This window comes from Salvelinus namaycush, chromosome 32, assembly GCF_016432855.1.
Source record: "Salvelinus namaycush isolate Seneca chromosome 32, SaNama_1.0, whole genome shotgun sequence".
NCBI lineage: Eukaryota > Metazoa > Chordata > Actinopteri > Salmoniformes > Salmonidae > Salvelinus > Salvelinus namaycush.
The window spans coordinates 26050563-26122651 of NC_052338.1; the positions used below are offsets into that span (position 1 = coordinate 26050563).

The following is a 72089-nucleotide window of genomic DNA, read 5'->3' on the forward strand; positions in this document are numbered from 1 at the left end:
AGGGTAATATGGCTGGCTGTGTTGGGGAAACAGGACCAAGTAGAATCAGGGTAATATGGCTGGCTGTGTTGGGGAAACAGGACCAAGTAGAGGAACCTGAGAATGTGTATCAAGCCAAGGCTGGATGGGCATCCCCCACACTGAATACAGACACACACACATCATGGGCATCCCCCACACTGAATACAGACACACACACATCATGGGCATCCCCCACACTGAATACAGACACACACACATCATGGGCATCCCCCACACTGAATACAGACACACACCGTCGGCATCACACACAGCCTGAATACAGACACACACCATCAGCATCACACACAGCCTGAATACAGACACACACCATCGGCATCACACACGGCCTGAATATAGACACACACCATCGGCATCACACACGGCCTGAATACAGACACACACCGTCGGCATCACACACAGCCTGAATACAGACACACACAGTTGGCATCACACACAGCCTGAATACAGACACACACCGTCGGCATCACACACAGCCTGAATACAGACACACACCGTCAGCATCACACACAGCCTGAATACAGACACACACCGTCGGCATCACATACAGCCTGAATACAGACACACACCGTCGGCATCACACACAGCCTGAATACAGACACACACACCGTCGGCATCACACACAGCCTGAATACAGACACACACACCATCAGCATCACACACAGCCTGAATACAGACAAGGAGGTTATAGTAAAGATCAAACACGAAAACTGGTTTCATTGACTTTGTCAGAAGAAAATTCCATACAATAATTAATATGCAGGGTCTGAAGGCAAAATGAAAAAGACTTGACAGACAGATAGACAAAGTCGGACAGGAATGGAGAGGATGAAATTGAGAGCGAGATAGAAACATTGACAGAGAGATAAAGAGGGAGACGCACATTTAAACGGACATCTGACTGACAGAGAGACACATTGACGTGGACAAAGAATTTGCTCAGACAGAAAGAGAGAGAGAGCGAGAGAGAGAGAGAGAAAAAGAGAGAGAAAAAAATAGAGAGAGATTGGCGAAAGAGAAAGAAAGAAAGCGAGAGAGAGAGAGAGAGAGAGAGAGACAGTCAGTCTATGTGAGTGCAAGGTGATATAGAGAATTTCAACCCACCAGGAGGAACTGGGTGAACTCTCCATAGCTGAGGTGCTTGGTCCTCTCCATGCCGAAGTGCAGCCGCATGAACTCAGAGTCCCAGTTAAAGGGGATGTGCTGATGGTTTGTGGTTTGGCTGAAGACCTGCTTCACGTCCTCTGAGGAAAGACGAGACGAGCACCTTTAATGAAATCAGTCCCCTTTTCATTCAGACACTGTTGACAAACAGACTACTGTAGATGGCTGGTTAGCTGTAGCATTGCGTCACAAGACTTGGTTACTTGCAGACATGGCGGACATTGTTGTGTATTATGTCAAAAGGTATTATTTTGTATCAAGTCATTGGAATGATCATTGACCAGTTTTTTAAGAGATTTCATATTAGAAAAGTATGTGTTAATAACGATGGAAGTTACAGGTTCCTGAAGCCACAGGGCTCAACAATGACGATGGATTGACATCTGATGGAAGCATTAGACAGTACTGTAGGCCTACTGTAGCTATAAAATATGTGAAGCAATGTGATTACACACTTTTTTAATTCTGTAACAGTCTCAGCCAATAAAGGTAATGTGGGTGGGAGACATTGAACACCAGCCCAAATGATTACAGCCTTATCAGAGAAACCAAAACAAACAGAGCCAGAGGAACCTGTTCCTTATTACGCCACGAAACCAGAAACGTGTTTCAAACCTGCTAGTATGTATCAGTGTAACTAAGAGGGGAATGAATAACTTAAAGAGAAATGAGAGAGGGATTTAGGCCACACGCTAGAAATATGGAGTGTGATTTTTCCCCCAGTCAGGACCTACCTTTTGGAACAAGACAGCTCCAGCAGGTTTTACACTTTAATGAGGCAATAAAAATGCTGCATTTACTCAACAGTGTAACACTGCAGTGCCATTCCCCATTCCAGACCTGCCGTTTATATTATCAGCCTTTATGGACCTGTCAACACCCAGGCAACCTTTTATCCTCTTTTTTTATCTCATAGGCTGCAGTACAATCCCCTTTTAACATGCATTCATGTCACGGTTTTAGGAACTCTATTCCGCCAAATTATGGATGTATTTTTATGAAACACTAAGAAATAACAGTGCATTCATCCCTTCATGTAAAAAGATATGTTTTTCCGCGTTCACTTAATATAAATTACACAGGTTACTAACAAACAAGAAAAGAGCGTACAAAAATGTTATGAAAATAAATAAGAAATCAGAACAAGCCATTGATGTTGAAAAACAAACTGTCTTTAATGCAGCTAAGCCGCAGCAATGAATGCTTTTCATTAGTTATAAAGGAGTTACAAGTCACAAGTTAAAATGGTAGCAGAACATGAGGTACAGACAGCAGTGTATGGGCATGTGAAATATTTGACTTCTTATTGCATCTCCTAGCGTAGCCGCGGTAGCATTCAGGTAGGCTATATTCATTAACCTTTCAGAAGGCAGAAAAACAACAGACCTTTCAATTACTAAACCAGATATACCAAGTCACAGATAAATAGTCTAATTGAGCTTTTAAAATATGAAAATTAACATATGTGCATATATAATGAACCACAATGATCTTACTCCCTGCCGACTAGCAACAATTAGAATGGAATTTAGTTTCTCTCTGTTTGTGCCCAAGATATGTGCGCTGCATTTCAAATCAGTCCTAATGTGCTAATGTGGCACACCTACAGAAGGCAAAATTAGGGTTGTTTAAATCAATTAGGGAAATGTGAAATGAGCAACACGTACAAATGTCTCCTCTTCTAACCTAAGCTTCTGGGTAATGGTGCCAATCACATACACACTCCCCTCCTCTCCAACATGTCTTCTCCCCCTCCACCCTTCCAAAACCAATATCTGTCATCCTGTCATCTCCATAGGGGTGCTTACACTGTCACCTTCATAGGGGCTAAGGTTACTGTCACTGACTCTGATGGTTATGTGTGACAATATAATTTTTTGTCATTTTGAGAGAGTAAAACATATTTTATTATCAACCTCTTCCAAAATAACAAATGTCCAATGAAATTTCCTTTCAGTAAATAAAAGACCTCACAGTGTACTAAGAATTCTTCGTTCACTTAAATATTAAAATCCTAGCTATAAGTGTAAACATTGTTTTGTACTTCAACGGTCACCTGCATATCACAGGTCTCACAGGTCTCTCATATGCCACAAATCATACCTGGGGATTAGAGGGTTAGAGCTAAAATAGAGCTGTCAATCAAACCAGAGGGAAGGTTACATACCATAGGTGGCTGCTCCTTTGCCAGTCTTGTCGAACAGCAGGAAGGCGACCATGTAGAGAGCATCTGGAGCACACAGGACCGACTCAAAAGCCACAAACTCCTGGAAGGAGATCAACCTGAAGGAGAGAAAGAGAGAGAGGAGAGGGGGAGAGAGAGAGAGAGAGACTGTTGTGTTGATGGTATCCTAAAATGAAATGATAAAGTATACAGACCACAAATTCCAATCTGCTATACTTAAACTCTTTAACATCATCCTCAGCTCTGGCATCTTCGACAATATTTGGAACCAAGGAATAATCACCCCAATTCACAAAAGTGGAGACGAATTTGACCCCAATAACTACCGTAGGATATGCGTCGACAGCAACCTTGGGAAAATTCTCTGCATTATCATTAATAGCAGACTCGTACATTTCCTCAGTGAAAACAATGTACTGAGCAAATGTCAAATAGGCTTTTTACCAAATTACCGTACGATAGACCACGTGTTCACCCTGCACACAATAATTGACAAACAAATAAACCAAAACAAAGGCAAGAGGCCTTTGCAAGAGGCAAAGTCTTCTCATGCTTTGTTGATTTCAAAAAACCTTTGACTCAATTTGGCACGAGGGTCTGCTATACGAATTGATGGAAAGTGGTGTTGGGGGAAAAACATACGATATTATAAAATCCATGTACACAAACAACAACTGTGCGGTTAAAATTGGCAAAAAACACGCACATTTCTTTCCACAGGGCCGTAGGGTGAGACAGGGATGCAGCTTAAGCCCCACTCTCTTCAACTTAGATATCAACGAATTGGCAAGGGCACTAGCACAGCCTCCAGCACCCGGCCTCACCCTACTAGAATCTGAAGTCAAATGTCTACTGTTTGCTGATGATCTGGTGTTTCTGTCCCCAACCAAGGAAGGCCTACAGCAGCATCTAGATCTTCTGCACAGATCCTGTCAGACCTGGGCCCTGACACTAAATCTCAGTAAGACAAAAAAAGGTCCAATTCCCAGGACCACGAATACAAATTCCATCTAGACACCGTTGCCCTATAGCACACAAAAAGCTATACATACCTCGGCCTAAACATCAGCTCTACTGGTAACTTCCACAAAGCTGTGAACGATCTGAGAGACAAGGCAAGAAGGGCCTTCTATGCCATCAAAAGGAACAGAAAATTCGACATAACAATTAGGATATGGATAAAAAATATTTGCATCAGTTATAGAACTCATTGCCCTTTATTGTTGTGGGGTCTGGGGTCCGCTCACCAAACAAGAATTCACAAAATGGGACAAACACCAAATTCAGACTCTGCATGCAGAATTCTGCAAAAAATATCCTCAGTGTACAACGTAAAACACCAAATAATGCATTCAGAGCAGAATTAGGCCGATACCCGCTAATTATCAAAATCCAGAAAAGAGCCGATGAATTCTACAACCACCTAAAAGGAAGTGATTCCCAAATCTTACATAACAAAGCCCTACCCTACAGAGAGATGAACCTGGAGAAGAGTCCCCTACGCAAGCTGGTCCTGGGGCTCTGTTCAAAAACACAAAGAGCCCCAGGACAGCAACACAACCAAATCATGAGAAAACAAAAAGATATTACTTGATACATTGGAAAGAATTAACAAAGAAACTGAGCAAACTAGAATGCTATTTGGTCCTAAACAGAGACTACAGTGGCAGAATACCTGACCACCGTAACAGACCCAAACTTAAGGAAAGCTTTGATTATGTACTGACTCAGTGAGCATAGCCTTGCTATTGAGAAAGGCCGCCGTAGGCAGACCTGGATCTCAAGAGAAGACAGGCTATGTGCACACTGCCCACAAAATGAGGTGGAAACTGAGCTGCACTTCCTAAACTCCTGCCAAATGGATGACCATATTAGAGACACATATTTCCCTCAGATTACACAGATCCACAAAGAATTTGAAAGCAAACCCAATTTTGATAAACTCCCATATCTATTGGGTGAAATACCACAGTGTGCATCACAGCAGCAATATTTGTGACCTGTTGTCCCAATAAAAGGGCAACCAGTGAAGAACAAACACCATTGTAAATACAACCCATATTTATGTTTATTTATTTTACCTTTTGTACTTCAACTATTTGCACATCATTACAACACTGTATATATACATAATATGACATTTGAAATGTCTTAATTATTTTGGAACTTCTGTGAGTGTAATGTTTACTGTACATTTTTATTGTTTATTTCACTTTTGTTTATTATCTACTTCACTCGCTTTGGCAATGTTAACATATGTTTACCATGCCAATAAAGCCCCTTGAATTGAATTGAGACAGAGAGAGATAGACAGAGAGAGAGAGAGAGAGAGAGAGAGAGAGAGAGAGAGAGAGAGAGAGAGAGAGAGAGAGAGAGAGAGAGAGAGAGAGAGAGAGAGAGAGAGAGAGAGAGAGAGAGAGAGAGAGAGAGAGAAATAGAAATAGTGAGGGAAGTGAGACAAATAAAAAGAAAGTTGAATGTGAGGCTATTCTGTTAAAGTCTACTCAGATAATGTCATGTTCCACAATGAGAGAGCAGAGAAGGACTATGAGCATCACTAGAACACATTTTACAGCACTTGTTGTGCAATCATTTAGAGCAGAACTATAGAATACAAGTTTCAACTTACAACACTGGATGACAAAACCAATTTACAGAACAGCCTATCAATCTATGAAAATCTTAATAAATGTATGCTACTTCTCAGCTGAGTGAAATGTCAAACTTAATGAGAATGATTTCATGTCAGTGTTGTGTGCCGGTCTGAGTTGACTGCTATAATGTTGACAGGCAACTTTACACATGTAAAAATGATTTAATATGAAGTTTTACATGCCCCCTCTGCCATGATAAACAGGTGTACAAGCACGACGGGAGTTTTGAGACAGCTTTGGAAATCCTTTCACTTTTACTGTATTGCCTATATTTCAGCACAAAAATTACAGTTTTGCCCAAGTCCCAAAATGTACCAAGGTCTCTAAGTCTCGCTCTCTCCCTTTCTATCTCTCTCTTTATATATATATATATATATATATATATATATATATATATATATATATATATCTATATATTATATATATATATCTATATCTATATTTATCTCTCTTTCTTGCGGTCTTTCTCTCTCTCTATCTTTCTCTCTCTATCTCTCTCTCTCTCTCTCTGGATGTGTAGTCTGCAGCATGTATGTGTCACTAATACCATTGTATTTCACTTCTTTATGATATTACTACAAATGGCCATACATCATCTACAAAAACAGGACAAACATACCAACAGAGTCATTTGAACTCCCATGGGAGCCCCTGGGGACAACGGCGCAATCTAGTCTTAATTCATGCGTGGTTCAAAGTTGCCTGAAGTCCATTATGAATTTCACAAATGGATACAATAATTATGCAGGGTCAGTCCTAATGAGCAATCCTCTGAGCACACATCTCTAATCTATTTCAATTTCCAGGGGAGAGATGATTACATTTTCCTGGCAACTCTAATTAATTTTGTTACTGATGAAATTCAAAGAGGGATTAATTGGGAATCTGTAGGCTTGTAGGTATGCTCTGCTCTGTCTGCCTTGCGGTGTAGAAAAATCGGAAAGAGTAATTGTTTTATTGACTTAGCTAGCTGGCGGTTTTCAAACAGGGGCCTGCTGGTGGGAAGTGGGTGGAGGTGCACGAAAGTCCCCTGCTACAAGCTAATATGGGTACAGCTCTTGCGGCTGGAACCATATTAAATGTTGAAAATAAAAAAATTCTGAGGTTGAAACATAAAAGCTCTTAAAAATGACCAATTTAGAAGGTCATTTCGTGAGTTACTGTAGACAAACTTCAGAGGAAAGCAGGAGAGAGAACAGAGACTGCCTAAAATGCAGTAGGGAAGTGCAGTAGGATTTTTTATGTGCATCAGTTTACGTTGGTGAGCATTTCAGTAGTTATCAAGCCATGGATTATGACAATGTTACTGTAACTTGTTGATTATCAGGGGTTGATTATCAGGGGTTGATTATCAGGGGTATTAAGATGACTTTGGGAGATGTGAGAGGGTTCAGGAGGTATTACACACACTATGGTGAATGTGCCAGGGATGAGGATTATGATAGTTGATTAGCATTCCTATGACTAAGGGCTCCCGAGTGGCGCAGCGGTCTAAGGTGCTGCGTCTCAGTGCAGTCTCTGGTTCAAATCCAAGCTGAATCATTTCTGGCTGTGATTGGCAGTCCCATAGGGCGGTGCACAATTGGCCCAGGTTTGGCCAGAGTAGGTCATCATTGTAAATAAGAATTTGTTCTTAACTGACTTGCCTAGTAAAATAAATAAAAAACTACTAGAGAACAATTACCCCCCAAAAAGAGATGCCATCACGTTGTAATGCAAACAAACTATCTACCAACTAATATGACATGTGAATAGACTTTACATTGTCTGAGTAAACAGTGCACAAAAACATATGCATTTACAAACATGAGACTACAGTATGTGTCCAGGAAATGTAAGATATAAATCCCAACGTGTGCAGTTAATGCTATACTAAATGGAGAGGATTGTTTTTCATTTGAAATCAGTAGCTATTCAGTCAATATGATCATGCAGTACATGTGGACCTTTCTTAGTCTGAGTGAAAGGTCAACAAAGGTTGAAAGTGTATCTCTGTACAAAGTCGATAAGTAGGTAAACATCCTTGATGTCTTTGTTTGAGGGTGTATATGATGTCTAGACTTTTTTGTCATCTTCAGCTGGTAAACAGCTCCTAGAAGAGCTATCCAGGACCTACAACACTGTTTACAGCATAAACATTTGGGCGGGTTAGGCTGGAGCGACAGCTTTTATCCCTGATAGTAGAGGGGTAAGAGGACACCTTCAATGATCCCCTGTCCCTGCTATTGTCGCTGACAGCCTTCCACCCAGAGGTGACTGCTGGCTAGCTGACTGGCTGACTGGCTGGCTGGCTGTCCGGCTGTCTGTCTCGCTAGCTGTCCGGCTGGTGGGCTGGATGCTTTGGGTTCTTCCAAGCAGGCACACCAAAATACACATGTTTGGCTGGGAGGACTGCTATTTTCCCAGCATGCTCTCTTTACAAAGTTTTAACCCCCAAGAGACTTGGGAGGGGGTTTCACACTTGGAAGAGTTTTCCATCGAAAAAGAGAGAGAGAGAGAGAGAGAGAGAGAGAGAGAGAGAGCAAGAGAGAGAAAGAGAGAGCAAGAGAGAGAGAAAAAGAAAATGAGATAGAGACAGGGAAGGAGGGAGGGAGGGAGGGAGGAAAAATCTCTGACACATCTTTCAGACAGCAGCAGGGATGTCTACATAGACAGAAAGGGAGTGTATCTATCTCAGCCAGCCAAGTCTAGGGAGGCTGAATAACAAGAGAGAAAAGTGATTTCAAGGCAGAGAGAGAGAAACTGTGATGGCCGTCAGTGAGTGTATCACCTAATTTACACAGTCACAGAGGGAGGCAGAGAAATGCATTACACTGTTTACGTACACCCAAACCCCCTCTACTCCGAAAAAAACAATTACCCCTCCCTGACTTATCTCTGTGAAATAGAATCCTACCTGGGGTAAAAACAGCAGCAAGACGCATTAGAGAGAAAAAAATGTATGCAGTATGCACATCCCGAAAAATACTGTAATTTAAGCTAGAGGGAGTATATTAAAATACAATAGACTCCGTGGATTATTTTCTTTGTTTATTTTCTTTCAGGGAGCTCACTCAACAGGTTATTGTCAAAAACAATGTATTTCTGTTTTCTGTGAACATAAAAGGGGGTGTTGTTGACACGCGCAACCATTGTCTGTTCTCTCTTCCCGCGCTAGGCATAATCATCCATCTCATTGTCTAACGGAAATCATAACATCTTTTTAGGGTTCACTGGCAAAAAATAACAAAATACATGGCGACTAACCTACAATGTCAACTGTAAACAAAATGGATGCATTCAAACAAAGGTCTCTGATTTCGTGGCTTTGATCAAACTATCAAACCAGACATTTCTGCTCCCTTGTCATTTCCTATCCCCTCCCCACCACCCCACCACACCAAATGAGGTTTAGATACAGAGACCAAGCCATGGTTTCCTAATAGATTTATCCCTTAATAGCAGTGATGCCGTCGCCATTTATCTGGCTCCCAAATCCACACAATGCAGGAGTGCTGAATGGCACGGGCAATTACAGTGCATGTGTGCAGCCAGCCAGCCTCCACTCCATTTTAAAGCAGGCCTTCATAATGTGAGCAACATGACCGCATGCACTCTGCTCTTTGCTGGAGGCCAGGTGGTTGCCGTGGCAACGCGCTTTTTCTTTTTGACTTACCCTAACATTTTATTGCCCGTCATTATGTATCATTAAAAACATACATATTAATGTAAAAAATAGGGGTGATGGGGGGGGGGGGGGGGGGGGGTAAGATGAGATGAATTAGGCTAGCAACAACCAACAGAAGAAGGGAACAACACCTGACAAATGGGCTTTGAGGATTTGTAGGATTCTCTTTTCTACAAAAGAAATCAGATACATTTGTGGTAGAATAAGTGGTAAGCAAAACATTATTAATTGTTTCTTGGCTTGAATCCTGTGTATTAGAAAATAAGGGCTAGGGGAGTACACAGGATCAAAGCCAGATACAGTATATACACACAGTGGCCAGTTTATTAGGTACACCACCACGTTCGCTCCTACAGACAGTCAGTCACATGGCTTGCAATATAAAGTAGGCAGACAGGCATCGAGGCATTCAGTCACCGTTCAATTGAACGTTAGAATGGGCAAAATGAGTGACCTAAGCAACTTTGAGTGTGGTATGATCTTTAGTGCCAGTATCTCAAAAACGACCGCCCTGATGGGCTTTTCACGCAAGACAGTATCTAGGGTTTCCCGAGAATAGTGTGACAAAAAAAACATCCAGTCAGCGGCAGTCCTGTGGGCAAAAACAAGCAGTGTTCAGAACGGCATCTCGAAACACACAACTCGTCGATCCGTATCACGGATGGGCTATTGCAGCAGACGACCACACCGGGTTCCACTCCTATCAGCTAAAAACAAGAAGAAGCGGCTCCAGTGGGCATGCGATCACCAACAATGGACAATTGAGGAGTGGAAAAACCTTGCCTGGTCTGACAAATCCTGGTTCCTGTTGCGTCATGCTGATGGCAGAGTTAGGATTTGACGCAAGCAGCATGAGTCCATGGACCCTACCTGCCTGGTGTCAACTGTACAGGCTGGTGGCGGTCGTCAACCACTGTCCAATCTGCATCAACTGCGTGATGCAATCACGTCAGCATGGACTAACATCCTTGAGGAACGATTCCGACTTGTAGAATCCATGCCCCGGAGAATTCAGTCTGTTCTGGAGGCAAAGTGGGGTCCGACCCGGTAGTAGATGGGTGTACCTAATAAACTGGACATGTACATATACTGTATATAGATATATGTGCTTAATGCAAGTAATGGTGAATAAAAATACTAAAACAATCCCTATTGTCCTGTGTTTTTCTCCACAATGTTAAATTCATACCTAGGGCTCTAAATATACCTGACCATGTGACTGATACAAAAACCTATAGGGCCCTTGCTATAAGGACAGCAGGTAGCCTAGCGGTTAGAGTTTTGGGAAAGTACCCGAAAGGTCGCTAGTCGAATCCCCAAGCCGACAAAGTGAAAAATCATTCTCGGGGGGTTGGGACATGCAGAAATCACATTTCCAATTCACATTTGAACTAGGACAAACATGAGCATCCACAAAATTATCAAAATAATCCAGGTCCTTGTCATAACCAACCTATAACTAGGCCTAATGCCTTGGGTTCTCATGGTCAGGGCCTGTATTCACAAATTGTCTCCTATTCATTATGATTAAAAAGCTAAACTGATCCTAGATTAGCACTCCTACTCTGATAGGCTTTGTGATAAGAGCCCTGATCTTCTACACACCCATCTTTCTTCTGGTCCACCACCCCAGCCAGCAGTGAGGTGGCCTCATCAGACAGTCTGATGTCAGTGTGTGCGTGGAGGAACCGGGTCACAAAGTCCTCCGGAGACATGTAGTGCTCATCGTTTTTCTGGATGCTGGCATACTGCAACGGCAAACGCATACACACACAAACACACATGCACACACACACACAGACAGGCAGACAGACAGAGACACACACAGAGAGACACACAAACACACACAGACAGAACCCATTGTTGATTTGTTAATATATGATCTACTGATTGAGGAAGACACTGTACACATGTTCAAACCTTTGGGCTGACACCTAACTTGAGATCATTCGCATGTAACTTGAGACTTTCGCATAAATCATGCATTGATGTCAATGGTAGAAATTTGAGTTGTGTGCAGGGATCTCAAGTTAGGATTCAGACCTCAATGGGGAAAACCATGAATGTGCTATTGACCCTTGTTTAGGTGACTGAGCCAGAAGAAGGCCACAAATGAATGCATTATTAACAATGGCTTTCCAGTACATGAAGTTGTCTTGTACGCAGAGTGCTAAGGCAACATTGGTGAATATATTTTTACACAACTCACCTTTAAAAAAATATTTTTCAGCTCAGTAGGGTCAGCCCTCCTTTGTCCCTGGAGAAATTAAACAAAATTACATGAAATGACATCAAAGACCACAGTTACCTATCAACATAATCAACAACCAAGCTCTCATTATCTCAATATTGTAGTAATAACCTGATAATAATACACTTTTTTTAAATGTACAATTCTATTAACAGGCATATTAGGAGAATGTTAACTTAGCCTACATGTCTTGTTAACATGTTAACTTGGTCCCGTGTGGCTCAGTTGGTAGAGCATGGCGCTTGCGACGCCAGGGTTGTGGGTTCAATTCCCACGGGGGGACCAGGGTTCAATTCCCACGGGGGGACCAGGATGAATATGTATGAACTTTCCAATTTGTAAGTCGCTCTGGATAAGAGCGTCTGCTAAATGACTTAAATGTAACAGTAAGATATTTTACTCACTTTGTAATAAAAGTGAGACATACTATTTTGATCATGTTTAGGATTCAACAAGTCAATATTAGGCCTACTCTCTTTTTATATACAGTGATCTAATGAAATGGGCTGGTCATACTATCAGGGGATCCAGTTGTTTGCAGTTCATTGGGGAAGGGAACACTTTCTTCATTCAAAACAGGGGCGCGAGGCACATGATGACACAAGGCACGTGCCGAATGTATCTTGTAGAATGTTGATATATTGTCACATTATGTGAAATATCTGCGGCAATGGCGCGAGTAACAACAGTAGCCTATATTACTGTATGTATATTGGGAGAATCGTCATATAGCATAAGGCTAAACAAGGTTACCAGCACTGAGCTTATAAAGCTTACCAGGCTAGAGCCGGCTTCACGTCAAAGACGTGCTTGCTAATCAGCCGGTGGCTCGAGACGTGGGACGGACAGAGACCACCGGTTTCAGTGACAGGTCGGTCTGATAACCGGCTTCCGCATAGTGCATCACAGGGAAAGGCTGTATCCCATTACCACCTTGCCCCGTCCTCCTCGCTGTAAAGCCCCAATGTCATTGCCACTGGCTAATGTTAACCTCGAACATCCTCTTATCGGGCTAACTAACGTTAGTAGCTAGCTGGCTAGCCATCTATCAATAGATGGGGGAGGAAGTCAGTGTGTGAGAATGTGGTCCGTGCGTTCGGAGGTGTCGTTGTCTATTCTGCCATTGTCTATTTTACCTACTGACAAAATGTTTTTTTTCCTCGTACAAGGTGAACTTACCTTTGCAGCCATAGCAAGATTACTGTCAACCAACCAAGCCCACTCTGACCAAGCAAACCCGGTCATTTTATTTTGCGTGACGACGTTCCCATGGAAATCACGCGCGGCTGTCGGATGGTGCAGAGAGGAGCTTAAGGCGGCTCAAGTTCACGTGGTATAGAGTGGTCAACAGGTAGCGTGGTATGTAATGAATTACCAATTGGCCCTATGCCTACTCAAGCCCTGATGCATTTAGTTAAACATCTCAAAAAAAGTGTCACTCCATAATAATACAATAATTATTTATGGAAGCCCATTCCCACCACCCCCTTCGAAAAAAAAGTGATACTATCTAAAACTGTCGAGATATTAAGTCAACATTTTGAGATACTAACTCCACATTTCGAGATAGTAGAACATACATACAGTATGGTATGTGTCTTCATTTGTAGCATTATGTGGAGATTTCCATCTGTCCATGTTGCAGAGATCAGTACAGCAGGGCCGCCAGCAAACGTTTTGATAAAAATATTGCCACAAAGCGTTGAAAATAGGGACAACAAACTGTTCTTTAGACAGTATTTGTCAACTCATGCACAATTAATCTGTGCTTCAGTCTGATCAACTCTAGCCTACTGATAACAACCACAACTGCAGGTAGCCTAGAGAAGCCTATTTTTTTTTTTACCTAGGCAAGTCAGTTAAGAACAAGTTATTTTTTACAATGTGGGTTAACTCCCTTGTTCAGGGACAGAACAAGAGATTTTTACCCTCAGCTCAGGGACTCGATCTAGCAACCTTTTGGCCCAATGCTCTAACCACTAGGCTACCTGCCTCCGGTCAGGTCAGGGGAGAGTAACAGGCTGACTACACTGCTCGCGTCGTGTGCGTGAGAGTTGCAAAATAAACGAGGTCGGTGGCGGTAATGCACCTAATTTATGAAAGTTGCCACCAATTGCAATATAAAGTCAAAAGAAGAAAAAGCCTAGAAGGAGAAGAGATGACTAGAAACGATTAGTTTGACCATTTTATGTGTGGATTAATTGTCGGAGTAGAGGACCTTGTGCATTTCAGGTAAAATAACAACTCAATGTTTATATCCCAGGACAAATTAGCTAGCAACAGTAAGTGAGCTAAATAAGACAAATTAGTTAGCAAGTGCAAGCTAGCTAGCTAAATTGCCATAAAGGTTTATTGCTTTTCGACCTGTCCCCAAATTAATGTAACTGGTTCAGAGTTTGTTTTGATATTTTAACCTGCGTGTCGTGATCGCGTTTGGTGTGGGGGGACAAAATAAATGTATGCATGATGGTGCACGTGCGCAGCCAGTTTGGGTTCCGTGTAAGCGGTAACATCATGTATTTATAGACTAAAATAGGCCTATTTATTTTTGTTGAGAAAATGTGAATGTGATCAAATTTGGTTTATATTCAAACTTCGGGTGGCTAGGCTACCTAGACCTTATCAATCCAAAATGATTGACTGGCATTCACAATCAGCACAACAGTAATGACATACTGTGTGAATAACTTTTTAATTACAGATGCAAAGGCCTACACAATGCAACCCTGCATAAAGCAAACTCAGCCATGTTAGTTATATTGTGCAATCGCAGTTGTTGTCTTTAAAAAAAACAAAAAAACATATGACCTGATTAGAAAAGATCTAGTCTCATCATAGCCCATATAAAACCATTTTACAGCTGTTTTTTTTACTATGTTATACCCTCCAACTAGGGTCCGGAGTTTTACCTAGTTAGGTAGCCCAGTGGTTCTCAAACCTCTTCTCGGGGACCACCAGACGTTTCACAATTTTGTTTTAGCCCTGAACTAATTCACCTGACTCACCTAATCAAGGACAAGTTGTGCTAGTTCTGGAATAGATAAAATGCATAAACTGGCTGGGGGTACACGAGGAGAGGTTTGAGAACCACTGGGTAAGCCAACCAGATCAGGAAAAACTCTGGGCCCCAGGAAAATAAAAAGAATACAAGTTAAATGGGTTTCCATCGCGTTTTCAACTCTACTGATGGTTTTGTCACAAAAAACTGTTGCGATATATAGCAAATGTGCCCACTCTGGCCTTGGCACATGAGCTCTAGCCAACAGCTACTGTAGCAGATACAGTGTGGGTAAGCATAGCCGCGGGTAGCAGGGGTGCTGAGGGTGCTGTAGCACCCCCTGAAAAATCAGGAAAATAAATATATATATTATTATTTATTTGCACAAAAGTAGTGCACTGAGCCTTTACTAGTCCTGTATTAGTGGACCGATATAGCCATTTGTAGTGTGGGCAGAAACAATCTCAGCACCCACCGAACATCTTCACACTACTATGTGGGTAGGCTACCTATATTATGAGATTATTATGGATAAGAGCGATATTATTTGTATCTGTCTAACAGCAGCCAAGCATCGATCATCATGTCACCAGAATAAGACTCAATATTTATTGGAAGGAGCATCAAGCTCATCACCTTGCACTTTCATCACCCTGTGAAGTTCATCATAACTTATTTCATCTGTAGACTAATAATTAAACACATAAAAGCGCATCCACCGTCATTTTTCGCATTATACATTTTACAGACATAAAATGATCCCACCATGTCCAACGAACAAATTGTCTGTCGGCATTTTAAAAATTATTCAAATTGAGTTTTGAGACACTAAAAACAATGATAGTCAAACATGGTACAGGCCTCATCAATAATGCATTACATCATCTATACACATGCATAAACAAAAACAAAACAAGGTACAATGTAGTAATGTAGTATGTCATAATGGTCTTCTATTGGCTATTCCTCCCATGAGAATAGTAGCTCTTCAATCAGTCATAAAGCTTCTCAAGTTTCAAGTTTTATTAGTCGTATATGTACGGAATACGCATGGTATACATCGTCTAACTAAAGGCTTACTTGCAGGTTCCTTCCTCGACAATGTAACAACAATAAGAAATAATAAAAAAGAAGAATACGAACATAAAGTCAATTACAAAGAACCTTACAAAGAATTTCTCACAGAACCTCTTCTAAAGATCTGAAAAGGGGCATTTATGGAAGAGAGCATACAAGGTTTCTGCTCCCACCTCTTCCCCACAGTAAATGGTTCCGCTACTTTATATTTCCTTTCCATCCCTCCATGCTTTGTGTCAGGGGGGAAAATAGAGGGAGAGAGGAAGAGAGAGAGAGAGAGAGAGAGAAAATTCCATGACTACAATAGCAAAGGTTAACATTACTCACAGCATAAAAACAATTTAAAAGGGAGCAAAAGGGCCCTAATGGCACATGGTCTTCAAAGAAAATGCATTTTGCGCTCAAAATAATTCATAGCTTTTTGCTGGTGGCTTTTCGGATTCCCGGATCACCAGCATGAACCACTGTATTTTTCTCAGCAGGCTGTCTGCTCCTCTCAAAATGGCCTACGCAGGGAATAGCCCACATCCCCCCCAAATATTGATGGCACAGTCTACCCTTTATTGGAAAAATGGCTGTGAGTAACATTTAATGAGCTAATCTCATAACCTGCATTTAATTTGGTTGTATAACAATATTTAAGAAGATTTAAACATGAATGATTTGGTCCTTTGACATAGCATTACTGTGTGGTATTAAATGACTACTGGTGGTAGCACACAGAGGTGTGCTATTGTTTGTTGAGGTTATGATTTGCAGCATTTGTGAGCCATGAGACCTTGTTGTTTTCCATATACACCCAATCTTTGTTCATGTGAAAAAACTTTGTCCATAATCAAATTGTGAGAGATTTACATGACAAATAGGCCTTTGGGAAACAATGATGCTAAATCATTTAATTCCCTGATCTGATTTCCCTGTCTTATTTTTAGGAACAGAATTTGAGAACTAAAACTAATTTGAAAGGCCAACTGAATCACGGATGTGGTCCTGGACTGGTCCAAGGTCCCATGAGAGATTGAATAATGGGGATAAACCCTGGAACCTCTGACCCCTCCTGGCCTGGGGAGTCACTGGGTCACCTCTCTCGGCCTCTCAGTCCCCGAGGACCCACGCGTCCGGACGGAATGAGCGATGAGTGAATGACGACCATCTTCTATTTTTAACCATCTAAACAGTGTTTCAAAAATAGACCCTCAGTTATAAACAAATGATTAGACCACTTTGGGCCTCTTCACCGACCACACAGTCTCTATTAACTGTCAATAACTGTAGACCCTAGAGGTCAAAGGGGGTTAAAGACTTTCTATTAAAAGTAACAGACACAAGGGGATGTGTTCTTGAAAAATTGTGTCTTGGATTTGAAATGCTGACAGCTTAATGGCGGCCTCTCAAATAGCGCTGTAAATGACCAGTTTGGTCTTACTTTTATTGCCGTCGTCTGTCAGTCACTCAAAGGTCTTTTTTTTCTCTTTAAGTGGATTCACATAGTTTTGTAAGTCACCCGTTGAAGACTTTATTCTGTTTTTGTCTCTCCCCTGGGTTATTCTCTTGTAGGATGTGACTTTGGGTTGTATTTTTCTGACGAAAGATGACATGGAAGATGTATTCATGATAAGATAATGAGATTCCGAGGGGTGTGTGGTGGATGTAGACCTGAGAGAAAGGGTCACCTTCCGGAAGGAACCGTTGTCTTTACACCTAGCCATCTCAATCTCTACCAGTCAGAGTGTACATACCTCATAGAAAAAATAAAAATTTTGTTAAAGTGAATATTCATACCCAGATTAATTTGTCCAAGGCCTTTTAGTATATATCACAGGGAAACGTTTTAAAACCCTCTATAAGTCAAGGCCTCACCAATTCCAGACGTGTTAGCGATGTGACACGCAAAGCAAACATCAAGTGTCTGCAAACAGCTAATATGTATGGGAGTAAAAAGTTTTAAAAATATCTTTACGAATGTGGTGAAGTAAAAGTCTAAATTGTCAAAAATATAAATAGTAAAGTACAGATACCCCAAATAAACTACTTAAGTAGTACTTCAAAGTATTTTTACTTAGTCACTTTACACTACTAGTATCTTATTACTGCATACAATAAGACTTGTGCAATACTTTAGTATCCAAATATGTACACTTCTTTCTGCCTAGCAACCAACAATGTATATTTTCATCTATCTCCATATCTAGCCAATCAGGGGGATGTCAAACACAATGCAGGAACATCATCTGTAACACGCGGTGCTTTAAAGTGGCACCGCTGTAAACACTGCACCGGTAATAGAGCATGACAAGCGCTTTCTTGTTTACGCTGAAATAATTCTGTGTTTGAATAACATCCCAACGACTTACTTAGCCAATCAAACTCACTCTGGTTTCATTCAAAGACCGGACTGATAAATAGTTCTGACATTAGACATGGGATGAGAGATGGAATAGGAATGTTTTCTACTCACAGTTGTCCGGCTCATAGAGATTGGTTGCTAAGACCTGACCCCAGAGCAGGTCAGGTTCTTCTTTTAAAGACTATAAGAGGGAGATAAGGTGAATTGACCTGCATAGTTGGGGACGTTATTCTTGCATTATGGATTTACTACACATTTATTTACTATACATTTTTCTACTCATTCAATACTCCACTCACGTCGCTAACCACACGCAAAGTCAGGCATGCACACACACACACACGCACACACATTCACTTGCAGCCGCAGTCCTCCCCCACCCCTTACCACCACTGTCCACCCACTCCTTCTCCTCCAAACCTCAATGAGACTGCTGGCTTCTGGATGAATCTGTTTAACATCTTTCAGTTCAGATGAAGAGCTACACTAAACATGCTCAGGGGCATCTGGGATGGGCTGAAATTGGCCTTCTGGAGGGCTGGGCGGATGCACCCGCCGGGGTGGTTTGAGAAGGTCCAGGCGGTCAGTGGGGCTTGAACCCCTCTCCAAAAAACAAGGGCCCACACTCAGGACTGCAACACGAGAGGGCGTAGGGTCCCCCTCCTAGGCTAAATGAACCCAGATGCTGCCCACAAACACAGGGTCCAGGCATTCTGGTTAGAGAAGGACAGATGGAGGGAGTGAGAGAGGAGAGCGGTGTGTGGAGGCTTTAGGCTCTTCTCTTCCCTTGGTTGAGGCAGTTGTCTCTCAGATTCCTGGGCTTTCTCATAATCGGTGATCACAGGGGCCCCGCAAGGAGCATTGTGGGGAATTATCAGAGGGGCGTTTGTCTTTGAACTAAACAAGTACACCAGCAAATCTTTAAGTCTTTTCCTTTTCATCTCCCTGAGGAGTTGGCCATCTGGTCCTATAGAGTGAAGACCAGGAGTGGTGTGGAATGTGTGTGTGTGTACTTGTGTGTATGCAGTCCCCACATTGATTACATATTGGATTTAAGGGATTACACCAGGGAAAGGAGATATTGATCTGTAATCACAATTGATTGGGTACCAGGGTTGATTATGCACCACACTGTCACTAAAGTTACTATTTTATCTTAACTAAATATTTGTATTACATCAACAAATGTAAGTTAGAGATACATTAAGTAAAGTAGGCATATATCTTTTGTTTATTTTAGCTTAGCCCCAAAAAGGCAACCTGCAAGACAGGTTACTACCAATAGTGGGCTACTACCAATAGTGGGTGGGATGATTTTAGCAAAAAAGACAATTTGGAAAAAGAGGGGAATGCCCATGTATGCATCCCCTCATCCCCTCCCTCTTCTAGCCTGGGATTCAAAGCTACTTTTTCCTAGCAGGCTTTGGTGGTGTTTCTCAGTAGAGACCCCTAGAGTAACCTGTGTCAGTCCTAATTGGTCAGCCTCGCCTGATGCCATCCAGACACCCAATCGTGAAACACACACCACTTTGTTTGCATTTATGTTTTTTTCACCGAACCCTCCCCTTTCCCCCAATCCCAAGCAGGGGAATAAACAACACATTTCCTATTTCATTTCGGTAAGCCCTCGCCTGCTTTAGTTCATACCTAAATCACTTTGCCACTCGGAAGATAAATAGTTAAATTAAGCACGACTAAACTTCCCCGAGTGAGTGAAATGAAAAAGCTCAAATCAGGTTTTGTCCCTCTGTAATTTTGAGAGTAAGAGAAACATAAAAAACTCTCTGTTTCGATTCAGAGCAGCAATAAATATGTAGTAGGCCTTCAACGCTTGAAATTGCTCAGTGAATGCACATGGCAATATCCATCAATCTCTATTGAATGTGTTGGACTTGCTAGGTGATTATGATCTGTTTGAGACTTGAAAAGTGAGCCAGCACAGTACAGCTTCTTTGAACATCGTCGTGAGTAAGACATCGGCACTGAGGTGATGACATTTGTCTGATATACCTGATATAGCATAAGCACATCCGTGTGTCTGTGTGTGTGTGTGTGTGTGTGTGTGTGTGTGTGTGTGAGCATTAGCGTGCGTGTGTGTGTTTGTGTGTGTATGTACTGTATGTATGACTATGTCTGTCTTTATGCTAGCCCGTCTGTGTGTGCTCATCTGTGTGTGAGGAACTGCATGCCTGTGTAGACGGCTGGTGTGCAGCCTCAGGCGCAGACAGACGCTCACACATGATTAATCGTTTCCTTGTTGGACCCAGCACCATTGACCGTGGCGGTGCCAGGCCTCCCAGGCTCTCCAACCCACTGCCGCTCGCAGCAGCTCATAATTTGCCTGTGTTTGTCTGTTTTTCTCCCATTTTATGTGTTTGTCAGTCAGTAGGATGATCCTCCTCTGTAAATATGTGATAGTTTTTAGACTGACCACAGGGAAATGGTGAAATAACAATCATAGGCCAATGAGATGAAAAACGGCTGTATGATCTTATAGGATAGCACCAGACTTTTTGTGATTTTTTATGTTGCTCTTAATGAGCAAGTCTGCTTAATGGCTTAATAAATACATCCTTAGAAGCTTCTCAACTTAATTTGATAAATGTTACTTGTTAGTTGATATTGTAATCAGGCCTATATGTAAACATATATCTATGAATAAATTGATTCTTTAAATGGGAGTGGAGTACTGCACATTATATTTTAACTGAATACTAATGCCACAATTGATATGGGCCCCAAAAAATGATACCCCAATTCTTATAGGTCACCGATGCTGTAGTTCCCAGTTCCAGTGTGTAGGTGCACGATTGACTCAGATGATTGATTAATTACAATGATCAGAGCACTGACAACAATTCACCAGTGATGATGATAACACAAGTGCCTATTTGCCCTGCAAAAGCCCCTCTCTCTGTGTCTAAATTGTTTTGTGAATGTTTCTTCCTTCACTGTCCAATGCTTTTAAGCTCAGTAGAATGGATGGCTTGATATGGGAGCTACAAATGCTTACAAATAAGGTCAGTGGGGGAAAAAAAGAGGAATAAAAATAGAAAACAAACCCTAATTGTTGGTATTGGTGTCTGTGTGGATGGTGGCACAGTGGGGAGTTTGTTGGGGACGTCACTGTAAACATATTGATTTACATTTTCAGAAAGCCCATTCAGGCCTATTGCACATTGAGGTTTAATGATAGCATGAAGATAATTCTTATGGAACACTGGATAAGAGTTTTTTAGTTAGCCCTTAATTAAATGTCACCCTGTGTAAATAAATACAAGAATATGATAGGCCTACATGCTGAGGGTATTGTAGCGAGATCCTCTAAAAGTCATTGGCTTGACCTATTTCAACCACTTCTATATTTTGTCCTGATACTACTGCTTTCACTGACACACAGGTTGAGACTCAGTCAATACTACTATAGTGATCCGTTACTTACAGTATGTGACACATTTACATTCAAATATATGTCAAGCAGAGGTGACTGTGCTGTACCATAAAGTATTGTGAGTAATGAATACCAGCTGTCATTTCTACCTTGATTTTATTACTGAATTCTTGAGGAGGCCCTCACCTTCAAGTCTTAGTAAAGTAGTCCCATCAGCAGCCCCATGATGCTTACACTGAATTGTACTGTCTGCGTACCAAATGGCACCCTATTCCCTATTTAGGCTCTGGTCAAAAGTTGTGTACTCTATACAGAATAGAGTGCCATTTGTGATGCACACTGTTTTCTAATCATTGTCTATGCAGGACCATGCATGTCCATATCACATTCACGTTAGGCTGAGGCCTTTTGCTCAATGTCTGAGAGATTATACATTCATTCCACTCAAAATTCCGCCCAGACCAAAAATAAGAGGAATGCTAAACTGCTCTGCTGGAGCAGGGAAGTCCATCATCCCCACTGACATTAAACTAAAGGCTGTGTTTTCATAGTGACTCAACCACCACTGATGGCGTTAAAAAGAAACATTCCCTTTGCTTTCTCTCTGTGTGAGAACACGTCAGATGTGTTTAAGGGCTGTCCGTCCTGAACGACACTGAAGCTCCAGCAGGATCCTACTGTCTGAACTGTCCAGTGTCGTGTTCTACGGTCTATGACGAGTCTATCCCCTTTTAACTGAACTTTAACATGTGTGATGGAGAAACAGTTGGGAACTAGACAGTGTAAAGTGTAGTGTGATGGAGAAATAGAAGGGAACTAGACAGGGCGTAGTGTAGTGTGATGGAGAAACAGAAGGAAACCAGACAGGGTATAGTGTAGTGTGATGGAGAAACAGGCGGGAACTAGACAGGGTATAGTGTAGTGTGATGGAGAAACAGGCGGGAACTAGACAGGGTATTGTGTAGTGTGATGGAGAAACAGGTGGGAACTAGACAGGGTGTAGTGTAGTGTGATGGAGAAACAGGCGGGAACTAGACAGGGTGTAGTGTAGTGTGATGGAGAAACAGGTGGGAACTAGACAGGGTGTAGTGTAGTGTGATGGAGAAACAGGCGGGAACTAGACAGGGTATAGTGTAGTGTGATGGAGAAACAGGCGGGAACTAGACAGGGTATTGTGTAGTGTGATGGAGAAACAGGCGGGAACTAGACAGGGTGTAGTGTAGTGTGATGGAGAAACAGGTGGGAACTAGACAGGGTATAGTGTAGTGTGATGGAGAAACAGGCGGGAACTAGACAGGGTGTAGTGTAGTGTGATGGAGAAACAGGTGGGAACTAGACAGGGTATAGTGTAGTGTGATGGAGAAACAGGCGGGAACTAGACAGGGTATAGTGTAGTGTGATGGAGAAACAGGCGGGAACTAGACAGGGTATTGTGTAGTGTGATGGAGAAACAGGCGGGAACTAGACAGGGTGTAGTGTAGTGTGATGGAGAAACAGGTGGGAACTAGACAGGGTATAGTGTAGTGTGATGGAGAAACAGGTGGGAACTAGACAGGGTATAGTGTAGTGTGATGGAGAAACAGGCGGGAACTAGACAGGGTGTAGTGTAGTATGATGGAGAAACAGGTGGGAACTAGACAGGGTATAGTGTAGTGTGATGGAGAAACAGGTGGGAACTAGACAGGGTGTAGTGTAGTGTGATGGAGAAACAGGTGGGAACTAGACAGGGTACAGTGTAGTGTGATGGAGAAACAGGTGGGAACTAGACAGGGTGTAGTGTAGTGTGATGGAGAAACAGGTGGGAACTAGACAGGGTACAGTGTAGTGTGATGGAGAAACAGGTGGGAACTAGACAGGGTGTAGTGTAGTGTGATGGAGAAACAGGTGGGAACTAGACAGGGTACAGTGTAGTGTGATGGAGAAACAGGTGGGAACTAGACAGGGTACAGTGTAGTGTGATGGAGAAACAGGTGGGAACTAGACAGGGTGTAGTGTAGTGTGATGGAGAAACAGGTGGGAACTAGACAGGGTACAGTGTAGTGTGATGGAGAAACAGGTGGGAACTAGACAGGGTATTGTGTAGTGTGATGGAGAAACAGGTGGGAACTAGACAGGGTGTAGTGTAGTGTGATGGAGAAACAGGTGGGAACTAGACAGGGTATAGTGTAGTGTGATGGAGAAACAGGTGGGAACTAGACAGGGTATAGTGTAGTGTGATGGAGAAACAGGTGGGAACTAGACAGGGTACAGTGTAGTGTGATGGAGAAACAGGTGGGAACTAGACAGGGTACAGTGTAGTGTGATGGAGAAACAGGCGGGAACTAGACAGGGTGTAGTGTAGTGTGATGGAGAAACAGGTGGGAACTAGACAGGGTATAGTGTAGTGTGATGGAGAAACAGGTGGGAACCAGACAGGGTGTAGTGTAGTGTGATGGAGAAACAGGTGGGAACTAGACAGGGTGTAGTGTAGTGTGATGGAGAAACAGGTGGGAACTAGACAGGGTATAGTGTAGTGTGATGGAGAAACAGGTGGGAACTAGACAGGGTGTAGTGTAGTGTGATGGAGAAACAGGTGGGAACTAGACAGGGTGTAGTGTAGTGTGATGGAGAAACAGGTGGGAACTAGACAGGGTATAGTGTAGTGTGATGGAGAGACAGGTGGGAACTAGACAGGGTACAGTGTAGTGTGATGGAGAAACAGGTGGGAACTAGACAGGGTGTAGTGTAGTGTGATGGAGAAACAGGTGGGAACTAGACAGGGTACAGTGTAGATAGAACACATGGAACAAAACATAACTCTTTATTAGTTACACGCATTTCAAGTCAGGGCTACGTCACTTTAACGCCCAGCTAAGCTTACTGCCATACTGAAACCCCATCCGGCCCACACTCTCCAGGGTCAATCCCCATTGCGGTGATAAGGGCAGAAATGACTCCGTTTTGACATGAAAAAACAGGGTCCTCCTTGAAACTGATGCATGCCTGTCTGTCCTGTGGGGTCTCTCTGTGGGAACACTCAGGCTTTTGATAGGGTTTTCCTCCAGTGTCCTCTGAGGTCGTTTCAGCCTCACAATAAACAGGCGAGCCATTGTCACATGGGGAGCCCTCCTCGTTATTTTCAAAAGTAATTACACCTTATTATCGGTGTTTACTTTAGCGAGGGCGAATACAGGTGTGGGACGACGCTTGGCCGTGGGTGGCAGGCAGTGATGGGTCTCTCTCTCTCTCTCTGGTGAGCGACTCGCCCCCTCGTGTCTCTCTTTTTTTTTTAGGTTTGTGGGGGCATTGTATGTAGCAGTACTCTGCCACTAATTTCATCCCCACAAAAGAAACGTGCAATTAGGCCTATTATTGTAGCAGCTGCGTGCTCCCTGCCTGCACGACTACGACGGCCCTGTCTTCCTTGGCTGGAGGTGGAGAGGCCTGCTGCGGTCACAGAACCCTGGAACGACCGCAGTACCCACCATTGTCTGAGGGAGAGGGAAGTAAAGCATAGCCTGGGAGGATGCTGTGTGTGTCCTCTCTGCTGTGTGTGTCCTCTCTACAGTGTTGACACAGTGGGATGGATCCATCCATCGCACACAGCCACAAGGCCAGAGGAACAATAGAATAAAATATATATCTAAAATGTTACAAAATATGTTCTTTTCAGTGTTCTTTTCACTGGATTTATATTGAGACATGTCTTGCTGGTTATATTTTTTATATTATCAGCAAAGAAAATGGTCAAACCATAATCTGGGGTTCCATGTAGAGATGCTTTAGACAAAGTGGACAAAAGCAATTGTAGCAGTCTATTGATGAAACCCAAAATGAAATCATATTGCCTTCCAAAAATAAATCCTCATTGGGTCTCAGTTCAAACTATAAATGTGATTGAGTTGATACATCAATATTGGTCAAAGTGGGCAGACTGCCCATGTCAAGGTGAATCATGCGGGTCATAAATGAATGACAAAAAGTTAGGTAAATGAAAAGCAATTCTAGATGGAGATATTATAGAGAAGAGTGAAAAGCTGTGAGGCCTGTGAGGCTGAATATTGGGGAGCCACAGAGGCCCTCCTCAAGCCCCAATACAAGGCGACAATCTTCCGCTCTCAGCACAAACAAAATGGCTGTGTGTTCCCCTCCGTTTCTCTCACTTACTGATTCTCTCACTCCACTGCCTTTCCAACAATTAAAATAATGATCCAGCTCCTGGCACTTAGCTTCAAGGGCATAGTTAGATGTGCATCTTTGTGCAATGTGTCAGTCTCGGTTCTGCATCCTCCATTTGATCATGTGATAAATACAATTTTATTTTATTTGACATGTAAAAACCCTTAACTGCAAGACAAGAGTAGTAATGTATACAAGTAAAGGGACTGCTGAATTCACTGGTGTCTATAAAGACACCAATATTCCCTTTGGGCATGTTGAAATTCCATTCTGAACGGTTAGAGAAATCAGGATGGGTGTTAGGGCTTTATACACAAGGGAGAAGTTGGATTGTGGTCTGCAGACAACAGTGTTTGGTATAATCACTGGCGAAGAGGGACCTATAACCTCTTAGGAGATACTCTCTCATCATGAGGACTTACACCTGCACAACTTCACAAATATCAGAGAACATACCTTAGAGAAGAGAGAACATAACGAACATCAATGCACAGTCAGTGGATCACCTGCTGGCTGTCGATGAACAGTGGCGGTTCAACATAGAATGTCAAAGTAGAATCTTTGGGAAATGTGGTCAGAGACTATTGGACTACCATCCGCTGCTTTAAACGTTAATCAACACGTTTCGTTTTGTCAGAGAGGTGGTGGTTAGATTCGATAAATTAACCCTACATGTTTTGGACAGGAAATCAGGATTGCATCTTTAATAATATGTCCATAAATAAAAAGTACTATGAAGAGAAACAAACAAAACAGAATGTGTATAAAACATATCCGATTCCTATTCCAACAGGAGCTATGGCATGCCTACCAGCAACACAAAGGACGATGAGACACAGCCAAGTGCCAGGCAGAGGGGGGAACACAGGAGGAGGAAGCAGCTCTTCTCTGCTACAGCAGGCTGGCAGGCAGCAGGTCTTACTGGCATCCATTTCAGCTCATCAGCACCCTGAGTAAGAGTCCACAAATGCAGAGAAATCATTTTGCCGGGGGAGTGTGGCTGGGGTAAATTGGCCTCCGGTTCAGTGCGGGGGTCCCTGCTGTGCGGAGCCGGAAGAGTAGGGCCTGGTCGGGAGTAGGGCAGGCCCAGGCAGGGCAGGCCGGGGGCCCCCATGCTGAGACCACCTCCCTGCCCCTGACAAACATGGCAGTGGATAATCTCTCCTTCAGAGACTCAGCCCCAACCCCATGGGCTCAGAGGGAAGGCAGGGGTTCTGTTATACAGACAGCAGAGAGGAACTCTTCACTGTGTGGCTGGCAGTGTGTGTGTCAGTCATACTTTAGACACAGACAAATATGGCCTGCACACACACAACTTCGCACATCTCCCTGTGTGAGCGTCTCTACCCAGTCTCTCTCCGACACACACCTGCTCATTTAAATGGTTTACTATGGGAGAGTGACCATGTGAAAAGTGGGTGGTAGTTTTCAAACCAAGAGCATCACAATGGAAAGATGAGTGGTGCAGCACTTGACTCTTACTAACATCATGCAACATTCATATTGTGGATTAAAATGGATGTGGAGTGTGTCACACAGTGCAATAATTACTGGACCATTAAAAACGTAGGTTAAGTGTTGCACAGGCAGTAAAGCTATGTTTCAAATCAATGGCTCTAACAAAAAGTGGTATTTAAACGGATGTTAAACCCAAGCCGTGGACACAAAGTGGTCTTTATAGTAAAACAAAGCATTGGAAAATATGGATGTATATTAAAACAGTAACTGACCAGCTGTTTTATGCCCAAAGAGATGGAAAATGTGCATAAATAAAGAGTATGTCAACGGGTATGTGAACTGAACCACCTTTAATGTTTACATAACTCTTACATTATCTGAATCCATGCAGATCAGTAGAACAATGAAAACATCCAAAGGGGGACATTTTCAAACACTTTACTCATGTCAAGGTTTTTTGGAAAAAAAAGGGCCGAGTTTAGTTAAACATCCTCCATCGTAAGTGTGAAGTTATAACATTCAGAACATCAAAGTCCATCCATATCTAATCCCAGCAGCTGTGTCCACTAGGCAGCTACTACGACGTCTCCATCTTGGAACCATGTTTCTCCAGCTCCGCTCTACGGAGAGAGAGAGAAAAAAAGGACCAGTCAATTGAGATGATTACAAAGGGTTCGTTCCAACTGGCACCTTTTTCCTTATCTAGTGCACTACTTTTTACCAGAGCCCTATGGGAAGAGTGGGTGCTGTGGTTTTAAGTTGTGCACTATATAGGGAATAGTGTGCCATTTGAGACACACACCCAAGCAGTCCAATGGTTAAAGCACAAGTGTCCTTCTATGTTGATTGAGAGAAGCATTATGAAATCCAACTGAAGAAATATCATGCAGACAGCTACAGATTTATAAGGAAGTAGATCTACTTGTACAAGGCTAAATGCTTAAAACAAATCATACCTCATGTCTTCTATAAATGTCTTAATAGCAGCCATCAAAGGTTTGAATGCCCCATTGTCTGAAGGATACTAAAAAAAAGTGTAGACTGGCCACTTCAAGTCAATACACTAGTTGATTATTCAACAAGCGTAGCCTACGCATGCAAATGCATAGAATACATATTACTGACAATAACGCACACATTGTAGACTGTCCGTATCATTCAAAGCCTGCATAATAATTTACAAATGACATGCAATAATGCTGACTAATGTCTCCCTATGTAAGAAAAGAGACAACCAAGATGACCAACTGAAAGCAGCGGGTGCAAACAGTACCCAGACAACAGAAAGCCCCACCCACAAGAAACAACTTCCAGGATTATGATGCATTCGGATGCGTCTCAGGAGCTCCTAGCTCTCAGTTGGTGAACTCGGAAAGACGTCTGACAACTGTTCAACCAATTAGCTTGAATTTAGCTAGACGATAAAGCTAGCAAACATTGCTAATAGCCTAATCGTTCAGTTGGCTTGCTTACTTTGCTCAATATGTCAAACAACATATTGTATGTAAACTAACAGGGCTACATTATCAAGGTTGTAAACGGCTTTGTTTTATCATCTTTTGGTTGGAAAGGTGAAAGGTCAGTTGATGAAACACCAAAACTCGTAAACTCAGGTACCCCACTTGGAACACAGACTTAGGAGGGTAATTCTAGTGGTCATTTCTGACTTTGAAACTCGGGTCTCTATGATAGCATTCGAACGCACCACTATTCCATGAGGATTCCATCAACTCAATGGTCAATGCTTTATAGATGTCCGCACTAAACCATATGATCAACACTGTAGGAGAAATGAAAAGCATTTATTGAGCATTAAAAAAAACTAGGCCAATGTGTGTAGCTATAAGACAATTTTTAAGAAAGCTGCATAGTGCCTATTGCTTGAATCTCCTAATAACTGACATGTTATCTGTGTTTGTTATTATTGCCAACTAGTACACTCAAGGGGAGTGTAAAGCCTGATTCAATTTGCTGTGCCTAAACATTCAGCATAACAATTTTGACTGTTTTAGTTACCATTTAGCCATTTCCCCTTCGTCAAATCTTATAGCCCTACTCAAAGATCAAAGCATCACATCCCTTTAACTGAGGGCTTCATCGTATTTCTAGGGGCGTGAAGCTGAGTGGGGCACAATGATTTGTCTTAAGTAAAAGGTGATAGGTGTAGCTAGCTGGCTACTAGCGTTTCGCCCACGGCTGGCCATGTGAACTACAATTCCAACGCCATGTTAGAAAGGTCAATAATCATCGCTGGCGAAATGGTTTTCGAAATATATGTCCCTTACCTTTCAAAACAGCGAGAAAGAATGTTTCCAATAAAAAAAGATACTGCTAGCTAACGTTACAGTAAGTTTTGAACAGATCCATACTGTGTGTGCCTCCAGTTGAAGAACTATACTTCCTCCCCAGTTAGCTTACACACAGGTGTTCAAAGCACACATAGATAACTAATTAGCACAGATGGCTACCTCAGTCTTCCGTAAATAAACCATGTGACATGGAGAGATGGCCATGTGGGAACACTAACCCTATAAAGTCGTGTGTCCAATCAAAAATGCAACTTTCGAATAATGGGTAGAATTTTACGTTAATTGTGTAGATCAGGGTTGTCCAACCCTGTTCCTGGAGAGCTATCATCCTGTAGGTTCTCACTCCAACCCTGTTCCTGGAGAGCTACCATCCTGTAGGTTCTCACTCCAACCCTGTTCCTGGAGAGCTACCATCCTGTAGGTTCTCACTCCAGCCCTGTTCCTGGAGAGCTACCATCCTGTAGGTTCTCACTCCAACCCTGTTCCTGGAGAGCTACCATCCTGTAGGTTCTCACTCCAACCCTGTTCCTGGAGAGCTACCATCCTGTAGGTTCTCACTCCAGCCCTGTTCCTGGAGAGCTACCATCCTGTAGGTTCTCACTCCAACCCTGTTCCTGGAGAGCTACACTGCTGTAGGTTCTCACTCCAACCCTGTTCCTGGAGAGCTACCATCCTGTAGGTTCTCACTCCAACCCTGTTCCTGGAGAGCTACCATCCTGTAGGTTCTCACTCCAGCCCTGTTCCTGGAGAGCTACCATCCTGTAGGTTCTCACTCCAACCCTGTTCCTGGAGAGCTACCATCCTGTAGGTTCTCACTCCAACCCTGTTCCTGGAGAGCTACCATCCTGTAGGTTCTCACTCCAGCCCTGTTCCTGGAGAGCTACCATCCTGTAGGTTCTCACTCCAACCCTGTTCCTGGAGAGCTACACTGCTGTAGGTTCTCACTCCAACCCTGTTCCTGGAGAGCTACCATCCTGTAGGTTCTCACTCCAACCCTGTTCCTGGAGAGCTACCATCCTGTAGGTTCTCACTCCAACCCTGTTCCTGGAGAGCTACCATCCTGTAGGTTCACTCCAACCCTCATCTAGCGCAACTTATTATAATAATTAGCCACTTGAAAAGCTGAACCAGGTTGGTTACAACTGGGGTCGGAGTGAAAACCTACAGGAGGGTAGCTCTCCAGGAACATGGTTGGACAGCCCTGGTGTAGATAATCCTCAAAGAAAACCAACGGTCTAAACCTCATGTCTCTAGCATAATCTGTTTAAGAAAAAGAAAAAGGAGTTTTTACCCTTGTAGGATAGTAAAAATTAGAGCAACAATCAATAGAGGCCAGAGAAGATTTTAAAAAGTGGCCATATTTTTTATTATTATAAATAAATAAATCAGGAAGATAGCATTGTGTCAGCTAAGCTGAATGCTGTGTGAGAATGAAGGCTACCTGACAGGCTTATCATTGAACTCATCTTCTCAAATGTAGAGGATATAAAACAATATAGAGGTAAGATAGATTTTGAGACATGACATGTAGTATGTTCATATTTTAGTACACGCTTTTCATATCAATGCAAAGTTACTGTTCTTTTTTAAAAGATAAAAAAAAAAAGCATCTCTCTGAACTGTCAACGGAGCACTGAGTGTTGAGTGTTTATTTTCAAAGCCTTTTACATTCAATTCGGATCGTGTCATGCAAATTTAGCTATTTTCACCAGCAGAAGCAACTTGGAAGACAGGACTACAAATCCTCAAAAGTTGCTGGGATAAAGCTGCCGCTCCGTCAGAGCTCGGTGCTTATTATCAGATGTATTAGGTTAGAAATCCAACTTTCTGGATATGATGTTAATGATATGTTAGAGAAAGACCCCACTGAATGAATCAGGACATGAAGAATTATATTTGTCTTGGTTAACCTCTCTTGGGTACGTGAGACGTTAGCGTCCCACCTCTTCAACAGCCAGTGAAACTGCTGGGCGCCAAATTCAAATACAGAAATAGTCATTATAAAATTGCAGAAAACAAAACATATTTTACATAGGTTTAAAGATTAACTTCTTGTGAATCCAACCACGGTGTCAGATTTTAAAAATGCTTTACGGCAAAAGCATACCTTACAATTATTTGAGAACATAGCCCAGCAGACAAATCATTACAAACAGTAACCAGCCAAGTAGAAGAGTTACACAAGTCAGAAAGAGATAAAAATTAATCCCTTACCTTTGATGATCTTCATATGGTTGCACTCAGCAGACATTCATTTACTCAATAAATGTTCCTTTATATCCAAAAACTTCCGTTTTGTTCGAGCGTTTTCTTCAGTAATCCACAGGTTCAAACGCAGTCAAAACAGGCAGACAATAAAATCTAAATTGTATCCGTAAAGTTCATAGAAACATGTCAAACGATGTTTATATTCAATCCTCAGGTTGTGTTTAGCCTAAATAATCGATAATATTTCAACCGGACAATAACGTCGTCAGAATAAAAGGTAATAAAATACAATTAAAAGAAAGGCACTCTCTCGGTCGTGCGCATGAATAAACTCTGACACTTTAGGGTCCACTCATTCAGACTGCTCTTACTTCCACATTTTTCAGAATACAAGCCTGAAAAAAAATTCTAAAGACTGTTGACATCTAGTGGAAGGCATAGGAACTGCAATTTGAGTCCTAAGTCAATGGATACTGTAATGGCATTGAATAGAAAACTACAAAACCAACAAAAAAAACGACTTCCCGAATGGATTTCTCTCAGGTTTTCACCTGCCAAATCAGTTCTGTTATACTCACAGACACTATTTTAACAGTTTTGGAAACTTTTGAGTGTTTTCTATCCAAATATACCAGTTATATGCATATCATATCTTCTGGGCCCGAGAAGCAGGCAGTTTAATTTGGGCATGCTTTTCATCCAAAATTCCAAATGCTGCCCCCTACCCTAGAGAAGTTAAATGTAACATAAGGAAATGAAATGTCATCAGCAAAGTGCGTTTTCACCTACTCTGGGCAGAGTGAACACTACATTAGAAGGTGTAAATTTTACTTAATTTTTTAATTATTATATATTTTTTATTATTATTACTACTCGCTGATATGAAAGAAACTCAGCAAAAAAAGAAACGTTCCTTTTTCAGGACCCTGTCATTCAAAGATAATTCGTAAAAATCCAAATAATTTCACAGATCGTCATTGTAAAGGATTTAAACACTGTTTCCAATGCTTGTTCAATGAACCATAAACAATTAATGAACATGCACCTGTGGAACGTTTGTTAAGACACTAACAGCTTACAGACGGTAGGCAATTAAGGTCACAGTTATGAAAACTCAGGACACTAAAGAGGCCTTTCTACTGATTCTGAAAAACACCAAAAGAAAGATGCCCAGGGTCCCTGCTCATATGCGTGAACGTGCCTTAGGCATGCTGCAAGGAGGCATGAGGACTGCAGATGTGGCCAGAGCAATAAACTGCAATGTCCGTACTGTGAGACGCCTAAGACAGCGCTACAGGGAGACAGGACGGACAGCTGATTGTCCTCGCAGTGGCAGACCACGTGTAACAACACCTGCACAGGATCGGTACATCCGAACATCACACCTGCAGGACAGGTACAGGATGGCAGCAACAAAAACTGCCCGAGTTACACCAGGAACGCACAATCCCTCCATCAGTGCTCAGACTGTCCGCAATAGGCTGAGAGGCTGGACTGAGGGATTGTAGGCCTGTTGTAAGGCAGGTCTTTACCAGACATCACCTGCAGCAACGTTGCCTATCGGCACAAGCCCACCGCCGCTGGACCAGACAGGACTGGCAAAAAGTGCTCTTCACTGGCGAGTTGCGGTTTTGTCTCACCAGGGGTGATGGTCGGATTCGCGTTTATCGTCAAAGGAATGAGCGTTACACCGAGGCCTGTACTCTGGAGCGGGATCGATTTGGAGGTGAAGGGTCCATCATGGTCAGGGGCAGTGTGTAACAGCATTATCGGACTGAGCTTGTTGTCATTGCAGGGAATCTCAACACTGTGCGTTACAGGGAAGACATCCTCTTCCCTCATGTGGTACCCTTCCTGCAGACTCATCCTGACATGACCCTCCAGCAATGACAATGCCACCAGCAATACTGCTCATTCTGTGCGTGATTTCCTGCAAGACAGGAATGTCAGTGTCTGCCATGGCAAGCGAAGAGTCTGGATCTCAATCCCATTGAGCACGTCTCGGACCTGTTGGATCGGAGGGTGAGGGCTTGGGGCCATTCCCCCCAGAAATGTCCGGGAACTTGCAGGTGCCTTGGTGGAAGAGTGGGTTAACATCTCACAGCAAGAACTGGCAAATCTGGTGCAGTCCATGAGGAGGAGATGGACCGCAGTACTTAATGCAGCTGGTGGCCACACCAGATACTGACTGTTACTTTTGACTGTTACTTTTGAAACACATTATTCCATTTCTGTTAGTCACATGTCTGTGGAACTTGTTCAGTTTATGTCTCAGTTGTTGAATCTCATGTTCACACAAATATTTACACATGTTAAGTTTGCTGAAAATAAAAGCAGTTGACAGTGAGAGGACATTTCTTTTTTTGCTGAGTTAATGTTTCTTATGTTTCCAAAACCCTGCCGCAAGCGATGCGCGTCAACATTTAGTGCAAGCATTGGGGCGATTTGTCTCGAATTGAAGAAGATACAGTGAAAAATCTGTTGATGTCCCCTTGAGCAAAGCACTTAACCCGAATTGCTCCTGTAAATCGCTCTGGATTAGAGCGTTTGCTAAATAATAATACAAATGTAAATATATGAATGGTGTGGCTGGCTACCGGAGTTGATTAGAGAAGTCGTCCTCTACGTTGTCATCATCCCAGTTGTCTTCCCACACGTGGGCATCTTCATCCTCATCCAGACCCGTCCAATCTGAACACAGAGAAATACAATGAAGAGAAATTATGAAACAACGTTAGCTAGCTAACAAGTAACTCTACAGGGCCGTCCACATTTAAGGACGATAACTAGAATAAAAAAATAATTATTCTAATTCAAGTGAACATGAGCGTTCACACTGCAATGATAACTACAAAAAGAGTGGAGAACGATAACAAGAGCCATCGTTTGGATCACTTTCAGAGTGATATTTTCCCTATCCCTCCGACGAGAAAACATTGATAACCACTTCAATAAAACGTGAAGGCAGAGCGTACAGTGAACTTGCCTAAATAACTGTGCATATGTGAGCATATTGGTGGCCACATTAATTATACGACGACTTTGGAGAATGATGCCGACAAACAGCGCATGAGAATGCCATATTTTCCGATGGTAGGCCCATCTGTTAACGCCTATACATCCTGACAAAATAGACACTATGACTGGCGCGCTAATGTACCTTTCTGGCTTCTAACTTAGGCTACATATCTTTAGTCTGTCTTCATGGTTCCCTTTCGCAATTACGTGACTGGCCTCTCCGGGGCCTCTCAGCTATAGCCATTCCTCTTCGCTCTTATAGTCCCAGGAAAAGCTAGACTACAAACTTGTTGTACACTTAATTCAAGCATTTTATTTACCATTACTAGCCTATCGACGAGAGATACCAGCTTGCTGAATGTAAAATATGAGCGTTTGAAAGGAGAGAGAGCGTGCACTATGGGGTGATCAAAATACACCATATGTGACTCGTTTCAGGAAAGTAGGCGTATGTCGTGGGTCACTACTTCACAGGAGAGTCATTTGATCAAAATGCATTTTTGGGCAGAAATGCCTTCTGGAACATGTGAACTTTTGTGTGCCTTAATAACAGACGTGTATGCAATCTGTAAATACGAATAAAATTGTTAAATTACGAGCCTAGTTGGTTTAGCCACATTAAGAGATGTGCTTCCTGCTAGCCATGATTGGCTGAGATAATGAGTGGGCTGGACATGCCGAGAGATGAGTTTGGATTGGTCTGCCATATAGCACTGTCTATTTGAGCTGGTCAGTATGTGTAGGTGATCCTGTCTAATGCATAATTTTTTTGTAATGTATCGCATAGTAGAATGCTCCATTTTCTGGAGGACCGAGTTTTGAAATCAGTGAATTAGAGTATGGAATTAGTGTAATTAGAGTATGATGGCTAAGGAGAAAACAGCTGTCTCCGGATTACATCTTCAAACTAAGAGCAACCATGGCATCCGTGACAGGGAGAAGTGTCCAGCCATGATGTAAGATAATGTAGCTAGCTAGACTTTCAGATATTACACGTTTCTAATTTTGACCAAAAGTCATTTTGATTTCAAGTTAATGTGTACTGTTAGCTAGCTAACGTTACGTGTATGATCTTATTATCTCAGAGCCATTTGCTTTGCTAGTTATAGCCTAATGTTAGCTAGCTAACATTGAACCTGGTTGGTTAGCTACCTGCAGATTCATGCAGGGTAGTAACGTCATGAATTGGGATTATGGTTCATTGTTTACCTAGCTAGCTACATGTCTTAACAAAAAGACTCCACTATGCAAGTAACCATTTCAATAGAATGGCAATGTGACAACTGTAACTAGAAGTAGCTGGTAAATTCACTCCGGCTATCTACTCTGATTTCAGAGCACTCTGAGTGTGCCAGAGCACAACATAACTGACGAATTTACGAACGTTCAACACCTGTTGAATATGGCCGGTGTCAGTAAACGTTGGCAAAAAAACATAAATTGTTGCCAGCAGCACAGTTGCAGTCACCAACACTCTGGGTAATATAAAAACAGCCTAACCAGCTCTGTTAGGGCAAGTAAAATGGTCAGTGAGCGGTTCTCTCATGTGTGTCTCATGAGTAGCTAGCAAGCTAGCCAAATTTAGCCAGTTAGCTTGGGTGCTTGACTGTTGTTGTTAGGACAGAACACTCGGATCAACCCTTAAAGAGATGAGTGGGGCTAAAGTTTAAGAGGGCGTGAACGATGCTGAATGGGTGTAGACAGAAGAGCTCTCCAGTAGGTACCAAAACATTCAAAGGCCATTTTCTCAAAAGTGTGGTTACAACTTTATCAGCTTTCAAAGCAGAATTACTTTCCCATTGTTCCTCAAATGTGTATAATATACCATTTTGTAGCTGTCTCTGCTTTATCCAATGTAAAAAAACACAATTTCAAATTTTGCTACAAAAGACTGAATCAAGGCGGTCGGTCACATCTGAGCTGCCTGCTAATGTACCTTTCTGTAAGTTGTAAAGTGTCGAGACTAGACCCATAACTGATCCCAATGGTAGCATGATCAGGCCTAGGCTGTATGCAGTTATTTCGGCATGAGGCATTCAAAACAGGACATTTGCTGTTGATTCAAATTAGACTACATCACTGCAGTTCACAGCCCTAGCCAATAGTAGTGTACTCACTTGATAACAATGACACATTCCTCATTGCACTGTGCTGTTGTAGCCTAGGCACAGCGGTCTAAGGCACTGTATCCCAGTGCAAGAGGTGTCACTGCAGTCCCTGGTTCGATTCCAGGCTGTATCACACCCGGCCGTGATTGGGAGTCCCATAGGGCGGCGCACAATTGGCCCAGCAATCTCCGGGTTTGGCCGTCATTGTAAATAAGAATTTGTTCTTAACTGACTTGCCTAGTTAAATAAAGGTTAAATTAAAAATAGTCTTGTCTAAAAACGTTGGCCTAATCATGTTAACTTTTTCTTACACTGACAAATATTTATAGCCCTAATATTTAACAAATGCATGGCCTAATGTAGCTAGTATTTAGCTTCTTACTTCAGCTACACATCTCTAGCCTCTCTTCCAGCTGTTCTCATGCGCAATATAGGCTACGCAAGACTCCTTGCTATTCCTTTTCACGTGAAATCCTAGAAAAAGCTATAGGACATTTATTTGTATACTTATTTTTGTTTGATGTTAGGCATTTGTTTTGAAGCAGGCTTGCTCTGGTTAATTGCTGAATGTAAAATACGCCAAATTAACATTCGGGGAAAGTTAAATAGTGTGAGTGTTGGTGTGATCACTTTGGCCAGTGATAACATTGCTGCACTGATGCGTTGCAAAAAGTTTCAACGGACAGATGAGCACAGAGGAAAAGAAGATCCAAACGAATTGACAATTTACAAACCACTTCAGCAACGAGGCATGATGTAAACGATACCCGGGATAAACAGCGATTATTGTTGAATTGTTAGATATAAATATGAGTTTATTATTTTTCATTAGACATACATGTACATTGAAGTATTATTTGCAGTTGTCCCACCCTGAAGCAGTGAATGGTCTGTGTTACCACCTTATTAATAGGTCTGCAGTAGGATGCGTTGATCAGTTGACTGACAGGTGTACAGTAAAACGATAAACGGTCTGCTGTTGTGGAGCCCCCACCAACGTTTAGGTTATAGTTATGTATATTCTATCATTAAAGTTATCAAAAACTTGGTGTGGATGGCCCTTTACTCAAATAGCTACTACTCTAGCTAGCGTTGTCTAAGTAACGTAGCTAGCTAGCTAGCTACAGTAACTAACGTTAATTAACGCTAGCTGGCTTTTAGCTAGATGCTGCGCGTTGTTGTTTACATTACAGCTAACGTTAGTTAACTCATGTTTAACTATGTAAAGTTTCCACCAGTGCAATCGCTAATTAGCTAACGGTATAAGTTCAATCAGGTGAATAATACAATTCAAAGTGGTAGCTACTAAACTAGCTAGCCAGCCAGCCGCTGCTGCTAGCTAGATACTTTTACCTCATTCAATGTTGTTAACATAGCTTGCTAAGCTAGCTGAGTCACTGTCGGGCCCGGTCTTGTCACTAAAAGTTGTTACTAAATGAGACAATTCAGTAAAAAACGGGTGAACAATAGTAACGTATGGAAATATAATGAATTTACCCTCGGCTGGGAATTCTTCAAACTCATCGTCCTCCTCTAATAATCCCAAATCCACAGTCTGTTTCTTGTCTGACATGTTTGCTATCTTTTCGTTGCACGTCGCTGTGATGACGGAACGGATTTCCAGTGAGGGTAGTTATGGGATAGTGGTGGTAGTGCGCATTGGCAGAGAGTGTTCCGCAAACACAATGAAGCCGTCCACATCACCTACGCTCCACTGACTGAAGCCAGGGTCTTCTTCTTCTTTGACTGAAGCCAGGGTCAGTGCTATCCGGAATCCTTGGGACGTTCCTATCCTTAAACCTTACCCTAACCATTTTACATTTAAACTTCAATGAAGTAGGGACCTCCCAAGGATTCCGGATTCGGACCTTGAAGCCAGCCAGGTATGTTGATGTTGGAATGTTTTTTGTATTCGTAAAAAATAAAAATAATTTAAAAACATTTAAAAACATTAATAATATATGTTATAATAGGCTACAACTACATTTAAAATCTTCCATAATAAATCTCTTCATTTATGTCAACACATAATCACACTCAAATCCTTCCTACTTAAAACACAAAACCCTGCACAGTACCTCGGTCCCACAAAACATACAGAGAAATCACCCAAATCTAAGTCAAGATTTTTCATTGAGGAACAAATGTGCATTATGATCCTTGTGGCCTGTTTAAATAATGAACCAGCAGCCACAGCTTAGTATGTCGTTTAGATGAGAGCACATCTACCACAAAACCACATGCACCACAATGAAAATTGCCCCTGCAGCTGTCACTATGCTGACAGAGGGTGAACCTCAACATAGGCTCTGCTTACTTGTTCTATTTTCACATTATTTTGTAATCATCCTAAACCCTTAAACATGATGACAATGCCACAACATTAGAGGGGAGTAGAGGGAGGGAGAACAGAACAAGGAAAAGAAAAAGACAATACTGTACTACACAACAAATTGGAGGAAATACCTTCATTATGTTAAATTTGATGTGAGAATTCTTAACGTTTGATGTGAGAATAGTGTATAGGAATTGGGGAACAACAATCAAAACTTGGTATAGAATAGCTCAGATAATACAGTAGGATGATCACTCCTCTGATCCCAGCTAGGCTATAGAAGCCTGGGGAGATTGTGTACTAGTGTTTGCAGAAGCATACCTGAGACTGCAGTTACATTGTGGCGCCTGGAGTCTCCCAGATATTGGACTGAGGGAGGGAACAAGAGGGAGGGCGGGATGGGGGAATAAAGGGTAAGACAGCAGGGCTGCCTGGCCAGAGTCAGACCGACTCCCAGACTTTCTTCTCTCTGTGTCGCATCTCTGAGAATGCATGCCTTTCATACACCCCTTCAGGACAGGCTGGCTGGGCCACCAAGTCCTCACCTCACAGAGACAGAGGAGTTTGACTCCAACCCTGCCTGCCCAGCCAGTCTGGCATTCTGTCTCTGTCGCTGCCTGGACCTTTATCACGGCCCAGATCACACTATGGTCCTGAGGGTGTGCATAGAGAGAAAGAGTAGCTAGGGAGATTGGAGGGGGGTACCTAGTCTGAACCATCATCGCCTAGTCTACCCCCACCCCCCACCCCCACCACCACCACCTGACTGACCCCCAGCTCCCACCTGACTGATCCCCTTCAGATTAGGGACAGACTAGACCTCTTCTTCCCTGCCAGGGAAAGTGACAACACACAGGAACATGAAGCTGTCTAGTCAACCTGTCCCGGGGCCCTTTGTCTGACCATCAATCCATCCCCTCCAGTCATTCAGACATTGTACTACTTGCCAGAAATGCTTCTCTTCCTAAAGAATAGACCAACTCAAAGATGAACAGGAATAAGAAGATGACAGCCTGGCAGGGAACTTCTGCCTTTCTTGTTGCTGCCTCATCTGCATATTTAATAATTTATCTTCTTTTTTTAATCTTGCTCTTTTGTGTGGATAAAATAACAGTTTAGTTGCAATAATTATTCAGTTTAATGTAATCTTTTGTTTTGTTTAGACATTCTAAGAAAATTGTGGTAGCCTAAATGTGTCAAATAAGCAATAGAATATGCCCTGTGACATAGTAAGTGATCAGCGCGGATTAGCTGTATTTAACTATCCAGTTAATACAATCAGTCCCAGATTTGTCTTTGGAAATCTGTGGGACTGATGTGCTTCCAAGATATGTCTGTCAAGATTCGGTATTAAACTTAATCCCATCCAGTCACTAAGTCTGGGTCATTGTGTTTTGTATGGCGACTCTCTATCTGTTAATAAAAACAGTTAAAGACAGTTCTTTTCAAAGGAAAATAGGTGATCAAATAAAGACAACAAATATACATTTGAATACATTTATGCTAGAGAGGTAAACATAAATGTTTGCTTTTGTCTGTTTTATTATTTTATAATTTTTTGACTTATTCATTCAAGAGTCTGTCATGAAGAATTAAAGTTTCATATTTTCTCCCCCTGTCTGTCTTGAAAAGGCCTGTCATCTGGGGCTTGAGGTACAGTTTGCCAAGAGGCTAATGGTCCCTTTATGACAATACAACCTGATGTCTGTCCCAGCCAGCCCCCAGGTAATCCTGTCCTCCTCGGCGGCTTAGCCATGCTCAGGCTTAAGTTGCATATTTTGTTTTTATCAAGACGTCGCTGATAAATGCTATCAGCGAGGTAGAAATTAAATATGGGGGTCTATCTCGATTTCCTAAAAACGGACAGAGGTACAGGAGGACCCCCGGTTCCTCGTTTCAGATTTGTAAACACTGTGCAGGGGAACAATGACACCTCTATTACAGGGGGCTCCCTATCCCACTGTGCAGTTTACAATTCACATCTTGTACAGTTTACAATTTAAACCTTGTACAGTTGACAATTTAAACCCTGTACAGTTTACAATTCACATATTGTACAGTTTACAAGTTTAACCCTGTACAGTTTACAATTCACATATTGTACAGTTTACAAGTTTAACCCTGTACAGTTTACAATTCACATGTTGTACAGTTTACAATTCAAACCTTGTAAAGTTGACAATTTTAACATTGTAACATTTACAATTCACATATTGTACAATTTGCGATTTAAACCTTGTACATTTTACAATTTGAACCTTGTACAGTTTACAATTTACATCTTGTACAGTTTACAATTTAAACCTTTAAACCATGTATCATATTGATAACAAAAATTTGAAATAAATGGGATTTTAATGATAGCAGGTGCATACTCAGGACTTTCTCAACATTCATACAACTACACTTGTGGACTTCAAATTTGTTTATCTAACATGAGATTAATATTTACATATATTTCGTATCTACTTTTGAAATAACAATTGTTTCTCATTACATAATAATTTTTGTAACTTTTTCGTCAATTAAATTACCATGATATGGGTGTCTTCAACATATTACAAAATACCATTTAAACCAGTGATGCATGACTCATTACCCTGAATCAAATTTGAGCAAATCTTTGCCAATAGCCTGTAATGTCACATTGACTTTACATCCATGCTGCTATGCTATGATCCCGGACAAATCTGCTTAGCTCTGCAGTATGTGAAAAGCACTTGGACCCTCTTACCATCTTATCAGAGGTGATGTCCCCTTCTGTGAGCAGCGCTCTCAGTGAGAGTACCCATTAAGCAACATGAGTCATTCCCTGTGTGTGGGTACATGGTTAATGTCTATGCAAATATGAATGTTTAATTTGAAATGCATTGGATCCTATGATTCTTTATAGTTCATTAGTTTTTAAATGTACTGTACGTCAACCACATTTCTGGTTCCATTTTTAAACTACTCCTCTCTACAGAGTGGTCAACCAAAAATAATTGCAAAACGATACACATTTTCTCTCCCTTTACTCAGTGAGACAGCATTGATCCAGGCCTGAAGTGCATCTATTGTAGGATAACGTGTCCCATGATCACCAGTACAATGGTGGTCTGTGTGGTGACGTGTCACATATCTGTGTTGATATCCTGGCTACCTGGAACAACCATTAATTCTATGGTTATAGTTCTCACGTCATGTCCCAATAGAATAGACTATACCTCTCACTCTCTTTAGCTCTCTCTCCCTCCCATTGGGCCCTAGTATGCCCTGGTATGACAGCGTAAAGTGGTCGTCCCTCTGCACAGGGGCCCAGTGAGGGGGTGACGAGCTGCTCTGCTCTAATACCTGATCCTAACCCACTCCTCCTCATCTGTCATCGCAGGGGGAAAAAGAGGAAGAATTACACATGCTTCAGGTGACGGTGACGGCTCTTTTTTCTACATACCATGTATGCATCCCAAAAAGCACCCTATTTCCTATATAGAGATGTAGGATCTTAATTTGACCAGTTTCTGCCAGGAGGAAAATAATCCTGCAGCAACAGGGAACGTGAAATGTGTGGATTATAATTAATGCGCATTTTTAGTTAGGGCAAATCAATTCAGACATTTAACGTGGAAATTACAACAGGGTGATCAAATTAAGATCCGATATCTGTAGTGCAATACTAGGACACACAGAGTAATGAACTATATGAAAAAGTTTGCCATTTGGCACGCATCGCTTGTCTTTTAGCTACGTTGACTTCCCATCATCAGCGTGAAAGCAGTCACACACCAAGCTGTGCATCACGTAGCCCTACTGTGTGATGTCATTTAAACCATCCATTCTTCAACCATCCACTTTAATATGATGTCATGTTAAATACAAACATTTCAGACATTTCAAGCATATAGTATTATCTCGCTGTAACGATTTTCGTCGTCGGATGAAGAGTAGTCGGACCAAAGCGCAGCGTGGTAAGTGTTCATGTTATTTTTAGTAAAACAGAACACTAAACAAAATAACAAAGAGAGTGAAAAACGAAAACGAAACAGTCCTGAAAGGTGCAGCAACACAAAACAGAAAACAACTACCCACAAAACACAGGTGGGAAAAGGCTACCTAAGTATGGTTCTCAATCAGAGACAACGATAGACAGCTGCCTCTGATTGAGAACCACACCCGGCCAAACACACAGAAAAGAAAACATAGAACACAAAACATAGAATGCCCCCCCCCCAAAGGTGCGGACTCCGGCCGCAAAACCTAAACCTATAGGGGAGGGTCTGGGTGGGCATCTATCTGCGGTGGCGGCTCTGGTGCGGGACGGCTCTGGTGCGGGGACCCTCGCCGCCGACCCCGGACTGGGGACCCTCGCAGCGGGCCCCAGACAGGAGGGCGACTTTGGCAGCTCCGGACAGGAGGGCGACTCTGGCAGCTCCGGACAGGAGGGCGACTCTGGCAGCTCCGGACAGGAGGGAGACTCTGGCAGCTCCGGACAGGAGGGAAACTCTGGCAGCTCCGGACAGGAGGGAGACTCTGGCAGCTCCGGACAGGAGGGAGACTCTGGCAGCTCCGGACAGGAGGGAGACTCTGGCAGCTCCGGACTGGAGGGCGTCGCTGGAGGGTCCGGACTGGAGGGCGTCGCTGGAGGGTCCGGACTGGAGGAAGACTCTGGAGGGAGGAGACGCAGAGACAGCCTGGTGCGTGGGGCTGCCACAGGGCCCACCAGACTGAGGAGACCTACAGGAGGCCTGGTGCGCAGGGCTGCCACAGGGCCCACCAGGCTGGGGAGACCTACAGGAGGCCTGGTGCTTAGAGGAGGCACCGGATAAACCGGGCTGTGAGGGAGCACTGGAGCTCTGGTGCGCAGCCTTGGCACCACTCCTCCAGGCTGAATGCCCACTTTAGCCCGGCCCCTCCAGAGTGCAGGCACAGGTCGAACCGGGCTGTGGGGGAGCACTGGAGATCTGGTGCTTACCACTCGCACCTCTCCATTAGGCTCAATGCCCACTTTAGCCCGGCACGGGCGGAGCGCAGGCATAGGACGATCTGAACCCTCCCAGCGCTCCGGAGACACAGTACGGAGAGCCGGCGCAGGATACCCTGGACCGAAACGGCGCACCGGAGACCAAACGTGCTGAGCTGGCACAATCCGCCCTGGCTGGATTCCCACTCTCGCATGGCACTTGCGAGGGGCTGGCATATAGCGCTCTGGGCTATGAGCGCGCACTGGAGACATCGTGCGCTTTACCGGATAACACGGTGCCTGACCAGTACCACGCTGCTTCCGGTAAGCACAGGGAATTGGCTCAGGTCTATCGCCTGACTCCGCCAATCTCCCCGTGTGCCTCCCCCCCCCCAAAAAATTGGGGGCTGCCTCTCGTGCCTGCTGCGCTGCCTTGCCTCAAATCGCCGCCTCTCAGCTTTAGCTGCCTCCAGCTCTTTTTTCGGGCGGCGATATTCCCCAGCCTGTCTCCAGGGTCCCTTACCGTCCAATATCTCCTCCCATGTCTAGGAGTCCTGAACCCTCTGCTCCTCCATACCACGCTGCTTGGTCCGTTGGTGGTGGGTAGTTCTGTAACGATTTTCGTCGTCGGATGAAGAGTAGTCGGACCAAAGCGCAGCGTGGTAAGTGTTCATGTTATTTTTAGTAAAACAGAACACTAAACAAAATAACAAAGAGACTGAAACGAAAACGAAACAGTCCTGTAAGGTGCAGCAACACAAAACAGAAAACAACTACCCACAAAACACAGGTGGGAAAAGGCTACCTAAGTATGATTCTCAATCAGAGACAACGATAGACAGCTGCCTCTGATTGAGAACCACACCCGGCCAAACACACAGAAAAGAAAACATAGAACACAAAACATAGAATGCCCACCCCAACTCACGCCCTGACCAACAAAATAGAGACATAAAAAGGATCTCTAAGGTCAGGGCGTGACACTCGCTCGATTGTAGCCATGGTGTGAATTGTGCACATTTTTTTACTGTATCTTTTATGAATCAAGCATCAAATGTATCAATGCAACTCTCTGGGTTGTTATTTTAATCTAATCAATAACTCTATTGTTAATTTTATTCAGGTGGTTTTACATCATTATGGAATTCCGACATGTAATCCCCAACATGTGGCTTTCCGATTCGTCCCTAACCAAGGAAGTGGCCTCCTGATTGGTCTGATTGATAAATGAAGCTCTCCTTGTGTTCGTGGGGGTCTGCAGCAGCGCTGAGGGCCTCTGTAGGGTCTGGACTATGTCCAGGAAACCTCTAACAGCTACTTATTAAGTAATTAGTCCCACAAGGCGGCGAGACGGCCGAGGGTGCAGGGACTGATGGTGGTCACCTGGGTTCGGAGTTGCCCCAGTGTCCAGATCCCATTGGTCACATTTTAGTCTTGTTTCTCCTCCTCTCCTATCCGCTCCTCTCCTTTCCTCTCCTTTCTCTTCTCTACAGAGGTCAGTGCTCCTGTGTTTTCACAGCTTGGCTGGGTTATTTACAGAGTTGTAATTATTAGTATTTTATCAAAACCAACAACCGCCATCCCCCACACCTCTCCATGCCACCAATGTGTCTTTGTCCCCGACCCTCTAGAGCAATGGTCGGCAGGGGGGGAACTCAGTCCGGCTTTAAACTTACTCTTGAAAGTTGTAATAGTAGAATGCACAAGGTGCATTTTCTATTATGCAATCAGAAATGTCCAGATCAACTAGTGTTTTTTTATTTATAAAAAAAAAAAAAATGCAAATAGATGTTGTCATTTTTTGTCACTCAAATATCACATGAATACACATGTTGTAAATTTTGTATCAAGACCGCCCAAATGTGCCTAATGGTTTATTCATACATTTTCAAGTTCCTAACTGTGCACTCTCCTCAAACAATAGCATGGCATTATTTCACTATAATAGCTACTGTAAATTGATTGGACAGTGCAGTTAGATTAACAAGAATTTAAGCTTTCTGCCAATGTCAGATATGTCTATGTCCTGGGAAATGTTCTTGCTACTTACAACCTCAGGCTAATCACATTAGCCTATGCTAGCTCAACCGGCCCGCGTGGGACCCACCCATCCTGTAGAGGTTTTAAAGGCGGTCTGCAGGAATCGAATGAACACAAGTAGTCAGTTTCCTCTATGTTTGTATCTTGCAAACAATATGTAAAGTTTACCATATAAAATTTGGATTCACCTCACAAGTTATTTGCACTGAGGTGGTTAATTATAAAAAGGAGAGGAAGTATGCAAGAGTAGGCATGCACGGAAGGGGCTTCCCCCAGCGCAGCAAAGTCATTACTGTTCAATAATTGTTTCTTCTCCTTCATTGAGTTTTTGAACCGGGATGCACCATGTGTGTTTACAATCAATTTCAGAATTCTCAAGCAGACAAATAGAGTCCTTTTTGCATAAACTACCTCAATTAAGAAAGTGGGGCGAATTGAATGAGCTTTCAGATTGATTTTCTGACCTGCAACGTAGGCCTTCAGCTTTAAATGTGACTTTATAACGGTGAGAATGATGGTTCGCTCTCACACTGCAACCCAGGGAGGGTGGAAAATGTTAAGATGTGTATGATTTATCGTGTTGGCCAGATTGTGTGCACAGCCATTAGTAACACTGAACAAACCCGTCCACTGCTACAGAGCCCACTACAGCCCACATAGATCTAAACTGTGGACACAGCTCTGTCTGGGTTCTCAAATTGATCACAAAGGAGGAGTACCAAGCCCCACTTATGTGTTTGGAAGTCCAGGGCAAGAAACCAATAATAATTTTCGAGAGTATGGCCAAAGGCAAAGCTTAAATGGCTCGGCCAATGACAAGCGTTTAGGCAGGCCTGAGCACTCTGTGTAGACTGCAGATGAAACACTAGGAGGTGAAAGGGAAAGGGGTGATTTGCCATTAAGATTTTTCAAAGAAAGAAGAATGCCAAGGGTCCATTTTGTGCTTGTTATAATTATACTCCCCCCTCTCCCACCAGCAGCCCTTGTTCTTTCATTGAATGCTTGCAAATACACAATAGGGTTAAGCTCTGGAAGATAGACATTCAAAGTGTTTGTGTATTTTATGGAAAGTAGATTGAATAGGGCAAAATCTGATTTAGAAAATAAGATATCAATCATATTCTCCAAAACGAGCACATTCTATTTTGTGCATTTTATTATATTATTATACCTTAATAGGCCTATGAAATGCTTGATTGTGTTAATTGATTCAGCTGAGCAGAATGCAGGGCGGCAGGTAGCCTAGTGGTGACAGCGTTGGGCCAGTAACCGAAAGGTTGCAGGATTGAATCCCCGAGCTGACAAGGTAAAAATCTGTCGTTCTGCCCCTGAGCAAGGCAGTTACCCCACTGCTCCCCGCGCCCAAGACGTAGATGTCGATTAAGGTAGCTCCCCGCACCTCTCTGATTCAGAGGGGTTGGGTTAAATGTGGAAGATACATTTCAGTTGAAGGCAACTGACTAGGTATTTCCCTTTTCCATGTATTTATTTCTGTTATTGGGCTCATTATTTTCAGCCTAGCAGCTGCTTTTCTTTTCATAGAATATTGCTGTATTGCTGTATTCCTTCTGACAATTATTTATTTCTTGTTCTTTGTTTAATTTGTTTGTGTGTTTGACATTTTACTGCGTTGTTAGGAGCATTTCGCAGCACCTGCTATAACATCTGTTAAACTGTGTATGTGACCATATAACTTTGATTGTATTTTATTTATGGCTTTGAATTAAAGCTAGTTTTAGTTCATTAGTACAGTGAGAGTGGTGTGCCTTTTTTTGAATGGCTGCCAGTTAACAGTTCGTTTTGGCTTTTGAGGCTTTGTGAAACATGTTCTATTTAAGCAACAAGGCCCGAGGCGGTGTGATATATGGCCAATATACCACGGCTAAGGGCTGTTCTTAGGCACTTCGCAAGGCCCTAAAAATGGTCAAAGACTCCAGCCACCCTAGTCATAGACTGTTCACTCTGCTACCGCAGAGTGAGTCTAGGTCCAAAAGGCTTCTTAACAGCTTCTACACCCAATCCATAAGACTCCTGAACAGCTAATCAAAGGGATACCCAGACCCCTCTTTTTTGCTGCTGCTACTCTCTGTTTATTATCTATGCATAGTCACTTTAACTCTACTTGCATGTACATATTGCCTCAATTACCTCGACTAACCGGTGCCCCCGCACATTGACTCTGTACCGGTACCCCCTGTATATAGCCTCGCTATTGTTATTTTACTGCTGCTGTTTCATTATTTGTTACTTTTATTTTCTTTTTTTTTTTACTTATCTATTTTTTACTTAACACTTTTTTTTTCTTCTTAAAACTTCTTAAAGCAGTTTTGGTTAATTGCTTGTAAGTAAGCATTTCACTGTAAGGTTGAATTTGGCGCATGTGACAAATACAATTTGATTTGTATATTGGCCATATACCACAAACCCCCAAGGTGCCGTATTGCTGTTATAAACTGATTACCAACATAATTAGAAGGGTAAAAATTATTGTTTTGTCATACCAGTGGTATACGGTCTGATATACAACGGCTTTCAGCCAATCAGCATTCAGGGCTCAAACCACCCAGTTTATAATAAATCGTTTATAATCCAAAATTTTACTTTTTGAATGTGATGTTGGAAAATGATTTACAGGCAAATAAAGTTGTGTGAGACCAAGTGGTCCAAGTTGTGTAAACTGTTCTGGAAAAGAGTAGTGGGGTTGCCGGGTGGTGTGCTAGTTGTGGCATACCCTCAAGTGTCCAAGCCCTTATCAAACACACACACACACACACACACACACACACACACACACACACACACACACACACACACACACACACACACACACACACACACACACACACACACACACACACACACACAAGGCAGTACGTCCACTTATTCCCTCATTGGCCTAATGATGGTGACCCTCTCTGTCTGCATGTCCCAGGCAGTTCTGCAGCTGGCTGTCTGGGGAGCTGGGACAGTGTCTGTTGGGGGCTTGGAGGAGATAGCGTGACCAGTCTGGTCCAACAGACACACTCCCAGCACTGTGCTGCACTTGTTTCCAAGGCAGAGCTGAAGGCAGAGGAAAAAGCATAGACTTTCGTTTGGGGTGTTTATACAAATACGTCCTTCTTTCTGCCCCCAGGTCAGGCTCCTCTCAGCCGGCTGTAGAGGGACGAAGAAGAAGGTCCTGTAGAACACCAAAGTTGCGTCCACATGTACATACTACCTCAATAAGCCTGACTAACAAGTGTCTGTATATGGCCTTGCTACTCTTTTTTTCAAATGTCTTTTTACTGTTGTTTTATTTCTTTACTTACCTACACACACACACACATACCTTCTTTTTTCTCCGCACCATTGGTTAGAGCCTGTAAGTAAGCATTTCACTGTAAGGTCTACACCTGTTGTATTCGGCGCACGTGACAAATAAACTTTGATTTGATTTGATTTGAAATGGCACTCCATTCCCTATATAGTGCAGTACTACCATATGGGCCCTGGTCAAAAGTAGTGCACTATATAGGGAAAAGGGTGCCATTTGGGACGTTCTCAGGCCATACATGAGGGTCAAGGAGGAAATTGATGACACATCCCTCCATTGCATCAGACGTTCTGACATTGATGGGCTTTGTGGGGTTTGTTAGCTTCAGTTCCTCTCCTTGCAGTTCTGTCAGCTGCACTGTGCAGTGATATTGCATTGTGCAGTGATATTGCATTGTGCAGTGATATTGCATTGTGCAGTGATTTTGCATTGTGCAGTAATATTGCATTGTGCAGTGATATTGCACTGTGCAGTGATATTGCACTGTGCAGTGATATTGCATTGTGCAGTGATATTGCATTGTGCAGTGATATTGCACTGTGCAGTGATATTGCATTGTGCAGTGATATTGCACTGTGCAGTGATATTGCATTGTGCAGTGATATTGCACTTTGCAGTGATATTGCATTGTGCAGTGATATTGAAAAGGTAGTTCTGGGTGAATGCACTTTCTAAGCTTGCAGTAACAGTCATGAAAACAAAATACTTCACGTTTGTGTGCTAGACAGAATTGGTGACATGACATTTAGTAGATACAGCTAATGCTCTTGTGTTGTCAGTTTATGACAGACTTACCTCTTTATTGACCGTGTCCATTGTTTTTATTGACATATTAACTCCATTCTACTCTAGAATTAGAGTGTATGTGGTCCAAAAGTAGAAATAGGCTAACTTTTTTTCCTGGAGCATACAGAAACTCAAATATTTCTGTTGTTTATGAGAGCGTGGTAACCGTCTTAGACAACGTTTTTATAGAGCTATGACTCATAGTTTCTCTGTTAAGTGTTTATTTGTTTGTTCATTTGTAGGCAACATTTGCATTTTTTGGTATAATATCCTACAACAGCAAACAAAAAAAGGAAAAGGGAACTATTATCAACGTCCTGGACACAAGCACACAGTCAGCAAAAGCGCAGAGTCCACCGGGGAAGAAAAAAAGAGTAGCACCTCTTTCTCTCAGCTTAGACAGAGAGCCCCAAGAGAAAGCAGCAGTCTATATTTTGTTAAGTGTGTCCATACAATCATCTCCTTCCGTAGGGACAGTACTACGAACATTACTGGGGTAGTAGAGGGGTTAGGTGGAAGGGAAATGGGTAGTAGTGAGGGGGTGAGACAGAGGGTAAAGGGGTGGGAGAGGGGAAAGGGGTGAGACAGAGGGGAAAGGGGTGAGACAGAGGGGAAAGGGGTGAGACAGAGGGGAAAGGGGTGAGAGAGGGGAAAGGGGTGAGACAGAGGGGAAAGGGGTAAGCATGCGAATCAGATGTGCCCCGGAAGACAAATAGGCCTTGCGGATAGACAGCAGAGGTTCAGCCAGCTGCTCGGCCCCTCTGCCTGGGTGATTGATGGTGTTGATGTTTTAAATCGGCCTGGAATACACTGAGTACAGGAATCATAATAGCAGGGCTGTAGATTGGCCCTGCAGATAGCAGGAAGAGGAGAGGGGAGGGGGTGACTGGGGAGGAGAGGGGGGCAGGGGGAGGGGGGGGGGCTGAGTATGATCCCTACTGTATGTTCCCATGGACACAGCAATCATGTCGGGCTGTAGTCAGTCAGTGCAGTGGTAGTGGTAGTTGGGGTCACATCAACTAACTGCTGTAACATCCTTCAACATAAATGCTCCCTTAGTCACCCTTCCTCAAAGATACATACACTACATGACCAAAAGTATGTGGACACCAGCTCGTCTAACATCTCATTCCAAAATCATACGATATAATTGGAGTTACCCCCCCTTTGCTGCTATAACAGCCTTCGCTCTTCTGGGAAGACTTTCCACTAGATGTTGGAACATCCACTAGATGTTGGACTTACTTACATTCACCCACAAGAGCATTAGTGAGGTCGGGCACTGATGTTGGGCGATTAGACCTGGCTCGCAGTCAGCGTTCCAATTCATCCCAAAGGTGTTCGATGGGGTTAAGGGGTTAAGGTCAAGTTCTTCCACACCGATCTCGACAAATCATTTCTGCATGGACCTCGCTTTGTGTACGAGGCATTGTCATGCTGAAACAGGAAAGGGCCTTCCCCAAACTGTTGCCACAAAGTTGGAAGTACAGAATCGTCTAGAATGTCATTGTATAGGCCTCCCGAGTGGCGCAGTGGTCTAATGCACTGCATCGCAGTGCTAGCTGTGCCACTAGAGATGCTGGTTCGAGTCCAGGCTCTGTCACAGCCGGCCGCAACTGGGCGACTCATGGGGCGGCGCACAATTGGCCCAGCGTCGTCCGGGTTAATGGAGGGTTTGGCCAGCAGGGATGTCCTTGTCCCATCGCGCTCCAGCGACTACTGCGGCGGGCCGGGCGCATGCACGCTGACACAGTCGCCAGGTGTACTGTGTTTCCTCTGACACATTGGTGTGGCTGATTAAGCGGGCATTGTGTCAAGAAGCAGTGCGGCTTGGTTGGGTTGTGTTTTGGAGGACGCACGGCTCTTGACCTTCGCCTCTCCCGAGTCCGTATGGGAGTGGCAGCGATGAGACAAGACTATAACTACCAACTACCATGAAATTGGAGAGAAAAAAGGGTAAAACATTTTTAAAAATTAAGAATGTCATGGTATGCTGTAGCGTTAAGATTATAGGCCTCCTCCTTCACTGGAACTAAGGGGTCTAGCCCAAACCATGAAAAACAGCCCTGGACCATTATTCTTCCTCCACCAAACTTTGCAGTTGGCATTATGCACTGGAGCAGGTAGCTTTCTCCTGGCATCCACCAAACCCACATTCGTCCGTCGGATTGCCAGATGATGAGGCCCGATTTGTCACTGACGCGTTTCCACCGCTCCAGAGTCCAATGGCAGCAGGTTTTACACCACTCCAGCTGATGCTTGGCATTGTGCATGGTACTCTTAGCCTTGTGTGTGGCTGCTCGGCCATGGAATCCCATTTCATGAAGCTCCCGACGAACAGTTCAGGTGCTGACATTGCTTCCAGAGGCAGTTTGGAACTCGGTAGTGAGTGTTGCAACCGAAGACAGATTATTTTTACGCGGAACATGCTTCAGCACTCGGCGGTCCCGTTCTGTGAGCTTGTGTGGCCTACCACTTAGTGGCTGAGCCGTTGTTGCACCTAGAAGTTTCCACTTCATAATAACAGCACTTACAGTTGACCTGGGCAGCTCTACCAGGGCAGAAATTTGACGAACTGACTTTTTGGAAAGGTGGCATCCTATGACGATGCCACGTTAAAAGTCACTGAGCTCTTCAGTAAGGCCATTCCACTGACAATGTTTGTCTATGGAGATTACATGGCTGTGTGCTCGATTTTATACACCTGTCAGCAACGGTGTGGCTGAAATAGCCGAATGCAGTCATTTGAAGGGGTGTCCACATACTTTTGTATATATAGTGTAATATTTATAAATTTCTTAATTCCATTCTTTTATTTTTCGATTTGTGTGTATTGTTGTCAAGTGTTAGATACTACTGCACTATTGGAGCTAGGAACACAAGCATTTCACTGCACCAACAATAACTTCTGCTAAATATGTGTATGTGACCAATAACATTTGATTTGATTTGATTTGGAACTCATCACTTAGAGAAGAATGCCAGCGGTCAAGACGCCATCATTAGAGTTAAACTGAGGTCAGAGCCAATGCTCTTTTGTCCGGCAGCGTCTGACCAGCGACCATTACATCTGGAGGGGAAGAAAGCAAAAAGCCTAATTGTAACAGGGACCCCCTTTATCATAGTAACAGGCTGTATGAACAAACACGCTGTACCTTTGATCAGAGAGGGGCAGTCTGGGATTGCGGGGGTGTTGTGATGTGGCGGGCGGGCGGCGCTCTGATCTCAACACACGCAAAGGGGGAACTGGAGTGTATTGCGTTGGAGATTGATCCATAAGATCACAATGATTTCTGACTCTGTGATCTGTAGTACAAATGTAAGAGAACTGTGGTCGTTTTGTACATTGGCAAGGGAACTGTAGGATATCTCTTTCTGGAATTAAGATATGATCTCCTATACTTTAAGATGAAAATATTTTGTATAATTGAATGTACTGATTCAATACGTGTGTATTTGTGGTGTCTGTTGAAAATGTTATATTGCTCCCGCTTGGTTGCAGGGCCTATAGTATTAAATTGATGTTATACTGTACTTAACTGAAGCCCCCCTAAATGAATCCTTGTGTTCTAATGTACAATCATTTCAAAGGCTTTCAACACTGTTGAAGAGACCATAAAGAGTTTGCAATGATTTAACTTTGTGTTGACCTCTCTCTGCAAAACGGTTTACACTCCACCATTATGTGGATATCTGCAATACGGGATAATGAGCATTTTAAAAAGTGGCTGCTAGTAACACCACACATTGTACATTGTGTTCCAAATGGTACCCTATTCCCTATATAGTGCACTACATTTGACCAAGCCCTATGGGCCCCGGTCAAAAGTAGTGCACTACATAAGGGATAGAGTGCCATTTGGTATGCACACCACACACTACACGGATCACTGTGTTCCAAGAGGTTAGCCCTCCATGTAATTAAATCAAATAAAACTGATTGTGGACACTAAACTAAAATAGAAAAAGAATACAGCACTTTAATAATCATCTCTATAGTTTTTATCAATGTGCTTGATATTATGATATTAAAGGGCAGTGGGGATTGAGGCATTCACAGGCCTTTTAAACAAGCTTTTAAAAACTTTTTCCCAGTAATGTCATCATATCTAATGTATGAATATGATATGGAAAAACAACTCAGTATAAACAACTATGCCATAAAAAAGCAGATGACTGTTTCTCAAGCACGATCACAGGCTATTTGACACGGTGTAGTGTAACAATCCTCCATCTCAAAACCAAGTTAAGTCTATGAATGGCCTTTTTTTACACATTTACAAGTTGTCCTACTAATGCCCTTTTTGTCACTTGTAAAAGGCCAGTGTACACTGAGAAGCCAGTGGCTGTATAGAGATAATCGCTCTACAGACTCGTCTGTCTGTCTGTCTGGGCGGTTGATGTGCTGATGTCTCCTACGCCCCAGGCCTCTGAGATTGGGTCTATGAAACGTTCCCATTGTTTACGACCTCCCAAGCCCCCTCCATGGCTCCACCCCCTGCCCAGAGACAGTGCTTCCCTCTGGGTGCAGGATCTCTCCATGGGCTTGTCTCAGAGTGATCTGTAGCTAACTCCCTCCCAGTGCGTGATCCACTCTGTGTTTTCTCTGGACATGTGTGCATGGGTGTAATTTTCACCCCATCTTCCTGAAGTTAGCTACCCCCTTAAACACTACACACACACACGCACACAGGCAGACACGAACAAACACACACACACAGACACATACACACACAGACACGTAAACACACACACACACAGAATTTTTTACAATTATTTGTATCATTCTTCAACCTGGTTTTCTTTGCACAAATTAGAGGCAGAGCAGGCCTTATAGCTGGAGACCGAGTTTCAGCCTCCCAGATCTGGGATATTATATTTGCTCCCTTGTTCCCCGTACAGCGGGCTGACCTGTTGCTGCTGACCAAGATGACCAAAGGCAACGCGGCCTTCCTAATATCCTGATGTCTAACCACTGAAAAATTAACTTTGGGAACTTAGAAGAAAGGCTTCAATCGCAGAAGGACATCAGGGAATGCTGTCTTTGTTTTTACAGAGATGGCATACGGATGATATACTCGACTCTGCTATTCAACCAGACGGATTTTCCATTTTCCGTATGGATCGAACGGCGGCATCTGGTATGAGTAGGGGGAGGCATATGCTTCCTCATCAACAATTCCTGATGTACAGAAGTTGAAACATCTCGAGCGCCTGTTCACCCGACCTGGAGTTCCTGATGCTAAAATGCCGACTCCACTATATGCCGAGGGAATTCACGTGTGTTATTATCACAACTGTGTACATAGCAAACATCAAGGCAGCACTCAGCGAACTGTACAAGAACATTAGCCAGCAAGAATCCTCTCAACTCGAAGCAGTCTTGATTGTCACGGGTGATTTTAACCAAGCACGTTTTCCCAAAATATCCTCACCATCTATTTTTCCCCATGAGAGGAAACAACGTGCTGGACCATGTATATACAGACATCCGGGACGCGTACAAAGTCATCCCCGCCCCCGCTTCAGCCAATCAGATCACGTCTCTCTGTTCCTACCCCCCCCCCCCCCCCCCTTCCCTCCTACAAGCAGCAACTCAAGAGGGAGCCACCAACACAGAGAACAGTGAGGAGCTGGACAGAGGAGGCAGACTCTATGCTGCAGGACTGTTTTGAGAATACTGAGTGGAATATGTTGAAAGATCCATCCACCCAGGACTCATCCATCAACATTGATGAATATACATTGTCAGTCACATACTTCATTAGGAAATGTGTTGGCGATGTTGTACCCACAATAATGCCTTACCAAGCAAAAAGTCAGTAACTGCTTATTTGGTCGAAAATGAGTTAATGTCATTTTTGCTACGTTAAATACATGCTTAATCATGTGGACAAGTATCCTGCCTCTATTGTATTGTGTTTTGGAGAAAATGGGGGTCATGTTAGCAGTAACTGCATAAAGTTACTGTAAAACCAAGGTAAATAAAAGCCATTTTTCTCAGTTCCATGCTATGAGCAGTTACTGCCTTTTTGCTTGGTAGGGCAGAATAACAATCTGGACGTACCCCAACCAAAAACTTTAGATGAATGGAGATACCATGCTGAGAGGCCATACTGCAGCATTCAATGTCAGCAGAATGAACCCCGGTGCTTCGGTGGCACTCAACGCGTACAAGGCAAGCAGGTACGAGCTCCGCAAACCATTAGGGACACAAAAAGATAATTCAGACTTAAACTTGAATTGATGTTCGACAACTCAGACTCACGCCGCATGTGGCAAGGACTACAGACTATTACAGACTACAAAAGCAAATCCAGCTGTGCGGTGCCCAGCGATGCCTCCCTCCCAGACGAGCTTGACACATTCTATGCTCGCTTCCATACTGAGCCATCCAGGAAAACTCTCACTGCTGCGAACGACTGGGTGCTTTTGCTCTTCGAGGCTGACATGAAGAAAACTCTCAAAAGAGTAAATACTCACAACGCCGCCGGCCCAGATGGCATCCCTGACTGCGTCCTCAGAGTGTGTGCTGATCAGCTGGTGGGCATCTTCTTGGACATCTTCAACATGTCCCTGTTACAGGCTGTAGTCCCCTCCTGCTTCAAGGAGACCACCATCATCCCAGTGCCCAAGAAAAAACAAGGTGACATGCCCAAATGACTATCGGCCCGTCGCACTCAGCCCGGTCATCAGGAAGTGCTTTGAGAGGCTGGTCATGGCCCACATCAAGGCCAACATGCCAGGCACACTGGACCCACTCCAATTGACCTACCGCTCCAACAGATCAACGGAAGATGCGATTTTCATTGCTATTCATACGGGCTGCAACACATCTGGACAAGAGGAGCACCTCTGTGAGAATGATGTTCATTGACTATAGTTCAGCATATAACACTATTGTTCTCTCCAAGCTCGACACCAAGGTCAGAGCTCTGGGTCTGGACACTAGCCTCTGCAACTGGATCCTGGACATCCTAACGGGCAGACCAAAGGCTGTGAAGATTGGCAACAACACCTCCTCGACACTGACTCTTAACACAGCACCCCCCTAAGGGTGTGTCTTAGCCCTCTGTACTCCTGTTCATTATCAAGTTTGCTGACGACACCACAGTTGTAGGCCTGATAACCAACAATGACGAGTCAGCCTATAGGGAGGAGTTAAGTGAACTAGCATTGTTGTGCCAGGACAACAACTTCTGCCTCAACATCAGCAAAGTGAAGGAGTTGATTGTTGACTTTAGGAAGCAGAGGAGGGAACATGCCCCGATCCACATCAACGGGACTGCAGCATCTCAACATTCTAAGGCGGCTGAAGAAATTCCGTATGCCACTCCGGGTCCTCCAAATACTACCACTGCACCATCGATAGTGTCCTGACCGGCTGCATCACGGCCTGGTACAGGAATTGCTCCATCCACAACCTCAGGACCCTCCAGCGGGTGGTGAAAACGGCCCAGTACATCACTGGGACTGTGCTCCCAACCATCCAGGACATCTATTGAAAACGGTGCTTGAGGAAGCCCCTCAGCATCATCAAGGACCCCACACACCACAGCCACGAGCTCTTCACTCCCTTATCGCCGGGCAGATGGTATCAGAGCATTAAGTCTGATACCAACAGGCTCAGAGACAGTTTCTACCTACAAGCCATCAGACTACTGAACACTTGAACTGGACTGACCACCTGCTCTGATTCTCTGCACCTTAACACACACATGCAGCCCCGCCCAACAGTGCCTGGCACCTACTACCATACCCCATTCAAAGGCACTTACATTGTTTGTCTTGCCCATTCACCCACTGAATGTCACACATACACAATCCATGTCTCAATTGGTCCAAGGCTTAAAAATACTTATTTAACCTGTCTCCTCCCATTCATCTACACTGATTTGAAGTGGATTTAACAGGTTACATCAATAAGGTATCATAGTTTTCACCTTGATTCACATGGTCAGTCTATGAATTGGAAAGAGCAGGTGTTCTTAATGTTATATATACTCAGTGTACACTCATCCACATACAAACACACATCACAACTGCTGCTACCAGACTTATTATAGTTGCTAAATACTGCACAATTTAAACACTTCCCTCCCACAATCCCCCCTTCCCCAAAACATGTAAATATTGGACTATAAATTGTGCCTTCCTGTATTATACTTATGCTAAAATCCTAAAATTAATTTACTTTATGTTCGTATTCTTATCTTTTATTATTTATTATTGTTGTTGAATTGTCGAGAAGGAACCTGCAAGTAAGCATTTCATTGGACAGTGTATACCATGTGTATCCCGTACATACGACTAATACAACTTGAAATTTAAACTAAAGAGACCTTACCCCAACCCCATATGGTAGATACACGCACACACACAGACACATAGACAGACACATAGACAGACAGACAGACAGACAGACAGACAGACAGACAGACAGACAGACAGACAGACAGACAGACAGACAGACAGACAGACAGACAGACAGACAGACAGACAGACAGACAGACAGACAGACAGACAGACAGACAGACAGACAGACAGACAGACAGACAGACAGACAGACAGACAGACAGACAGACAGACAGACACACACTGCCTCCGGCCTACACAGTCCTACAAGCACAGCAGGTGAGGTTGGAAGACTGTGACTATCTCTCTCTCATCTGCCTGTATGATTCCCTCCCCCTGCTTGGCATTTCTTCTCTCCCTCTCTCTCTTTTCTCTCTTTCTCTCTTCTCTCTTTCTCTATTGCTCTCCCTCCCTCTCTCCCTCTCTCTCTCTTTCTCTCTTCTCCCTTTCTCTATTGCTCTCCCTCCCTCTCTCCCTCTCTCTCTCTTTCTCTCTTCTCTCTTTCTCTATTGCTCTCCCTCCCTCTCTCCCTCTATCTCTCTCTTTCTCTCTTCTCTCTTTCTCTATTGCTCTCCCTCCCTCTCTCTCTCTCTTTCTCTCTTCTCTCTTTCTCTATTGCTCTCCCTCCCTCTCTCCATCTCTCTCTCTCTTTCTCTCTTCTCTCTTTCTCTATTGCTCTCTCTCTCTCTTTCTCCCTCTTTCTCTCTTCTCTCTTTCTCTATTGCTCTCCCTCTCCCTTGCCCCCTCTCCTCCTCCCTCTCTCTCTCTCTCTATTGCTCTCCCTCTTACCACCTTTCTCTCCCTCCTAACTACAGTATTCCAGATCATGTATATTTCTCCCTGGCAACGATGCCACACACAGCTCCACTTACTCTATTGTCCTTGGGAACAAAAACAACACATTGCCTTGTTCTCTCCTCCTCTTAATAAGCAGCTATAAGTTTGATAATTATACGTTGAGCCTTTTACATGGTTTTCTTTGGTTTTCATGGTTTTGTCAGAGAAACCATTGACTTGACTTGCTCTCTGGGATGGGCTGTGAGATTGACTGACAGCTAAAACCTCCCGGTTCAGGCTGTAAAAGTGAGAACAGCGCGGATCAATTCTCTCTGGTTGTTAGAAATGTGTCCCAGAATGCCACCAGCAATTACAGCTAGGGCATGAGGACCTCATACGTTGCTCCTAATCCATTCCATAACTTATTGGCATATGCAGCCGATTAACGGGCTCTGCAGAGAGAGCGCCACGGAGCCGCCCAGACTACGGGTTTCTCTGGTGGTGGAAGCGAATCTGTTTAGGATTAGAGAAATAACAGTGTGGCTGACACTGAAATGTCCAACATCCGTCTGTGCCAAGGAGGGGGGAAAAACCCCAAACGACCGTGTGCCAGAATCTGTTGACATTCTGCTCTGTTTTGGCTGAGTTGCAAGTCATCTCTTCTTCGTTTCTTGAGGACAAAGTTAAGGTGATGGGGTCAATTTCATTTAAATGATGTTAGTTTGATTAGGATGTTTTAATTGGAAAATACGAGTTTCAGATCAGATCCTGAATTGTCTGACATGATATGACTCTAACCTTGGTTGAAATCATTGTGTACTGTATTCATGATAGGATATTCTTCTCTCAGACTAGATCTCTTACAGATGCCATCTTGTGTACCAGTCATGGACCTAACCTTTACCATGTTTATTTTTAATGATTAAAACTACCTGCAGCCTTGCTTAGTGATGTCATGTCTAGTCTAGACCAACTGCAATGATTTTGTCAATTAGAGTTAGATTCTGGAACATTGTGAGGTCAAAGATATATTTGACAATCTTTTGGAGTCTGGAAAGCAGTCAACTCTGTGGTAGGCCTGGAAATAGAACTGGATGGTGGATTTTGAATGTGTCTCTTCGGTCATGGACTGGGATGTGGATGTGCAAATTACAAAGGTCCACGTTGTATGTACTGTATATACATCTATTCGAGAGAGAGAGAGAGAGAGAGAGAGAGAGAGAGAGAGAGAGAGAGAGAGAGAGAGAGAGAGAGAGAGAGAGAGAGAGAGAGAGAGAGAGAGAGAGAGAGAGAGAGAGAGAGAGAGAGAGAGAGAGAGAGAGAGAGAGAGAGAGAGAGAGAGTTTAAAGAAAAGAGCAGCGTTGTTACAGGTGTGTGGAGGAGTGTGATTGTGCCTGATTACATCCCCCTGTGCAGCCCCTCTGAGCTCCAGGTCCTCCATGCTAACTTATTGCCTGTTTCCTCACCCCTGCTGCCTGCTGGACCCAGTCGCTTGTGCTAATGGACCTGCTCAAACCTCCTCCTCCACCACCACCATAGACCTACCAGGCCTCTAGCACCAGCTGACAGATGACCCCTGTCAGAACAAAACACTACACATTATCCCCCCTCTTTAACTCCCTCTCTCTCTCTTTCTCATTCATGTTCATACTCTTTCTCTCTTTCTAAGTTCTACCCCCCCTCTCTCTTTCTAACTCTCTTTTTCTCTCTCCCTCTTACTTTCTCTCCCTCCCCTCTCTCTTTCCCTCTCCCTCTTACTTTCTCTCCCTCCCCTCTCTCTTTCCCTCTTTACAGGTGGCTCTGTCCTGCGTTCCTCCACCACCCCAGGCCATGGCCTCTAAAGCACTCCTCTGGGACCCCACCAGAGACCAGAGACCAGAGACCAGAGAACCAGAGAACCAGAGAACCAGAGAACCAGAGAACCAGAGAACCAGAGAACCAGAGACCCAGAGACCCAGAGAACCAGAGAACCAGAGACCCAGAGAACCAGGCATGCATGGTGCTGCTCTCTTCATGTAAATACAGCTCACTTGAATTGAATATCTGAGAAAAAGCTGTGGCCCACTGTACAATTTTTTCCCCTCTCCGTCTTCTTTCATGGCAGTGTTATGTTTGGCTCTCCTCAGGACATATGTCATTGGGGAGTGCGTGCAGAGGCTGGATAATTAATGCTACCTCAAAGCAGGCATAAAAAAAGGGGGAGATATTTATTAGGTAGCACTTTAGCTGCTTGTCATGAGTGCATGTCAGGCCTGTAAAACAAAGTTTGAACGAGCACGTCAGAAAATATAGTAGTGTAACTACTGCTGTTGCTGTTGGTGCTCCAGCAGAGAAATCCCTCACTCACAAAGATGTCCTTGGTTTGCTCTGATTCATACATTTACTGTATGAATAAATTGTGACTAAAGGGTTTCTCCTTCTCCCATCTTGTGCCTAGCGAGGTATGTATTTGTTGTAATCAAGTGGACAGAGTAGTGTTTGTCCCCTGGTGCCCACGCCTCCTCTAATAGGAAGGGGATGGGTTGCAACCCAAATTGCACTCTATTCTCTATATAGTGCACTACATTTGAGTCCTATAGACCTTAGTCAAAAGTAGTGCATTACATAGGGAATAGGGTGCTTTTTGGGACGAGCACATGGAGTGAGTTTGTATACACCAGAAGCGTCTGCTAATGCATGATCATTTATGAAGGCCGTTCTCTTGGTGGTTATGTAAGCAAAGGATTGTTTAATTTTCTGCTGGAAGCTAATAAATCCCAATCTCAGGTTGGTGTGAGTGACTGAGCGTGTGCATGAGGTACCTGTCATTGTGACTAAGATCAGCTCTCCCCTTCAGCCATTTGTCCCTTTTGCACATATTGGTCAAGGGTGTAAGCATTTTGAATTGTGTCGTATTACGCCGTACTCTGTGTCTCTCTGCAGCTCATTTTCAGAGGTAATCCCTTCCTCTTTTTTCTTTGTGCTCTTCCTCACGTTACATCTGCCTCTTTTGTCTTTCTCTATTATCTCCTTTGTCTTCGATCCTAACTTCCTCTCCCTGTCCTCCCCTTCCCTCTCCACATGTTTGAATATTAATCATTCCTTTCTCTTGTATGTAATAAAATCCCCATATGTAGAGAAACGCTGGCTTCCACCTATCCAACCGCATTGGATCAGTAATTCATTCAAGGGAAAAGAGGAAGAAAGGATGCATGTTGTAAGTATTTCACCAAGGCCCTATTCCCGTTTCTCCTCCTCCCTGGCCTGGGTGAGAGTGTGGCTGGCTGGGCTGTGGCTGGGCTGTGGCTGGGCTGTGGCTAGGCTGTGGCTAGGGTGAAGGTGGTGCCAGTCGAGGGCACGTGATAAGCATTACCTCTGCGAGTTTGGTCCAGATGATTATAGTTTAGAGGTTTTTAATGCTCATTAACGGTTATTATTCTCTCTCTCTCTCTCTCTCTCTCTCTCTCTCTCTCTCTCTCTCTCTCTCTCTCTCTCTCTCTCTCTCACACACACACACACACACACACACACACACACACACACACACACACACACACACACACACACACACACACAAGTGGAGCCCTGCAACACCTACACAATTTCTACACAACTCACATACACAACATTTCATATGCAATAGGCCGTGTTTAATCAAAAAGGTACCCAGGTTTCAGAGATAGGTAAAACATAACATTATCCCTGCGAAGGGAGAGACTAGGCTTGAATTGGAATGCATTTGAGTATCTTTCCGGTTCACACTGTAAACGTTATTTATATTTCAAACCTGTATTCTCACAGCATAACCTGTAAACCTGATTAGATTTAGGGCTGCACTCATCTTGCTCATAACTATGTATTTGCACAATATAAAGGGAAAACAAGTCCTTGACTTGAGTTTTCTGAACACATCTCCAAAACAGAAGCATCCTTGACAACTGAATATTCCTCCTCCTATGTCTAACATCTTCCAGACATGAAGAAGACCAACATAAAAGGGGATGCATTAGAATATACAGTGTATAGTGATTTATTGATGTGTTACTAATGGTTACCTGTCAGAATATGGCAATTGATTTTACATCTAGTCTTCACGCCCCTTTAAGACTTTATGTATTGGTCCCACTATAAACCAACAACAACTTAGTCTTTATGAAGCCTTAATAAACCCTTCAAAAGACCTTCATAGATGCTACACAAATAATTTATAAGCAAATGTCATACTACATAGAGGGTGGAAAAGTTTTTTTCTAGAAATGTCACAATGAGCTGTGTTATATGAATACATGAGTGTGTAGAATTTTGCTCCTGTGTGAATGGCCATTGAGCGAGTGCCACAATTCCCAGATATTATCCAGACACTCTAAAGCCTCCATAAACCTAGACATAGAAAGCTGCTACTGGTATTTATATAAGACCACTTAAATAAACAACTTTTCACACATTATGTACAATTTGTCACAGAGAGACTCAAAGTCATGAATTAACTCAATACTAAAGTCATGAATTAACTCAATACTAAAGTCATGAATTAACTCAATACTAAAGTCATGAATTAACTCAATATTAAGTCGTGAATTAACTCAATACTAAAGTCATGCATTAACTCAATACTAAAGTCATGAATTAACTCAATATTAAGTCATGAATTAACTCAATACTAAAGTCATGCATTAACTCAATACTAAAGTCATGAATTAACTCAATACTAAAGTCATGAATTAACTCAATACTAAAGTCATGAATTAACTCAATACTAAAGTCATGAATTAACTAAATACTTAAGCTGTAAATGTGTTTCATTGCTATATAAGCCTACACATTATCACTATATTGGATGCCAATATACTAAGAAGGGTCATGGACACTATTAGAAAAAAAGGTGCTATCTAGAACCTAAAATGGTCCTTGGCTGTCCCCATAGGAGAACCCTTTGAATAACCATTTTTGGTTCCAGTTAGAACCATTTTGGTTCCAGGTAGAATCCTTTCTGGTTCCAGGTAGAACCCTTTTGGTTGCAGGTAGAAACCTTTTGGGTTTCCTATGGAAACCTTCCCCCTGTGGAAATGGTTCTACATGGAACCCAAAGAGGTTCTACATGGAACCCGAAGGGGTTCTACCTGGAACCAAAAAGGTTTCCACCTGAAACTAAAAAGGGTTCTCCTACGGGGAAAGATGAATAACCCATTTGGAACCATTTTTTCTAAGAGTGTGGTCTTTAGACAAACCATGGCACTTGTGTCCAAGTTACTGTGCATCCATTCCATTCAAATAGCATCTTCTACTTGAGTTTCAAGTTTATTTTAAGATACTATGACATAATATGGTTTAATATTAGTAACATTGTTGTCATCAGCACAGTGCCGTGGCCTTCAAAGCACATAAAGCATATATTTTCCACACGGTGTTAATGAGTGTAAATGCGTAAATGTCATCATGGTAAAAGCAGCATGATTACCTACAGTATATACAAATGAGAAAAAGCTCTATTACGTTATTAAATGTATGGCTTTTCTTAGCTTTTTATGAGCCAGAGTATAATGCAGCCCCAGCTCAATTTAAATCTCCACCCGGCTATATGTCCTAAAGCTCTCTTCATTTAGAATAAATCATTTGCTGCTGGCTGCTGCATACTTCACTGGAGACATTTGAGCGATTAAAAAAATATATATCTTAAAGGGCTCTGTCTGTGTTGGTCAATAATCCTAACAGAAATCCATAAAACAGAATTCCTCACAGTCTAAAATATGATTTATGACACTTCGCCCCTAAAGCCTCAGACCCTTCCCCTTTAAGTTGAATTAGCAAGAGCCGGTAGCTTGAAAGTTCTCTGCGCAGCAGAAATGGTAGCCTTGCGGCCTTGCGCTCCTTCTATTTGTTTTGAGTATCAAAAAGAGTGTTGTCGTTGATGCCAGACCCTGAGACATGGAGAAGAAGGGTTTGACCAAACCATAACATGGACCTGCCCACTAATCACAGGGTGCTAAACCAGTTCTTGATAGCTGCTGTATTTATGAACAGGCCGAATCAGCAGGGGACTTAGAAAATAGTCTGCTACCAACTAAGGCCGTCGTGCCTATTGTGCTTCCCTTGGTTAACACAAGGCTTCATGGTTTTCTCTCTGTTTCTTGGACTTGGTTTTGGAAGTTGCATCAAGATACTGTATGTCACTCTCATGGTCTGATGTTTCTCCTGACCATGTGATCAGACCAAGAAAGACTCTTGGCTTTAGTTATAGCCTTTAACTGGAGTTTTTCTTAGTCAGGTCAAGTGGCCAGGAAATTCCCAGACCCCGATTCATTCTCATTGGTCAGATTTCTACAATCTATTGTCTACCATGGGTGAATGGGTGTGCATTAAATTAAGTTTAGATATTTCAAATGTCTCTTGCATTAAATCCAGGTGAAACTGATACTGGTGCATTAACACAGAGCTTTCTCTCACAGCACTTAGCACTCTATTAGTCCACTTAGCCGCTCCAGGCCTGGAAACAACTGTTCAACATTCTTTTGGCTGGCTACTGTCTCTTTTTTTACACACGTTTTCAGTCCAGACTAGACCACTACCCAAGCAGCTCCTCCCATAGCAGCGCTCACCGCTCTGAGGTAAAGTTTCCTCTTGGTACAGATCTAGGATCAGCTTCCCCTCCCCCAATCCTAACCGATGACCTTATTGTCCCCTTCTGTCTGGGCTCCAGTCAGGTGAGTGTGGAGTGGGATGAAGTTGCTCCAAGATCCTGATCTTGGGTCAGTTTTGCATTTCCTCCACAAATGGTTATGGGTAGGATCGGGGGAAATGCAAAACTGATCCAAGATCAGGGTCTAGGAGCAACTTAATCCCACTCCTCACTCACCTGCCTGGAGCCCAGACAGAAGGGGACAATAAGGTTATCCAGAGAGAAAGAGAGATGAGAGAGAGACAAAAAGACAGTGATAAGAAGATGGACTGAGGAGAAATATAGGACAGAAGGCAGCCGGAATCATCATAATTAGTAGTCAGTGCCCCTCAACCCCTAGTCCTTGGACTACCTCTGGTCCTTAGACTACCTCTGGTCCTTTGACTACCTCTGGTCCCTGAGATGTTGCTGATTGGTCCCTCAGGAGGCTAGCTGTCACCAGTTGATCCAGTTCTCAAGTGCTAGTATTAATCCAAGCTGTTATCAGAACAGTACAGTATGTACTCAGCTACTGTGTCTTACAACTATTAACACTGTTCTTGTCTGGCAGCAACTCCAGAAGAAGTATTATGGTCGGCCTCCAAAACGAAACACTCCCAACTCCAGTACTTCATCAATGGATCTGATTGATGGTCAACTCTACATCAAACAAAGATTCAGTCTGCAGGTTTATGAAGCATCTGATTCTGATAGGATGCGGGTGAACCCTCCCCCTCCTCTGGGTCTTTTGTTGATTAATTAATACCACAAGTGCAGCAGGCCACGCTTCAGTAGATTTATTCAGCACAGAAGGCTAATAAACATATTATTGAGAAGACAAGGTTGAAAAATGGCAAAGGGACACATCAGGTTTGTTTTGACCTGGGTGGCGCTTGTTCCATTCTCCAGAGAGCTGCAGATTACTGGTCTACCGGCCACCCTTTATTGACTATTCAATGTGGGGGGAAAAATGGCTTTGTATAATAACTAACCAACCCTATGGCGGAAAGAAATGTTGGCTGCCGTTTTTGTGCAGAACATAAAAAAGAGAGAGAAAGACAGAAATAGAGAGAGAGAAAACGTTTCTGACTGCAACTCATAAACCTCACTTTATTTAGACTGACTCGTACACATTATTTGTTCACAGGGAAAGCTTTCTGTCTCAGGGAAATATGTTCCAGCGTTTTCAGCTATCTCTGTGGGGGAGGCGAGGGGTAGTAGGGGGGTGGAGGAGGAGAAGAGAAGGGGTTGGTTGGATGAACTCTTACCAGGTGTTGTTGCCATGGCATTCCATTAGGTGACTCCATAGAGCCTCATCAATAGCTGAATGCCAGAGGGAGGGTTCTGAGGAGTGACTGAGTGGTTCTAGAACGTTCATCCTCATCTTCTGGAGCAGTGCATCATGACATGTGATGGCTGGAGGAGGCATCAGCCACTGGAGGGTTGGCTTCTCACTGATGTTAGGTGTGTCTGTCGATTCTCCACATGCTGGGGAGGATGTGCTGCTGAATGATGCTTGTGTTTGATTGGGTTTGAGCATCTCAATTAGATCAATTATGTGCTGTGTGATGGATTGTGGGTAGGATTGTCTGGATGTATAGGGCCAAGGCCATGAATGTGAAAGGTAGTATGGATTTAGCTTTTTATGTAAGATTTTTTTGGGGTGCAGCATTATTACATGTTTGGCAGGATCTATTTTACATAAAGCCTATGCCTCAAATTCAAAATATCAGTTTCACTTTGTTTTAATAATTTCATTACCATGCATGATACGCTAAAACATTATCCAGATTAAGATTCAGATTATCAAACCCTTAGTCAACAACAGTATATCCATAGTCTTGAAGTTTGGGGCATATTATGATAATTAGCAAATTATGTGATATTGTCACAAATGTGATGATAATTGATATACAAAACAGCCCTATTAGTTCTATCCGCCTATTCATACTAGCTCAGATGATATAGCGGTAACTGTGCATATTACAAAAACTGAATAAGCCTCTCTCATAGCTAGTCTTAGCAACTGTTGCTATGTGTAACATTGTTGACCTCTACCTCTCCCTCACTCTTCAAATGAGGAGGACAAGCCCATCGCGTAACGCTGTTGAAAGCTTTCCGCCGCCAGGCCTCTGGAGCCAAGCGATGACCTCTGACCCTCTTCTCCATGTTTCCTCATTACTTTTTAATGTATCCACGGTTACTTTAGCTGCCTTCCACACTATTCTCCCTGCCTGGCAGCCTAGATCTTAATGGGAGGAAGCACCTCGCAGTTCTTCCTTTGCATAGGGCCTACAAGCAACACACAATTTGTGCTTAATTTTTATTAACCAAAACAGCTAGCTTCTGGTCTACGTTGCCAAAGCTCTCCCCAGGCAGACGGCCGCCCGCCCTATTTCCTGCCTGGTGATGACAGAATAAGCCCCTGCAACAGTAGGAGACCAGGATGCCTCAGAGGCCCTGGGAAATGCTGCTGTCGTGTGTGAGTGCATGTGTGTGTGTATGCGCACGCGTGTGTGCGTGTAGTCTGTGAGATAAGGAGTGTCGTCTCACCAGCGGTGGTGTTTTGAGCTCTCTGAAATGCATTCACTATCATAGCGACGTCGTGTTTACCGCAGTGGGAGGCAAACACGGTGTCACAGAGGAGAGCCGGGGAAATGTGAGACACAGTAGAATGAGCAAAATACATACATTAAGACTCTCTGTATTCACTCCAGCACACAACAGAGATAAAACTAATTTCAATATAAATGGAAGACATGTGTGTCTTTTATGTCGGCTTTTTGAACATCACTTATGCTCACCAAGGAAATCTCAACTAGCAGAAGCTTAGTTTTGCTTGGAAGTCAGGATGTCAATGTTAATTCTCTCCCCGTTGCTAAGGAGACACTCTCTGAGAGGGCGATGATTTCCTCCCCCTGGTCACCGAAGCTTTCAGTCAAAGGACTCTTTCTGTGGACAGTGTTCTCAGTGATGCAGAAATCTCTCTCTCTGTGTTGTGCAATCAGATACAGAGGAACATCTCCAAATCAGGGGTTCTCTCTGTAGGCATTGAGACCCGACACAGAAGGCCGCTATTGATTTTCTAATGGTGGAAAACGTCCCCCCTGCAAGCCTATTTAGAGTAGTTACTTCACGGAGTGCCTTCTCACCGGGATTGTCATGCCGGTGTGACGATGGTAGGCTATAGTTATCGTTTCCCCTCACATACAGTAAGCAACGGCTCAGTTTCTTTAAGTTATCAGTATCAAAATGCTGACAAGAAGAGAGACACATCAGCGGGGAAATTGTCAACTTCAAGACAAGTTGCTAGGGAGCTATTGTAAACACTAAACATTTCAGGCTGTCAAACGTTCAAAGGTGGAAATCAGTGACACAAATAGCTGTTATGCACTGCCTTCAAATGAGCCCTCAGTACTTCACCTCTCTGACTGCCCCGAGCTGCCACTGAACATTCTGTAAAGGTCGGAGTATGGGGAAGCTGGAAATTACACATGGCATAGCACGCATACTTCCACTTCATGAATATCAAGAGAGTTGTTCTCCCTCTACAGGGATAGAGGAAGTAATATACAGTATATCTCCATCTTTGTGTGTACCTGATATTGGTCTATCTTCATTGTTATGTCTCTACCATTGGTATGCATAATGTATAGTACCTTTGGAGTTGTCCTTTGTTCCAGTCAAGAGTCCTCAGAGTCTGCTTCCATTGCCCCACTGTTGTCTTTGTTTACGTATAGAACCACAGAACACACGGCCCCAACATGCCCAGTCTTAGTAAAGAGAACTGAGTATCACATTCTTTTCTGAACTATTTATTTAGATTTAATACAATTAGATTGAAATATTAAATATTACATTCAATGCATGTCAGGAGCTGTAACATTATTAAAAGAAAAAGCATGTCAGAAAATAGTTTGTCTTCATTCTACACAGGCCTACACAAATAGATTGAAAGTATATGTGGTAGTAGAATAGACGCAATATTGCATTCAAATGTGTACTGAAATAAGGGTATTTATTACTCATTATTCAGGTATTCAATACTTATCCTTTCACTGTGAAAATCATTTTATTTTTTACAAAAAAATTCATTTTTACAAAGAATAACATTGCACATAACCCAGCCCAATCACTGGAAGTAAAACAACATATAAGACGAGACCTCAAGTGATGTCAGCTAAGTCCATATGCAAGTGACAGAGAATCGAGAAAGAGAGTGCGGCTAAGCAAAGGACAAGACAAAAATGACAGGGAATTTTGCGCCTGAATCCTTTTAGTAGCCCAGTGACACATGAATGAGTGGAGAAAGAAAGAGAGAGAGGAAGGACGGAGAGGCAGAGAGAGAATAAGTGAGAGAAAAAAAGTAGACAACCAATTTGGGAGTAATGCAACTAAAAACAGACAAGTGTAATTTCATCCATCTGGGCTGATGTGTAAAAGTGCTGCTCCGAACATTCCCCATGATTCCCCCTGATTGATCTCCTCCCGGATTGAAACGCCTATTATTAGCCACGAGCCTAATAGCACCAGGATGGCCCGCCGCTCTCCGAAGGGCCAATTCTCTGGTCGGTCATCTCTCCCCTCACTCTATACAGCTGTGGAAACCAACAAGAGAGAGAGGGGGTGGGGGAGGGTGGGGGATGGAGTGAGAGAGCGAGAGAGGGAGTGGGGGGTGAGGAGGTCTGGGTGAGAGTGGGAGAGAGAAAGGGGGGGCAAAGTGAGGTGGAGGAGATTGAGAGGGGGATGAGGGGGTGGTTGGAAGAGAAATAGGATGGAGATGGGAGAAAAGAGAGGGATAGGAGGATTGGGTGATGAAGAGAAAGAGAAATATAGGGTTGTGGAGGGTGACAGGCAGTTGTGGTGGTAGTGGGGTAGAAGTAATTAAAAACATTCCAGGGTTGAAACGGAGAGAAGAGAGAGTGGAGAGATGGTGAAACAACAATGAAGAGAGGGAAATGCAATACAAACGGTTAATCATACAATTTGATTGAAGTATTTGCCATTTATCTTCTTATGTCATGATATTGAAACAACAAAATGTCTTTGTTCCATTTCAATCATTGCATTTCCCGTAACGATTTCACCCCTCATTGTTCTTGTTCAAATTCAAGTGGAGTTGTGCTCAATATTTATTTTGTAAAACGGTCAATTCATTTAAGAAAATGTGAAAACACTCTGACTTCTAAAGATTTCATGATTGAAGCTGCAATTGGACGTGATTGCCATCATGATGACAGTACTCACGTGACAGGAAAAACAACCAGCCCTAATAAATGTGGTTAGACATAGCTTACTCCTACTCCATATCAGAAGTTGGCTGGCTTTCTTTACATCTAGCTGGACTGGTATTAGCTTTACAGGTTATATAATACAGTATACCCCACTCTGAATACAAAGACAGAGGGTCACCAATTTGTTGAATGCATCAAGATAGTATCTAGTTTGCAGGTTGATCCAATGCAACCACTCATGTTTCAACCCAATGGAGACCAATGGTGTCATAGCTACATGTATGTAGTATTGAAATATTTGATATGAGAGAGGTGAATGAGTCATTTTTGGTTGTTGTTGCATCATTGACTTTTGGGTAATCGTAGTCATGATTTAAGGTCTTTGGTCCTTAGTTAAGCACCCATTCAGTCTCTTTTGAGTATTTTTTAATGAGCCCTTTGGTGAAGTTTGTTGCATTTCAAAGCACACTGATCACAATGATTGGCTAGTTGGGTCAAATGGCCAGAAGTCTAAAAGTCTAAAACCCTCAACTTGAAAATGGCAGTTGAAACTAATGGCAATAAGAGCTTGGGTACTAAGGCAATGCATTAATAACTAAATGATATGGCTAGCAATACAAATTATCTTCCAGAGTGACCATAAA

General features: G+C 43.1%; 1 protein-coding gene across 1 annotated transcript; it reads right to left on the reverse strand.

Annotated features, from left to right (window-relative positions):
- Window positions 1–27720: 27720 nt before the first annotated feature.
- On the reverse strand, window positions 27721–38668 carry LOC120027247 (26S proteasome complex subunit SEM1-like). Its single transcript, XM_038972147.1, has 3 exons — window positions 38530–38668; window positions 34504–34597; window positions 27721–28009 (listed from the first exon to the last, which is right to left on the reverse strand). The coding sequence occupies exons 1-3, from the start codon at window positions 38603–38605 to the stop codon at window positions 27967–27969; spliced, it is 213 nt and encodes a 70-aa protein (XP_038828075.1). The 5' UTR covers window positions 38606–38668; the 3' UTR covers window positions 27721–27966.
- Between the last annotated feature and the right edge of the window lie 33421 nt (window positions 38669–72089).

Excerpts from the sequence above, each read along its gene's own strand:
- LOC120027247 (XM_038972147.1), bottom strand. The coding sequence starts at position 38,605 with ATGTCAGACAAGAAACAGACTGTGGATTTGGGATTATTAGAGGAGGAC. Across the intron at positions 34,598-38,529 it reads TGAAGAATTCCCAGCCGAGG|ATTGGACGGGTCTGGATGAG; the intron begins GTAAATTCATTA and ends CTCTGTGTTCAG. Across the intron at positions 28,010-34,503 it reads GACTTCTCTAATCAACTCCG|AGCGGAGCTGGAGAAACATG; the intron begins GTAGCCAGCCAC and ends CTCTCTCCGTAG.